The sequence below is a fragment of the Chenopodium album genome, chromosome 3, assembly GCF_948465745.1.
Source record: "Chenopodium album chromosome 3, dcCheAlbu1.1, whole genome shotgun sequence".
Lineage (NCBI taxonomy): Eukaryota > Viridiplantae > Streptophyta > Magnoliopsida > Caryophyllales > Amaranthaceae > Chenopodium > Chenopodium album.
In genome coordinates this window covers 14,906,699-14,978,787 of record NC_137836.1, presented here as the reverse complement: position 1 = coordinate 14,978,787, position 72,089 = coordinate 14,906,699, and the positions used below count along the sequence as shown (strand labels likewise).

At 35.9% G+C, this 72,089-nt stretch overlaps 3 protein-coding genes across 3 annotated transcripts; 2 read left to right on the top strand and 1 right to left on the bottom strand.

The window, feature by feature from the left end:
• The first annotated feature begins 35,093 nt into the window (after positions 1 to 35,093).
• LOC145611994 (uncharacterized) lies at positions 35,094 to 40,975 on the top strand. The gene is made up of 4 exons (XM_081667379.1): positions 35,094 to 35,410; positions 35,549 to 35,659; positions 39,256 to 39,324; positions 40,634 to 40,975. Exons 1-4 carry the CDS (start codon positions 35,264 to 35,266, stop codon positions 40,682 to 40,684), a joined length of 378 nt encoding a protein of 125 aa, XP_081523505.1. The 5' UTR covers positions 35,094 to 35,263; the 3' UTR covers positions 40,685 to 40,975.
• A 2,246-nt stretch (positions 40,976 to 43,221) lies between these two features.
• LOC145611984 (uncharacterized) lies at positions 43,222 to 44,970 on the top strand. Its single transcript, XM_081667366.1, has 3 exons — positions 43,222 to 43,407; positions 43,723 to 43,852; positions 44,237 to 44,970. The coding sequence occupies exons 1-3, from the start codon at positions 43,293 to 43,295 to the stop codon at positions 44,838 to 44,840; spliced, it is 849 nt and encodes a 282-aa protein (XP_081523492.1). The 5' UTR covers positions 43,222 to 43,292; the 3' UTR covers positions 44,841 to 44,970.
• Positions 44,971 to 59,379: 14,409 nt separating this feature from the next.
• LOC145623861 (putative pectate lyase 12) lies at positions 59,380 to 67,930 on the bottom strand. The gene is made up of 6 exons (XM_081676742.1): positions 67,615 to 67,930; positions 63,006 to 63,315; positions 62,061 to 62,450; positions 61,772 to 61,963; positions 60,132 to 60,334; positions 59,380 to 59,618 (listed from the first exon to the last, which is right to left on the bottom strand). The coding sequence occupies exons 1-6, from the start codon at positions 67,743 to 67,745 to the stop codon at positions 59,423 to 59,425; spliced, it is 1,422 nt and encodes a 473-aa protein (XP_081532868.1). The 5' UTR covers positions 67,746 to 67,930; the 3' UTR covers positions 59,380 to 59,422.
• Positions 67,931 to 72,089: the final 4,159 nt, after the last annotated feature.

Below are 72,089 nucleotides of genomic sequence, written 5' to 3'. Positions count from 1 at the left end.
ACCGACTTTCTCCCGAAAAAGAAAGATGTGAAAATTGAACTTTTATTTTCGAACTTCCTCGATGAGAAAATTTTGAAAAAGTTTTTTTAAAATTCCCCAAAAGAAAAGACGCGAAAAAATGAAAGAAGTTTTGAACTTCCTCGTTGAGCAAGACAAAATGAATTGCATGGATTGAATTGCTTTTCTTGAAAGTAATATATGCATGATGCATGTCCTTAGGCCAGGAGTCCAAGGACAATTACATCATGTGATACGATGAATGAACTTAGGTCATGGAGCTAAGCATCATATATGGTGTAAAGAAACGATCTTGAACGTCACTTAGGTCTGGAAGCTAAGCACGTATATAGATGAAGTGATTATGAACGTTGCTTAATGAATGTTGCTTAGGTCAAGGAGCTAAGCACGATATTCTTTGTATGATTAAAAATCATTGATATTTAAATGTTGCTCAGCACATTATGCGATGCGTGAAACAATGAATATTGCTCAGGCAATGTTTCTTGTAATGAATGTTGTCCCGAAAGACGATGAAACATGCACAGTGTTGAAGATTCCATGATAAAGGGTTCTTAAAGGGAAGGATGATTTATATGGATGTGTGAGTGAAGTGTGTGAATGTGATACTAAGGCTGGCTGCAAGGGTTATGGTGATGGAAATAGATGTGAGAAGAGTCAAAGATGATGACTCTTCAGGCTGGGTAGGCTAAATGATGTGGGTTCAAGCCCCCAAGTCTAGCTCTAAATGGGTAGGGGTAAGCATTGGATATTCTTTGACTCAATCAAGCATGGGTATGAATATAAATGTGAATGTGGCCGCACCTCGATGTGAGGTTGCCTACGTATCCGTTAGGAATCAGGCTAACGTAGCTTTAACCGAACTTTGCACAAGTGTGTGTACACCTCAAAGAGGTCTTTCAAGGGTTGTAAGGTGGTTAAGCTGAAGGTTTAAGGAAGAAAGGGGTAAAAGGCTCAAGACCCGAGAGAAGCCCCAAGATATGCAATTGTGTATTAGACTTTGCAAGTTTTATTTTTCATATATTTTTTTGTTTTGAATTTTGCAAGTTTATTTTCATTCTTTCTTCTTTTTTTTTTTTTGCTTTTTTTTTCATTCTTTTGAATTAATGTGGGCAATCTCAGATCATGCGGTCCATCACTCACTTAGCATTCATGTTTCTCAGGCACGGTACCAAGCACTCGATAATAGACGCAATTTGAGACGTGTTCATATCAAAGACATTGGAACACTTGCCCTTAGACATTGTTTTATTGTTGCTTTGCTACTTTTTTTTTTTACTTGCTTTTTGAATGTTATACAATTACACACCTTCCCATCCCAGGGTTAAGTGAATGTGGATTGAAGAAATGAAGGCCAAACGTTAGACGAGGCTCAAAGTGGTTGATGAAGAAATGGAAAGTGATTGAACGGTTAACAGGGAATGACAGGGTTACAGAGGTGCCTCAAGTCATTGGTGTACCTTGTGTTTAGTTTGGTAATTGATTTTTTTTTTTTTGAATGAGTGAATGAAAAATGCTATGATCGAGATGTAAAGGAAATGTCTCATTTTATTAATGGAATAAAGGTTAATGAAACACATGGAACATATAAAAATTTGAAATGGAAAACCTATGATAGACATGAATGGGGGAATGGAGATGAATGATAAAAAAAAAAAAAATCATGAAATCTTGCACAAAGGATCTGATGTGCGCCATGTGTTCATTACTTAATGCCGCCTGGAGGGACAGGAAGTTTGTTTGCATCCACAATGTCTTGAATGATGTCCTTAAAATTCCAACATTGCTCCGTAGTGTGGCCCCTTCCTTGATGGTACTTGCAATGGGCATTGGGATTCCATTTGGCGCTCCTTTCTTCAGGTTTTGGCTCTGGAAATGGCCCAATATGTGTGATCAAGCCTTGACTATAAAGGCGATCAAAGGCCGCATCATAAGTCATTCCTAAAGAAGTGTAAGTTCTTTTCTTCTTGGGCAATGGAGCATCAAGAGCTAACACTTCATTGAGATCAACTTGGCTTATATTGTTTTCGTGCTTAGAAGACGAAGAAGAAGGATGTTCGTTCTTCTTGTTTTTCCAAGTGTTATTATTGTTACTACCGGCAGTCTTTATTAGATCATCCTCGATATTGATGCCAATGTCATATACAACTTCAAAAGTGTTCAAAGGAAGAAATTTGAGATGTTGCTTGTACTTGTGAGTCAAATTTTGGATGAAGAGGCGAATCATCTCTTTTTCTTTGAGAGGATCTACCAAGAGTGCAGTTGTTTCCCTCCACCTCTTTAGATAAGCAGTGAAGCCTTCATTCTCTTTCTGTTTGAGAATGGAGAGTTCACGTTCAGAAGTTCTAGCTTGAATGTTACACTTGTAACGATTCATGAAACTTTCGGTGACATCTTGCCAAATCGCAGTATGCTTGACATCTAGGGAATAAAACCATTGTTGGAAAGCATGTTCTAAGGAGAGAGGGAACACCGTAGGGAAGAGTGTTACGCCCAATCCCTTAAGAGCCATGGTAGCAGAGAACGCCTTCAAATGGAATATTGGATTGTCAGTAGGCTTGAACTTTGGAATATCAGTAGTGGAGAACTTTTCAGGTAGTCTGTCCTTCACATCCAAAGGAGTGGGAGGCCGTTCCACATAGGTGAAATCCTCATAAATCTTGCTCATTTTCTCTTTGATCTTGTCCATTGCAGCCGCAGTAACATTGTTGTGCTCTACTGTGTTGACTCTGGTAGTAAGTGCTTGCAACATGGTAGACATTGTTTCAATAGACTTGTTAATGCTCTCAATATCTTCCTTAGTGGCCATTGGGACAAATTAAAAGTAGTTTGAAGGTGACGAGTGATGTGGAGATGGTGAAGTTCTCTTCCAAGAGGATACAGTAATGACTCGATCGAACCGTACCAATCTACCCCTGCTCCTTGACCAAGTACTGTGAAATGAAATAAATTCACTTAATTGTTTGACTCATTGCTCAAAATAGGAAAGGAAGGAAAAAGTAGACATTTGACAACAGGTGAGAAAACTCCACTCAATCCTATCACGACTAGAAAACGACGCATGCATGGTCCTAGTATACGATCATAAACAATATAGTGCATTACTCGAAGACAAAGTGTGTGCAATGACTCAATATGTGAGATTAGGTGAGTTTATTAAGACTCGTGGTATGATCGCATGGCTAGACATGAGGATGTTGTGAAAAACAAAGGACCCAATGACTAAATAGCACGGAAGACTAAAAGACAAACTAACTTGATTAATTTTGTCCAATTTTAATGTTTATGCTATTTACTAGGTGAAAACAGTCCATTGGCAATCGTTAGTCATAAAAAATATCAACCACAATCAAAGACAAAGAATACATGTTAAGGTTAGCACAAAAATCGATCACAAGAAACTAGGAAGAGGACTAGAATTCTAGAAGAGTTAGGACTCAAGGGTATAAAAATAAATAAATAAATAAAAATAAAAATCTATAATCCTATGTTATATGAGTTGAAAAGGATTAAAGGACTTGGCTAAGACTAGCTTGACACGAAAAGATATAAAAAAAATTTTAAAAAAAGAAAGTTGACGCTAAAAAGACACCTAAACTAGATAGGCTGTAGTATATTGGTTATAACTTTTTATCTGTGACCCTGATTGGGACGAAACCAACTCCAAATGAAAGATAAAACTCGGGGCTACAGATCCATAGGGGGCACAACACGTAAATCTTTCTAGAACTCCAGATATGACCAAAATAAGTTGACTCTTGTGCAGTATACGGGAATAAAAATCCGGGTGACTCAAAAATATATAAAAAAATTTTATGGCTCGACTCTAATAAAAAAAAGGGTTTTGATACGAGAAAAATATAAATAAATAAATGAAAAGTAAAAAGAAATGCACACATAAGCACATTGTCACGCATAATGCAATGAAGTTCGCAACCTAAATTCAAGTTCTATGTTCGACTATGGTCAAGCTTATTTGGGTGCCAAAGGGTACCATGGTTAATAGTTTGGACGCGTTAGCAGGCAGCCTCCCTTGAGGTTGTATGCCAACGGGCGGCTCCACGAGTTCGGGATGAAATCGAACTCGAATCCATGGTTTGGGTGGATTTAAAAACTCAGATGAACCCTTATTGCCATGAGCTTTTTCGGGTTGATAGAGCTTAAATCTCCCGGGCTAGCCACATACGTAGAACACGTACTATTATGGCAAAATAGGTAACCTAAAAAGAATTTGCCTATGTGACAGTGCCAATTAAATCGCAGGAATATAATTCAAGAATCTTTCAAGTCTCATCTACTCATCTTAATTAAATACCGATCACTCAAATTGATAAATAACCAAGAATCCTCCCCAGCGGAGTCGCCAAATTGTAGGCGTCGCTTGAAGTGCACCTACGTTAAAGCATGTGTGAATATGCTTGGCACTCATAGGAAGTGGGAATTGACATAATACGATTAGGGACAAGGAAAGTAGGGAGCCGCCAACAAGTTTTTAAGGAACTTGTAAACCGTTCACGGATCATTAAAGGCAACCACGATAAAGGGACAACGAAAGGCAACAACGATTGACCCGTGAAGGTTACACCCAATTCATAATCCATGAGATTACTAACTCCATATGGTTCGGAACCACGAAAGAGGATCGGGGATGATGGTACGAAGTGAGTCATGGAGTCACATTCGCCCGTATTGGCCTCTACTCGATTCTTATAGTGAAAAGTGATTCCTGCGATCTCAAAGCCATACAAACAAAGATTCAATTTGTTCCAAACTATTATTATGCTAAATTCAATTTGACTAACGCTATTATGGTTTGGGGAAATAAGTTATGGTTTGGGGAAATGGGCTAGAAGTTGGGTTGGTTTATGAAATGGAAATATGGATTTAATCACTCCAAGATTTGAATACTCAACCCGACCAATAATGGCGGTGAAAGGTTGTTCATCATCGGGTTTGGTTTTGGGGAGACATTTTTAGGTGTCTACACAACCCAAAAACGCTCATGGCAATAAGGGTTCATCCGAGTTATTTAATCAACCCAAACCATGGAGTCGAGTTCGATTTCATCACGAACTCGCGGAGCCGCCTGTTGGCATACACCCTCAAGGGAGGCTGCCTTGCTAACGCGTCCAAACTCTTAAACATGGTACCCTCACTACAAGAAATTAGCAATTTTGCGACAGCCAAATTCCGTCGCTAAAATGATTAAAACCGTCGCTAAAAATAGTTACGAAAGCCAACTGTAGTAATGGGTTTGTCGCTATATGAGTTGTCGCAAAATTTCATTTTTACGACAGTTTGACTGTCGTAAAAAAAATTACGACGGCTTTTTTAATTTACACGACAGTTTTAAATTTTGTCCCAGAAATTAGCTTATGACAGCTTATAAATATTGCAAATTTACGACGGTTTACAAAACTATCGCAAAATTCCTTTTAGCGACGGTCAAAAGTCGTCGCAATATAAATAAAAAAAAAATTAAAAAAAAAAGAAAAACCCCTACCAACCCAGCCCCCTTCACCCACTGTAAACATTAACCACCATCATCTCCTTTACGAACCACCACCCACCGCCCCCACAATCCACCTAACGCCACCCAAAACCACCAAAGAAAACAAAAAAACGCATAAAAATCAAAATTAAACCAAACCTCAAAAGAATCAAAATTAAAATGAAACCTAACAAGATCTAAAAAATACCTAAAAATAACAACACATACAAATAAAAATATATGTCAAAAAATATAAAAAAAAAAACCGCACAAAAAAACGAACAAAAAATGAATGAACTACAGGAATTATCGAAAAACACTACAAAATTCGAACAAAAAGCAACGAAAAAATCAAACGAAAAAAAAACAATAAAACATCCACCAAATTGAATAAAGTAAATGAAATTAAACACATAAACAATAATAACCTTTAAATAAAGGAAATTAACCCCCAAAAATCAAAGTTATCTTCAAATTATTGAAAATAGACACAAATAACCAACATAAAACGAAAATTAACGAAACAAAAACGGCAATTTAAGTACAAAATTATGAATTTAGACCAAAACAAATCAGAGAACAAACAAAAACCACAATAATAAAAACGGAAAAAAGTACAAAAAAAATGAGCATACCTTCGAAAATTTATTTTATGGAATTTCATGGTCAAATTCAACCATAAAAACTCCAGATCTGGAATTTTTATGGTCGAAATTGACCAAATGAACTCCAACATCACGAAATTGTACCTTAAAACATGAAATTTAATAAACCCAAAGAAATTTGACCATGAATTTCGTTGCTTTTCACATTAGAAACAAAGAGGAAAGAGAAAAATGGAGAGGAGAGGAGAAAGAAACTAAGAGAAGGTTGGGAAGAGGAGAGCAAAACAGAGAAAAAGAGAGGGGAGGAGAGGTGAGAGAAATTGAGAGGGGAAATAGAGAGGAGAAACGGCGGAAGGCAGTTTAGGGTTTTGTGTGGGCTTTTGAATTGGTATTTAAATACTATTTATTTAAAAAAAAAATAATTAAATCTACGACAGTTTATAGCTGTCGTAAATATTAATTTTTTATATAATTATTTTTAGTGTCTTTTGCGACAGTTTATTGGCTTAAAAATTGTCGTAACTCAACGGCGGTTTAAAAAACCGTCGTAAAATTAAAATATTACGACGGTTTTACTAGCTGTCGCAGAAAAATTGTTGTTATATTCCCGGATTCTAGTAGTGCCATTTGACACCCAAAGTTTGACCAATAGTTGAACATAGATCTTGACCTTAGGTTGCAAACTCTTTTTTTACATCATCGTGACTAAATGCTACATGGTTTGTTTGGTGCTAACCCTCATGTGTTTGCTCTTTTTGTTTAACCCATGACCGAGGGTTTTTATTTCCACATAGTAATTAGTACGGACAAAAACTGATTAAAATATGGAAAATACGCAAATTTAGGCCTAGAATTGCGCACCATGTCACGGCAGGTCTGCCGCGTCAGGTGTGCAATGTCGTGGCACGGTACATTGCCTCGTCTGACGGTGCTCTGTACCGTGTCACGTCAGTCAGCACCGTGACACGGTGCCCAGGAGGTTTGTCCAGTCAACTTTTTTTTGTCTTCGTGCATGCTTATGTGGTTCGTATGTCTGGTTTGGTGTCCCGTCTAGCTATACGGTCATAACACGTGTCCATAATCTTCACTTAATCACTCACATGTCGTGTTCACACACTTTTTCCGTTAGTCGTGCACCATTTCATGACCGTATTTTAGGGTAGTCTTATGTCGGGTTTTTTTTCGGAGTAAGTCGGATGGTATCCTCCCATATATTTTATTTAAAAAAAATTAAAAATATTGTCGCACCACGGGAATCTCTACCGTGTCACAGCAGTTTCCAACGTTGCACGGTGGAATTGCAGCAAAAAAAAAATAAAAAAAAAAATGTCGCGCCACGGGGTATTCCACCGTGTCACGGCAGTTTCCACCGTGGGACGGTGGAATATCAGACTTTGCGATTTCTTTTTTTTCGTGACGCAGACTTTGCGAATTCTGTTATTTGTTCGACATTTTTTTATTCTTCCATTGCGTCCGACTTCTTGACTCGGATATATATATATTTAAGGCGAAAATAAATATGCTATTATTATTGAAATAAATGTGACTACAATTATTGGCATCATGCGCCTTATTTTAAAAATAAAAATTATAAATCATATAAGCAAAGCAATATTAATCTAATCCTTCTTCACTTTAGGAACCTCCTTCTCTTTTTCAACTAGGTCGGCCTTCATCATTAATGTGTCTTTTGTAGCCCGAACCGTCACACCCCTAACTTTCACCCCTTTCATCTTTCTTAGAATTCTTTGGTTGCTTCTCTCTATAAACCATCTTCTCCTTACCCTTTCCTTTCACATAATTCTTCCTTTTAGGCATTATAGGAGTCTTAAACTCAATCCCTTGTGTTCTCGGACCTAGACGATCTTTAGGAGGCGCTTTCTTAATCCCAAGACGACCCTTCACATCAAAGTTGCGTGATCCGACTCGATCCCTTCTACTTCTAGGATTCAACCATGTCTTGTATGCACTAGATAAGGGGGGAGGAGCTTGGTCACTTGCAAAAACGGTCCACAAAGGTCTTCCAATCCAATAAGCCCCGTACTTGTGAACGTTACTTTCATGCAACGATACTTCACGAGGACTATCGTTATAGCGTGGAACTACTTGTTCAAGTCCATATTGTCGCATCAATCGAGAAGGACAGTTGTAGACACCTAAAAATGTCTCCCCAAAACCAAACCCGTTGATGAACACCTTTAACCGCCATTATTGGTCGAGTTGAGTATTTAATCTTTGGAGTGCTTAAATCCATGTTTTATCCAATATATTACATGAACCAATCCAATTTCTAGCTCATTTCCCTAAACCATAACCTATTTTCCACTTTTCGTGTCCACTGAGAGAAACTGATTTTATGTCTATAAAATTTTGATCCAATTATTATTTTGTTGAATAGGCCTTTAAATAAGCTTTCCAACCATATATCATAAGCCCAATTCCGAGCTATAACGAAAAGATATGAGCGAAACACCAAACTCGGCCTAAAACCGACACCCTTCCACTAAAACGGTCATATCTTAAAATCTACATATTATTTTGACTTGATTCTAATTGGTTTGGAAAGTAGACTTGATAAGATTTCCAATTATATATTATATGCCTTATTCCGAGTTACGGATCAAAAGTAATGATTATTTTAAAAACGGGTAAAAAAACTGAAATTACCGCGCAGCAGCAAAAATGCCGCGACGCGGCAAAAGCTGACGTGTCACGGGGCTTATTCCCGTGACACGATGCCCATCTTTGTAATTCTGCACAATTTTCCCCTGTGTCACGGGATTTTACACCGTGTCACGGTGCAATTTCCCGTGTCACGGTGCCCATTCCGTGACACGGGAATATTCCGTGTAATTTCCGCGTACTTTTTACACCGTGACACGGCATACTGCACTGTGCCACGGTGGACAATGTCGTGTCACGACATTTCTTCCCGTGTCACGGTGCACATCCCGTGCCACGGGATTGCTCCGTGTTTTCTCCGCGTAATCCCTAAACGCGTTTTCACTTCCCGTAACCTAAATATTTCCCGTGTCACGCAAATTTGTACCGTGTCACGGGAAAATTTCCCGTCTGACGGTGGGATTTCCCGTGTCGCGGTACACTTTGCCGTGTTGCGGGATACTTTTTTAGGGTTTTTATCATTTTAGGGTTCCGTGTGCTCCCTCAGCACATTTTCCCTATAAATAGGACCCCTCATTTCTGATGTACGGGGCACCAATAATCATTCTCTCTCACCTTACACCAAAAATCATTCTCTTCTCCCTCTTTAACCTAATTTCTACCCTCCTTATTCTTCCATAATAATTCCCCTAAGAACTTTAAGGAGTCTATACTAAACCCGTGGTTCCGTCCTTAAACCAAGGCGTGAAAGGTATAAATAACTTAGGGTTTGGACCAAATTAACTCTACTTTTTATTTAATTTAATTTTCATTTACTTTAAATTTTTTTTGAAGTTACTAACAATTTATTCATGATGTAGCAATTTAAAGGAACGTGCTGAATGTAAGTAATTAATTAAATTAATTACTCTTATTTTATTTTATATTGCTAGTATCATGATTAGGTTATTTTATATTTGATTTGACTAACACTATTATTGTTAAATTGCTTCCAATGTTAATGTTTATTTTAATATATTTATTTTAATCACCATATTGTATGTTTAAAGGGAATATGTAATTGAAAATAACGCCTAATAAGATAATTTGGACAACCGGTTTAGGTTCTTTTTAATCTTGTTGTTTAATCAAGTGATCACAAATATTTTAGAATTATGTGTTGCATTAATATTCAACCAATTTAGCATAATAATAGATTGGAGAAAATTGAATCTTTGTTTGTATGCGTTTGAGATCGCAGGAATCACTTTTCAATATAAGAATCGAGTAGAGGCCAATACGGGCGAATGTGACTCCATGACTCACTTCGTACCATCATCCCCGATCCTCCTTTCGTGGTTCCGAACCATATGGAGTTAGTAATCTCATGGATTATGAATGGGGTGTAACCTTCACGGGTCAATCGTTGTTGCCTTTGTTGTCCCTTTATCGTGGTTGCCTTTTATGATCCGTGAACGGTTTACAAGTTCCTTAAAAACTTGTTGGCGGCTCCCTACTTTCCTTGTCCCTAATCGTGTCCCTTACCGTATATGTCAATTCCCACTTCCTATGAGTGCCAAGCATATTCACCACATGTTTTAACGTAGGCGCACTTCGAGCGACGCCTACAACAGTAAAAAGTCAGCCTTGAGATACTAGGAACGCGACAGTACGGAGTATCATTCGTACCAACCATCCTAGTAAGCCTCCACCAAGGCACCACCCAACGAATGGAAAATTCTCTTTTTGCAAAGAAATTCTTCCAATCTTCATACGACATGTTCATAGAGTAATTCTTCTTCATGCGGACTAGATCGTTGGGACCATATTTTTCAATATTGTCGGGGGCTTCAAAAAGTTCTATACGCTCCATCAACCAAATCTGCAAAATAAAAAAACATAAAAAAAAATGCAGAATCCACCATGACACGGCAGAATGCACCGTGTCACTACAGAAGTGCACCGTGTCACTACAGAAGTGCACCGTGACACAGTGCCAGTTTTGTGTCACGGGGGCTACTCAGAGCGCGTTTTTACCTGCAGCAGTACTAGAGAGCCCTTCCTGACGACTTTCCGATCAGCTTTTGCTTCGTCAAGGTCACACAAAGTTTCTCCAAGGCACGTAGGCATAGGAGATCTCCCAGATTCAACATGTTCAAGCACAAACGCTAGACAAGCATGTCCTACCCTATCGTTTGCAAATAAAAGCTTGCTAAACATGCAAAAAATATAAGCCCTTCTACGGTATACATGATAAAACTCATACACAGGGCGATTGAAATATAAATTTGCAAGTTTTTCTAAGTCTACCTCATTATCACACACAATTCTATTCAAATCTGGATCTGTCAGATTCAGATGGCGTTCAAAGTCTTGGTAATAATACTCACGTAGGGTAGGCATGGCAATAAGATTTCTGGCAGGAAACCCAAAGATGGCACCGAATTCCTCCGGCAGGGGACAAATTTCATCGTAATCAAATTTAAAACAATGTGTTTCTGGTCTCCAATAGTCTAATGCTGCCCTAAGAAAATCATGTTCAATCGCTACATGTCTCAGGGCTAATAAACCCCTGACATGAAACAATTTCAACTCTCTTTTGTCAGCATTGGTCAAAGAATAAGACCAGTCGCGCAATGTATTATCAAAATTCCGAGACATTATTATTGAAATATGACATTCTAATTATTTTATGTTTCGTAATTATGCATATCACGAATATACTGGTCCTATTTTATAGCAAAAACGCTCGGAAATACTCAGAATCTATCTTTCTATACGCGTAAACCACATCGTTACATAATACGCGTACCGTGACACGGTAGAAAATTCCCGCGACAAGGCAGCCTTTGCCGTGACACTGTGTACAGTGCCGTGTCGCGGTGCCCACGCGTTTTCATTTTCCATCCTTTTCCTATATTTATCCTAATTTTTATTGTTTTATCTTCACCGTTTATCTTTTAATTCTTTTTTTCGAGAGTTTTATTCCTAATAAAATTCTCAATTTTTTTTCTTTTTTTTTTAATTATTATTATTTTTATGTTTTTTTATCTTTATTATTTTTTTATTATTATTTTTATTACTTTATTCTTATTTCTATTTATCCTTATTATTTATTATTTTATTTTATTATTTATTCTTATTTCTATTATTATTATTATTTTATTTTTTTTCTTTCTTTGGGGAAGTTGTAAACCTTGTCCCATTTCCATACTTATTTATTTTAGGAGGAGTTGTAAAACTTATCCCTTTTTTCTTTTCTTTTTATTTCTTTTTTCTTTTGGGGAAGGTCGGTACCCTCCACTTAAGTTTTTTTCGCGTCATTAATAAATACACAATCACACACAATGAGTCTCAAGCACACACTAACACACACTAATAAATGCATAAATTGTGAATAATGTACAAAATGAGTCATGATGCATAAGCAGTGTCAAGTGTCACCAACTAAAGTACAAATAAAGACCCTCGGTCAAAAATCTGTAGAACTAGAAGAGGGAGGATCAGTGTCTTCTCCAGCCTGTGAATACGGGAGCGGTGAGCCAAAGAGTCCCGCCATCATCCTGGTACGAGGAGTAGTATCCCTACTAGTCCCTGTAACTCCAGTAGCAGTCAAACTCAAAGCAGGACCCGTCCAACTAGCAAACGGTGTAGACTGACTCCAAGAGGTAGGAAGCGTCGGTGGAGGCATCGTCCCATAAATTGGAACTGAAAACAAGCCTGGCATCGGTGGAGGAAGCGCCCCAGACGATGGAGATGAGTATAAGCCCTGATCCACAGGAGTGATAATTGGCCTGAACTTAGGCTGTGAAGACTGTGAAAACGACTGTCGCTGCCACTGACCCTGAAAGTGCTGGAACGGCTGGGAAGACTGAGGTTGCTGCCACTGAGCCTCCTAAAACGGCTTAGAAAGCTGAGGCTCCCACTGAGACTGAGAATGCCGTCGAACCTCAGGAGATCGTCTGCCACGACTAGGCTCCCCCTCGTTTGAGCCTCTATTCCTCGAGCGCGAGCGGGACCTCCGTCGCTCCTGAAAGACACAAAATCAAAAGATGTCAATGGCGATAGATAGAAAAAATGGTAAAAATGAAAAAAAAAAAGTGAACATACCTCAAGAACATCGCCAGAAGCTTGATGATGCAGTACTTCAAAGCGTCAACCAGCTTCATGAAGCCCATCATCTCCGGGTGAGTAGGCTGAGAACAAAGCAAAGAAAAAATCAGTAATAAGCGGTATTAAAAGGGATGAATAATGTATTAAAAAGCTTATCGGCTCAAAAACATCAGGCAAAGACACCTGCGTCTGTCTAAAACCCTCTAGCGCGTCAGCAATATGGTCCTCAGTAATACCGATCGGCCCCGGGTAGCGGACAGATTGAGGCGGAATCTCAATCTTCCCCACACAGCGAACAATCGTCTGAAAATACGATCGAATAATCAGGTTATTCGACGGTTTAAACAAAGACTAGCAACAAAATTCTCAAAAGAAATCATACCTCAGGAAGACGGGGTGGAACAGCCAAGGAGGGAAGCAAGTACTGCACATAATCGCCCTCCATACGCACAAGCTCCTGCCAAGGAAAAGTGTAGCGCTCTCCCCTGTTTATCAACTCCCTAAGCAAGCGTGAGTCCAGCATCGACTCCGGTGGAGACAAGGGCACCACAAAGCGATCACCACTGTGCTGACGAACGACACGCTCCCCCAAATACCAGACAAAGCGTCCAGTACCAACAAAAACAGTGCGGTATGCCGAAAGCTGCAAGGCCTCGGGAAGATTAGTCATCCCAGCCCAAGGCCGATACTGGACATCAATAGCAACCTGAAAACCATAAAAAGTTGCAATGAAACGCCGAAAATAAATTCAAGATAGAAAATAACGGGCTACAAAGGTAATTCTTACACTAACAGAAGAGGTGCCTTGGCGTAGCAACCCGTGTAACGCAAGGGCAGACTCCACTCGTGACTCGCATCGGTCACGCCAACTAGCTCTGACATGGAAGTCATGGGCCGCTCCACGACGCCGTCAAGGGGCCAATCTCGGAAATTACTCATAGAACCATAGCTGCAATGAAAAATAATCTTTGAGCACACGAGTCGAACAAATTAAACCAAAACAAGAAGAGGAAAGATCGTCACCTCTACGACCCTCCATAAACTGTAGACAGTGACAGGGGCCTGGTCGTTCAGCTGCCTACAGCCATGACGTAACGACAAGAGAAGATCAACATATCCTAGGCTGGCCCAGCTAAAGGATCCTATATCATTGATCCTGAGCAAAGAAGGAAGGTAGCAAACGAGCGCACGCGAACTCCTATCAGGAGAAAGAGTCATCGAAACGAGAATCAAAATGAAGATCCGCACTCGCTGCTCAGGTGATGTCTCATCCATGTCAAAACCACGGGCCAGAACAGAAGTCAACTCTGATCACCCGCTCCTAGGACCACCTCGAGACACTGGCTGAGTCCTGATGTGCTGAACGATCGAACCTAACAAATTGGCTGCCTCAGCCGCCCCCCAAGAAAAATCAGACATCTGTTGTACGGCCCGGTCAGTGAAGCGTAGACCACTGATCATGCTAAAATTCAGAAGGGTCACTGTCATCTCCCCCCAAGAAAAGTGAAAAGTGTTGGTAGTATCCCAAAAATACTCCAACAACGCGCGAACGACTGTCGCGCCACAACCCCGGGGGCTGCAAAACCCTACGATCGCCGAATAAAAATCTACTAAATCAGCAGATTCCCACAAGGTGTTCGTAACAGGATCCCTCGTGATATTCCCATGAAGTCGAGGAATCAAATCTCCAGCTCCAGAACCGTGATGGCGAAGCGTGCCATCGACTATGTCGGCAAGTGGACGATGAGAAACGTGGTTCTCACGGCAGAAAACCAACTCATCTGACGACCAAGGAGGTGCAACCCACCTGCCCCTACTCGAAGAAGGACGAGGCTCGGTCTCTAGGGCATCGTCGTCCATGCCCTCAGGAACTGTGGGAGTATCCTCCCGAAAAGCCTGACGCCGGCCACGAGTGGAAAGATCGCGATCCCGTTGTCTAGGCATGCTATTACAAAAATAAAATCTAAATGCTTAGCATCATTTCCTAGGTTATTTAGTTATTTATTCCAAATAGCTTAACGGTTATTTCAAGTTGCATTTTCTATTATACGCTGAATTTTTACCTCAAGGCTAAAAATTAGCAAAATAATGGAATTCTTTCTAGTATTTAGTTTCTCCATGACGAACTAATACTATGTTCTCCTAATTGCATGATACTATGTTCTCCATGACAATGTAGTACATACACAAAACAAAACATGTTTCAAAATTGCACAAAAACAATAGATCAACATATCATGGCATATTTTACAAAATCTACAACCAATATATCACACCATTTCAAGTGCAAAAGAACAATAAGAATAGTAGTACCAAAAAGGGGGATTTGATCAATTCTTCACCAAATCATGCAATTTTTGTCTCAAACCGCTCACAAACACACATACATAGATATGCAAGCTAATTCATGGCAAGAATTTCAACATAAAACCTCAAAATCAAAAATCCCCAAATTGATTTTCAAGGGTTTTAATATGAAATTACTCACTTGAAGCATAATTCGAGACAAAAAGCAAGAAAACTTACATGGATCTTTGTAGGAATTCGAAAATAAGTAAGATGGCAAGAAATTTGAGAGAGTTTGGTGGAGAATTGAGCTCTAAAGCTCGAAAAACCGCAGCAATACCTCCGCGGCACGACACTTCAAGCCGTGACACGGTAACAAAATCCGTGTCGCGGTGGAACTCTAACAAAAGCGGCAGCAGCGAGCTTGAACTAGCAGCAAACACCACCTTGGCGTGGTGGTTTCAAAAGCGTCACGGTATTTGTCAAACGCGTAGCGAAGAAAAAAAAAAGAGGGGTAGAAGCAGTAGCAGATCGCCGCGACACGGTAGTGCGGCGCGAGTCACGGTGAAGAGACGACGTGACACGGTGGACTGAGCAAGGCAAAATGAAAAAAATAATAAGAGAAAAGAAGGAAAGAAATGAAAGGTTGAGAAGATAAAAATGACAACAATCAAAATGAAGTGAAATGGCAAAAGGAAGCTCAAATTTAAAGAGAAGAGCATCCCGTTACACACCCCCGTTCCCGTTCCACATTTTTCGTTACTTAGTAACAGTGTTTACGCGCGTGGAATGGTGTGGTGCACGTGGCGCGTGAGCATTTTGAGCAAAAACTAAATCCCGCGACACGGGAAATGCACCGTCTGACGGGATTGTTGCTCCGTGTCGCGGGACATTTCCACGTGGCGCGGCGCCCATTCTGCTGTCCTGCACTCTCCTTGAAGCTGTCAGCGAATATTCCTGGCATTTTGACCAAAATTGCACGATTTTCCGCACAAATTGGACAGTTTGTTTCTTATTAAAATTACGCAGAAAATTCTAACTAACATTTAAAGGGTATCAAAATTACCGTTTTACCCCTAACAAGCTTCAGAGTCAATTTGTCGACATTTTAAACACCTAATATGGTCAGATAGTCGACTTGAAGGTGTGAATCATCCGCGGCCCACGTTCGGGGATAATTGAACCATCATACACTTACAAGTTTCAGCAATTATATCTGTTGTCGGTTTTCCTCAGGCATGGAAAACATTATTGGTGGATTTTTCTTCAAGTATAGAAAACAGCCAAGTCGGCTTTCCTCAAGTATGGAAAGCGTTATCGGTGGATTTTTCTTCAAGTATAGAAAACCGCCAAGTCGGCTTTCCTCAAGCATGGAAATCGTTGTCGGTGGATTTTTCTTCAAGTATAGAAAACCGCCAATTCGGCTTTCCTCAAGCATGGAAGGCATCATTAGTGGAATTCTTCAAGCATAGAATGACAACAAAATCATACGTCGACTTTCATCAGGCATGGAAATTATCATCTGGTAGGTTTCTTCAGTCTTAGAAAACTATCAAATTCATCAGTCGGCTTTCCTCAGGCATGAAAAGCATTTCAACGAACGTCATCCGGTGGATTCCTTCAAGCATAGGAAGCTGCCAAACTCATTTGTCACCGATACACTGGTGTCAGATACGTATTCTATCCCTTTACTCTTTTATTTGTGGAATTAACATTTTTCTGCAGGTATCGGCGTATACAGAGTGATTTAGGATCGCAGAACGTCTTAAATCATTCTCCGTCCCAATCAACTACTTTGACTATCGTTTTCGAAACTGACGTTTCTACAAACTCAGTCAAAGTGGGGGCTTCTGTAGACACCTAAAAATGTCTCCCCAAAACCAAACCTGATGATGAACAACCTTTCACCGCCACTATTGGTCGGGTTCAGTATTTAATCCCGAGAGTGCTTAAAAAATCGTATTTAATTAAATTCAATTTTTGAATAGTCCATGGATCAGTCTTGATGTTTAGTCAAAGCATAGTTTTTTAATTTCAGCCCAAACCTTTTTTTTTATTTTATTGTTTTATTATTTATTTTGGCCCAAACCTTTTATTTATTTTATTTACTTATTTTCTTTTTTTTTTATCCCAAATAATAATATTAAATCAGAAATGGCCTGAAATTATCAATCGGCACTTAAAATGCTGAACGAAAATAGGGTTAAAAATGAATTTAGACGAAAAAACGGATTAGGACTCCCGCGTCACGGCATTTGTATGTCCACCGTGTCACGGGAAACTTTCCCGTCTGACGGTGGGATTCCCCGTGACATGGGGCACCTGCTGTGACACGGGGGTCTCCGTGTCCTTTCCGCGTAAACCCTTAACGCGTTTTGTCCCCCGTTCACTAAATATTTCCCGCGTCACATAGCAGTACACCGTGTCACGGGAATGTTCCCCGTCTGACGGTGGAATTCCCCGTGTCACGGTATACATTGTTGTGTCGCGGTGCATTTTTTTAGGGTTTTTATCTTTTTAGGGTTCCGTGTGTTCCCTCAGTACATTTTTTCTATAAATACCCCCTCATTTCTGATGTACGGGGCATTAATTAATTCTATATTTTTCTCTCCTCTATGATCTAGCCTAAACACTAGCCTACCCTTCTTCTTTCAAAATTCCTTCTTCAAGTACTCCAAGGAGTCCATACTTTACTCGTGGTTCTGTCCTTAAGCCAAGGCGTGAAATGTAGAACTGTTTGAGGGTTTGGCCCCAAATCAACTCTATTTAATTTAATTTAATTATTGTTTTTTTTTATTATTTCCTTGAAGTTACTAACTCGTTTATTATTTTATAGTTGCAAGCAAACAGAATCAAAGTAAGAATTATGTTCCTTTTATTTCTATTATTTTTATTGTTAAATTGCCTCCAATATTAATGTTTATTCTATTATTTTTTATCACCATATTGCATGTTAAAGAGAATATGTAATTGAAAATCACGCCTAATAAGATAATTTGGACAACCGGTTTAGGTTCCTTTTTAATCTTGTTGTTTAATCAAGTGATCACTAATTTTATAGAATAATGTGTTGCATTAATATTCAACCAATTTAGCTTAATAATAGATTGGAGCGAATTGAATCTCTGTTTGTATGCCTTTGAGATCGCAGGAATTACTTTCACTATAAGAATCGAGTAGAGGCCAATACGGGCGAATGTGACTCAATGGCTCACTTCGTACCATTATCCCCGATCCTCCTTTCGTGGTTCCGAACCATATGGAGTTAGTAATCTCATGGATTATGAATGGGGTTTTACCTTCATGGGTCAATCGTTGTTGCCTATCGTTGTCCCTTATTCGTGGTTGCCTTTTATGATCCATACATGAACGGTTTACAAGTTCCTTAAAAACTTGTTGGCGGCTCCCTACTTTCCTTGTCCCTAATCGTAATGTCAATTCCCACTTCCTATGAGTGTCAAGCATATTCACAACATGCTTTAACGTAGGCGCACTTCAAACAACGCATACACAACATAAGTCATATTTTATTATTTTCATATTCCTTCTCCTCCAATTCTTTCTACAACTTTTGCTTTTTATAATTTTTTATTCTTCCACCTACCTCGGTACCTCCATATTTTATTACTTTCTCCCATTTCTCCTAAAACTCCGTGCATGGAGAAATGGAGCAAGTATTTTAAAACGAAGAGAGTATTTTATAATATATTCACTAGATGAATCACGTGCGATGTACGATTTGTCTGTAAAAATAACATTCAGTAAAAAAAATTATACTTCAGCAAAAATAATTTTAGTTCAGTAAAATTAAGTTTAGTTTGGTATAATTAATATCATTTCAGTAAAAATTAGTAATTTCGAAAAAGATATATAACAGAGAATCAGCAAAAATAATTTAAGTTTAGCAAAACTAATTTCAGTTCTGTAAAATTAATTTAAGTTCGGAAAAAATAATTTTAGTTCAATAAAATTAATTTCACTTCAGTAAAAATAATTTAAGTTCAGTAAAATTGATTTCAGTTCAGTAAAAATAACGTATGTATATATCATACATTATAAAATACAACGAATTATAACTGATATGTCCAATTTATATGGTGTTTTACCCCCGTCCCATGGTCATAATTAGTAGTGTTTTTGGCTCTTTGGGGCCACTTTTATTACTAATCTGTGTTTTCTAGTGTTTTTGTAGTTTTGCTTGAGTTTTGTAGGAAATTGCACACTTGGAGCGTTTTCCAGGTTTTTCACGAAGCAACTACAAGCATTAGGAGGACACGACCATCCTTGAAGCCCAGGACCGATGAGAGCCGGTAATTAAGGGCTCGGTATGTGATACCGGGGCAATTTGATCAAATAATCAAGACCCGATGAGGAAATCCGGATTGGGCCGAGGAATCGAGCCCAATCGAAATCCAAGCCTCGAAGAAGAAGCCGGGCCTGATCGGGCAAGCATACGCCCGATCGGGCGGGCGCGCGCAAAGCAGCATCAAGGAAGAAGCTGCGCCTGATCGGGTGAGCGTAGGCTCGATCGGGCGCAGCACACCAGCAAGGGCGTAGTAAAAAAGGCGGGCCCGATCAGGCGGCCCTTCGCCCGATCGGGCGCGTGTTTTTCTAAGGACCTGATTAGTTTTGTTTAAGGTTTTGTTTTAGGAGTGTTTAAGTACGAATTTTGTACGTAATTTTTGTTTACCTTCTCTTTTAGATTTTCTCTCTCTACTTAGGATATTTTCTCTCTCTTAAACTCTCTCTCTCAACATTGTTCTTAATTACATTCATTAATCCATATTTCTTTTGTTACCAATTTCTCCTCTTTTAATTCCAGTTATTTTATTTAATTCTTTCATTATGTCTTGCTTTATTTATTTGATTAGTTTAGATTTAATTATGCTTGAGTAGTTTTATTTCTAGGATTTATGGGGATCTAATAAATAATATGAAGGGGTAAATTTGTGATTGTTGATTATCAATGCTTGGTTAATTTCCTATTGATTGATTTAATGCTATGGAATTAGGTTTGGCCAGATTTAATTGTATGAGTTTAGCAATATTAATTCGAGATTCGACAGATGAGAATTGATGTTTAGGCTTAGTTTCAATAGGCGGACTAATTTATAAATGGTTAAATCGAGATTCGACAGATGAGATTTAATACCGGTAAATTAACTCTGTGATTATAATACGTAGCGAAAGCCCTTTATAATCTGATTAATCAATGCTTGATGATTGTTTATTATGATTTGCCCTGGAATATTGTTTATTAGTGAACCTATGCCCTAGGCCTTTTAATATTTAATTTCTCCCTACTTTATTTTCTCTGATCATATTCTTCGTAGTATAGTCTTTAATTACAACAACATTGGTTACTTTGATAATTTAGATTATAATAATTAATTAGGAGTAGAAAGACTTGTTTCCCTGTGGATTCGACCCTACTTCCCTATCTGCATTAGTTAGAGGACTTAGGTAATACTTTTGATTAGGGGATATGACTTTACCCTGTCAATAAAAAACTCTTTTATAGTAGTGCAACCATTATATAAAACTCTTTTATGGTTTTTGTGTACATCATGGTATTTATAGTTACGAAGTAAAACAATATGAACTACAATCTTAGAGGGTGGCAAGGAGGTTGGCTAAACATTAATTGCAATGAAGAAAACTAAGGTTTGGACATTGCGTTGTATTGACTAATTGTATTAGCATTTTAACAAAAATAATAAAAAAAAATTTAGGACTAATGGAATAAACAAAATACATCTTACTTTGTAATTATTATTGTACAACATTTTTTTAAAAAAAAACTCATAGAATTTAAAATTAGAAATATTGAATTTTAACACAACAAAAAAACACAAATTTGAGTTTTAACTCTACTAAAATAATAATAATAATAATAATAATAATAATAATAATAATAATAATAATAATAATAATAATAATAATAATAATAATAATAATAATAATAACATCATCGAAAGTTTAAAAAAACGGATATTTCACCAAATGCCCCTGAGTTATTTTTTTTTATTCACCATATACCCATGAAAAATTTCAACTTCACCATGTGCCTTTGGGTTTGATAAAAAAATGTCACTAAATGCCCAAATGACTAACGGACATTAACTCTGTTAGTCATTAGGGCTAATATTTGCCATGTGGCTGCATCTTATTGGTTTTTTATTTTAAAATTATTTGATTAACTATTAATAAAAAAAAACTTAATTTTTTTATTTAAAAAACCACCAACCACTCACCTTCCGCCGGCGGTGGACTAACCTTGCGCGCCCAACCATCTCCCACTAGCCCCACACCGGCGCCACCCTCCTACCAACCCCGCACCCAACCACCTCTACCTCATTGCCTTAGCTTGAATCGTAAACCGCTTTCTGCCTTTCCACTGTCGCTGAAACCCAGGCCACCACCTTGAAACCACTTCACCGGCAGCAGACCCCCTACCCCACGACGTCGCGTCCCACCTTAGCCGAAACCACCACATTGAAACCCTAAAAACCCAAAATTGAAACCCTAGATTTGGAGTTTGTCGGTGCGGGGATGGAAGTTTGGACGCCGACGGTGAGGAGGGTAGGGTTTTTTTTGAGGAAAAGAGGGGTTTTTAGGTGCGTGGACAAGGAGGCTTAAGGGAAGCGCCGCCAACGAGTGGGGGGTCAGGGGAAGATTCCGCGCAGGCGCGCCGGTTCAGGGGCAGATTTCACGCCGACGCGCGATGGCGAGGACAGGCGGTTAGAGCCGAGCAAAACTACCCGAAAAACTGAAAACCCGTTCCGTTACTGTTCCGAAAATTAGGGTACCCAATCCGATAACCATAACGGTTCGGGTACCCGTTCCGATAATTTGTTATCGGGTATGGTTTTTGGGTATCATTTTAAAATTAACGGGTACCCGTTCCGTTCCGATAAGCAATTATTTTGTTTTTTTTTTCCTACTTAAATCTATCTTTTCAATATTTAAACTCTTACATTACTTCATAATCACTATAAATATCAATAATTAGTAATGTTATTAATAATTTGGCCAAGATCATGTGGTATTGTTGTTAATTAGTGTTAAAAAAAATATCATAATAACTAATTTTTTAAGTTTAATTATCATTAATGGATACTTTATAGGGTACCCGATAACCGTTCCGAAAATTCGGGTACCCGAACTTATCGGTTCGGGTTATGGATATCACTTTTAGTGATATTGGTTATCGGGTACCCGAACCGTTAGTACTAACGGTACGGGTAACGGTACGGGTACCCGTCCCATGCTCACCCCTACAGGCGGTGAGTGGGTTGGGTGCTGATGGGGGTGGGGGCAAAGAGCTGGCCGCCATGGAGGTGGTGGTGCGGTGGGGAAAGTGGTTGGGGTTTGGTTTTTCTTTTTTGAATTTTTTAAAATAAAATTATATTTTGTACTAAAAAATGAACCAATTAAAGTATGCCTTGTGGCATAATTAGCTTTAATGACTGGAGTTGACGTCCGTTAGTCATTTGGGTATTTGATGACATTTTTCTGAAAGTCATGAGTATATGGTGAATTTGAAAATTTTCATGGGTATATGGTGAATAAAAAAATAACTCAGGGGCTTTGGTGAAATTTCTGTTTAAAAAAATTTGATTTTACCACCACTTAACAGTTGTCGTCCAAAATTCCGTTAAGTGATGTCCATTGTGCCACCTGTCACCATATTATTTGTTTAGAAAAAAAAAGAAAAATTAAAAATGGATTAAAGTAAACCCTAAGACTAACCTAGCCACGCTAGCCCCACCGTCGGCACCACAGTGCCACCATAGCCCCACCTCTAGCTAACCCTCCCGTTACCAGTCCTAGCCACCGGGAAATCCCCTCCTTCCCTTCTGAAAGTGCAGCTGGTACTCAAGAAGGGGGGGTTGAATTGAGTACAGGGCAGTGTTAGAAATTATTGGATTTTCTTCTATTTATGTAGGGGGACCAGATGATGAACTGGTCCTGCAGCGGAAACAGAAAATACAATAAATAATCAACACAAAGATTTAACGAGGTTCAGCTCAACTCTGAGCCTACGTCCTCCACTACCCTAATTACTTTTATTAATCAACTCTGAAAAACAAAAGCAATTACAAATGATCACACTCGTGATCCCCACACCTAACTCTAGGTGTCACTTCGCACTTGAACTCACAAGCACTTGCACTCACACTCGTAAATGCTACCCAATCACTAACCTCTTAGTGATTCAATACAAACCCTTTGTTTCCCTCTAAATGCTTCCACTCAAAGCTTACAAGAGATAATTACAAAACAATTCTTACTGTGTGCATAAATAGTTTGTAAGAGATGAACTAACTATTTCCCTTAGAGTGTATTTCGAGCTTTCAAAGATAGAGAATTTTTTTCAGAAAAGCTCACTCGAAATTCTGATCGAGTTTATGCTTTTATAAGGTTGGGAGATAAAATCTTTCGTGATCTTTTCAGATCATAACTTAGGTAAATAGAATATCTTTTATTTTGTAAATAAGAGACATTCTAAGATATTATTCTACTTTCCATAAATGGGTAGAATAATATATTCTAAGTTATATGCGAAATAATTCATCTCCAACTTTGCATAAACTGAATCAATTAGTTTAGTAAATATTCTCTAAGGATAGGAAATATATATTCCAGAAAATATTTACTGAACTAATGTCCAGGTTCATGAAACAAGCTACGAAGCAGCTGTTTCCTGACCTGTTAATGTCCTAGGGATCAGGTCAACTTTTCCTGATCTCTACAACACTAAATACTCTAAGTAAGGGATACAAATAGCTCATGTACAAACATCCATGCACACTTAACATTATAAAGACTACAAAGATCAACTATCCTAATCTAAGAGACTTCATAATTTTCAAGTCTTGACGGCCTTCCTTGATAGAACATTCTGATACAGATTTCTTGAATGCTTTGATTCAAAAGGACTTCATATTGCCTCAAGTACTTGGGATAGCTGTTCCTGTTCAAAATGTCAGTTGATATAATATAAAACCAACAAGAACCAGCTAGTCAACTGTTTGTCATCACTCAAAACCTTAAGTGACTCAACAAATTCCCCCTTTTTGATGATGACAAACACTTTGAAGTTTCCTGCACCTGCACGTTAGTGGGAAACAGCAAAGTAAAGAAAGTTCTAATCTACACTTAAGAAGACAAGACTTTCTATTAGACTTTCTACACAAGGGATATCTTGTGTAAAAGACTTATGACACTGATGACTGACCAGGATAGCCATCTTTATTTAAAAGAAACAACTTGTTTTTGGATTTTTGTAAAAAGACACTGAAACAGTTAGTTAATCTAACTGTTCCCTCTATTTTAACTTGTTTTTGTGATTATCTGACTCAAGGAAATAAAAGACTCAATCTAATTGTCTAACAAGGCCTTTTCAGAAACTTCAACCTGCTTTTCCCCCTTTTGGCATCATTAAAAAGCATTCAAAAAATAGAATTGCACACCAAAATATCGCAAGTAAGCCAAAAATCAGTAGTTTCAACCACTGATCAATCTCAATGCTGCAGGTTAGCACAAACAGGTTATTCAATCACATAAAACTGAAAAAGCTTAAAACTGTTCAGGATTACACACCAGAAGGTTAGAAACATAATAGAAACCACACTGCATTAAAAACAGTCTAGCAGTGTGGGGGAACAGCAAATATTATGGCAGTTAATGGAAGGGGAGGGGGAGACTGAAGTGATCATTCATCATCATCTTCATCCTCTTCTTCACCCTCTGGGTTGATCTCCTCCTCGAAGTCAGACCCTTCCTCATCTGTCTTTTCTTCTTCCTTCTTCTCCTTTTCTTCTGTTTCCTCTTTCTCTTCTTCTTCTTCCTCATCAGATTCATTTTCTTCTTCCTCAGAGCCTTCTCCTTCTTCAGCATCAGGACCCTTCTCACTGGAGGATTCCTCATCATCCGTCTCAATGATCCTACAGTGTGCGGGGTCAAACTTCATCTCAGACTCTGGGGGCAACAGGTGATCAATCACCCTGCAAATAGTGAGGAATTTCCTGTTGTTCATAAGCTTATCAAGCTTCCTTTCTTCTTCAGCCTGCACTAGACTGGCAGCCAACTTTATTATCCTCTCATCCTGCCTTTCCAACTTGGCAAGAAGCATTGTCGCATCCTCAGGAGTGATTTCCTCCTGGTTCCCTTCATCCCTTGGGCTACTTTCTTGACCTACAAAAGTCAGCCTCTTTCCAGAGTAGTCAATCTTCTTCTGAGTGAGTATTTTCTTGGAGAACAACTGAAGACTCACCACCTCACCAGAAAAAGAAAACTTGGGATTCTGCTCCTTGATGATTTTGCAGATAAAGGAACCATAGGGCAGGGAGTTGTGGGATGAAGCATGGCAGTACAGCATGTGCTCCATCATTAGAGCTGGCAGATTTACCTTAACCTTTTTCATGATCAGATAGATCAGGACCATGTCCATGATCCTAACAGTACCTCTGCCTTGACCCTTGGGCAGAAAGACCTTCAAACACATGGAGTGCAGAACCAACATAATTGCCTCCCTAAAGTCACTAGGGGAACCAGCTTCTTCCTTCTTTCCAAACAAAAACTGAGTAACTACCTCAGGTGTTACTCCTCCCATTAGGGGCCACCCATCACTGCTATATCTACCAAAACCATCTCTAGGTATACCCAGCAACTCAGATAAAACAGACTCAGAAACATGTACAACACTACCAGAAACAGTTGATACCACAGACATATCAATGTTTTGCTTCAGATTAACAAAGAACTTACGAACAGGACCAACAAAAGCATCATTTAAATCATTAAACAGAGACATCCATCCTTGGAACTCAAGAAGTTCCTTAACTTGACTCAAAGCAGGAATATCAAAATATTCATTCTCAACACCACAACCAGATAACACAGTCCTAGAACTTAAAGAAGTTGCACCAGTACTGGGGGTAACAGGTTGTTTACCTTTAGCAGCCTTGGAGATACGGGAAACAGATGATGTTGCTTTCCTTTTCTCTCCTCTCTTAGTCTCAGATGGTGTAGTCTCCTTCTCATCTGAGCCCTTAATGACCTTTGAAGCAGCCCTAGTCTGCCTTTTCCTTACAGAACCAGTAGTGGTACCAGCAACCACCTTGGTCACCACTACATCTAGATCCTCCTCCATCTTCTTGTCCTCCTTCTCCTCATCCAATCCTTCATCAGCCACTTCCTCTAACTGTTTTTCAAGTTTCTTGGCTATCTTTTTATCAGGTTCCCCCTCAGATGGTGATTTGGGGTTTGAAGAAACGGTTTCAGTTATTTGAGTGAGGGTTTTGATGGATTTTTCTTTTGGGGCCTTTTTGGATTTGGATTTTTGTGGAGATGGGGTTAAAGTTTTAGTCTTTGATGGTGAAACAGGTTTTTCCTTCAAGACATTTTCTTTTGAAGGAGTTTGTCTCAAGGGAACGGCCTTGATGGGTTCAGTTTCAAAGGGGTTGATTTCTGGTGTTGCTTGTGAAGGTGTCTGCTCAGAGACGTTCATAAGAACATCCTTGATTGTTTCTTGAGATTTTGAAGAGGGGGAACTAGCCAAACTTCCTTTGGAACCTCCTTTCCTTCCTCCTTTCCTTCCAGTTCCAGCCTTTCTCACCATTGTTGCTAGTCTAAGCTTCGAAGAATTGATCTTGTGTAGAGAGAGAAGTTGAGAATTTTTGATGAATGATGAATAATCACGGAGCAAGGAAAGGGAAGCAAATATATAGCAAGAGAAATTATAGAGACAAACATAAATAAAATCAGAGAATCAGAAGATATTTGGAAGTTATTTTGATTTGGAAATAACTTCCATAAATGAACAACTGGCCATAATTGCAACTGTCAGAACAAATTGCCGTCAGAGGAAAATAACTGCCATATTTGAAAGATTTTAAAATCAAATAAGAATATAAAAAAAAATATTTTCTCACGGTTTAATTTGAAATTAATTTCAAAATTAATCCGTTCGTATTTGCTGCTGTTTCCTCTACTGGTAGGGTTACTGAAACAGTTGCTTATCTGTTCAATATGACCTTCAATCCTGAAAGTGATTAGCTACAATATTGCTCACATAGAGATAAGCAATTAACATTGAGATAATAGACAGATTGCAAAGGTATGATGCACGCACACATTCAAAGAATACTTAATTAGCCAATCATTGGGGAAAACAGCTGAGAGAGGTCTCTTAGTTTGACCTAGTCAGACCTAACATGACTCTAAACTTGCAGAAAGACTCTTTACCCAATGGCTTAGTGAAGATATCTGCAATTTGTTCTTCACTGTTGCAAAAACTCAGCTCTACAAGACCTTTCTCAACATTATCTCTTAGGAAATGATGTCTTATCTCAATATGCTTTGTCCTGGAATGCTGCACAGGATTCTTAGAAATGTTAATAGCACTTGTATTATCACATAAAATAGGTACATTTTCATAGAAAATACCAAAATCTTTCAACTGGTTCCTTATCCACAACAGCTGGGAGCAGCAAGCTGCAGCAGCTATGTATTCAGATTCTGCTGTAGATAAAGCAACAGAATTTTGTTTCTTTGATCCCCATGAAATCAAACAGGGACCTAAGAAATGTGCCATACCAGATGTGCTCTTTCTGTCTACTAGGAATCCAGCATAATCTGCATCTGTGTATCCTAATAGTTCAATTGAACCACCTTTGGGGTACCACAAGTACAGATCATCTGTTCCTACTAAGTATCTAAGTATTCTCTTGACAACCTTTAGGTGAGATTCTTTGGGATTGCTTTGAAAACGTGCACACAATCCCACAGAAAACACTATATCTGGCCTACTAGCTGTCAAGTAGAGAAGAGAACCAATCATACCTCTAAACAGTGTAGCTTCCACACTCTCTCCTTTATCATCACTGTCTAGCTTTGCATTTGTAGGTATTGGAGTTGCATATGATTTACTGTCTTGCAATCCATACTTCTTGATTAGTTCCTTTAGATACTTCTGTTGATGTATCATGATCCCATCAACTGTTTGCTTGATCTGCAATCCTAGGAAGAATCCTAGTTCTCCCATCATGCTCATCTCAAATTCACTTTGCATCAGATCTGCAAACTCACTACACAAAATTTGATTAGTAGCACCAAATATTATATCATCTACATATATCTGTACTACAATCAAATCAAAATTCCTGGTTTTGATAAAGAGGGTCTTATCAACCGTTCCCCTTCTATAGTCATGTTCCATCAGAAAGTTGGACAGCCTTTCATACCAAGCTCTAGGAGCTTGTTTAAGACCATAGAGTGCCTTGTCCAGCTTATATACATGATTTGGGAATTGACTATCAGCAAAGCCAGGGGGCTGCTCAACATATACTTCTTCTTTCAAATAACCATTAAGGAATGCTGTCTTAACATCCATTTGAAAGAGCTTAATGTTCTTATGAGCAGCAAAGGCAATCAAGATCCTTATTGCCTCAAGTCTAGCTACTGGGGCAAAGGTTTCATCATAATCAATGCCTTCTTGCTGATTATAACCTTGCACGGCCAGTCTAGCTTTGTTTCTGACTATAGTACCCAGATCATCCAATTTGTTTCTGAAGACCCACCTGGTACCTATGACTGACCTGTTCTCAGGTCTTGGCTCAAGATGCCACACTTTATTTCTTTCAAATTGATTTAATTCATCTTGCATAGCCAAAACCCAATCAGGATCTTTTAAAGCCATCTTGTAGTCAGTTGGTTCTATATTAGATAAAAATGAGAAAAATGCACAAAAGTTTTCATAAACAGCTCTCCTAGTCTGAATACCTCTACTGATATCACTCAGAATTTGTTCAGTAGGATGAGAAGATTTATATTTAAAAATGCTAGGCCTGGGTGCATTCTCATTTAATCCATCAGAACCATCATGCATCCCTGGTTCATTTGTGCCATCGAATTGGTTTTGCACAGATGGACCAGTATGCTGAGATGTTCCCCCTACCTCCCTTACCTGGTAGGAAAACTTGTCCTGAAAGTTTTCTGTTCCCCCTGAGGTGTTGCTTTCTCCATTTACTTGGGGGCCTTCATCTCCATCCTCATGAGTATCTACTTGTTGAGGATCTCCTTCATTGTGACCAAGTCCTTCACCAGCAGCATCTGGTGAACCAGTAGGTGAACCTGGCTCTTCTAAGGAAACAGCAGTTGATTCTCCTGTAAAATACAAAAGTCCTATCTCATCTAAGTCATCAACCTGCACATTCTCACAACACATATTAAATTCATCAAAGACTACATGAACACTTTCTTCAACACACAAAGTTTTCTTATTGAATACTTTATATGCCTTACTGTGAGAAGAATAACCAAGGAAAACAGCTTCATCACTTCTTGGATCAAATTTATCCAAGCTGTTCTTACCATTATTATGCACATAACACTTACAACCAAAGGTTCTGAAGTATGCTATGTTTGGTTTCCTTCCTCTAAGTAGTTCATATGGAGTCTTCTTCATTTGAGGCCTTAACATCAACCTATTTAACATGTGACAAGCTGTATTTACAGCTTCTGCCCAAAAAGACTTGGGGAGACAACTCTCAATGAGCATTGTTCTTGCCATTTCTTCCAAAGTCTTGTTCTTCCTCTCAACTACTCCATTTTGTTGAGGAGTTCTTGGGGCAGAGAAATTGTGAGAAACTCCATGTTCCCTGCAGAACTCTATGAAGCTAGAGTTATCAAACTCTGATCCATGATCAGATCTTATGGCAGCCAGTTGATGATTGATCTTGTTCTGAACCTGCTTTACTAACACAATGAACTCATCAAAAGTTTCATCTTTAGAAGACAGAAATAGAGCCCATGTGTATCTGGAATAATCATCAACAATGACACACACATATCTAGAACCATTTCTACTTTGGACTCTCATGGGTCCACATAAATCAATATGAATAAGTTCTAGAGGTCTGCTGGTACTGATAGTTTTCTTTGGCTTAAAAAAGGATTTGACCTGTTTCCCTTTAGCACATTCTTCACAAACTCTATCTGCTTCAAACTTGATGTTAGGCAGGCCTATCACCAATTCTTGAGACCTGAGTTTGTTAAGAAGTCTAAAGCTGACATGTCCCATCCTTTTATGCCAAAGCCACTGGTCCCTATCAGAAACAGCACTCAAACAGATGGACTTGTTCTCAGGGATTTGGTTTAAATAAGTAATGTAAACGTTTTCATGTCTGAATCCCTGGCAGACAAGTTCATTTGTTTGCAAATTCACTATGTGACAAAGGTTGTCTTTGAACTCAACTTTATTACCTTTATCACATAATTGTGAAATACTCAAGAGATTATGTTGTAAACCATCAACATAATATACATCACTAATAGCATGGGAAAGTGACTTACCAACCTTACCAATTCCAAGAATGGTACCTTTGCTGTTATCACCAAAAGTCACCTTTCCCCCTTCATAAGCTGTAAGTGAGAGAAACTGTTTCCTATCCCCTGACATGTGTCTTGAGCAGCCACTGTCCAAATACCAGTAGGTATTGTCTCTCACTTCAGCTTGCACAGGAAATTCAAACATTAGCTTTAGGAACCCAAATCTTTTTGGGTCCCTTTCCAACAACAGATTCAAGCAAGTATTTTCTAACCCAAATCTGCTTAACATTTTTCTTATTTTTATCCAATCTACTTTTCCTGTCTTTACACTCATATTTCTTATGGCCATTCTTGCCACAATGATAGCATACATGCATGTCTTTTGCTAAGACATACTTACCTTTCTTATATTCCTGTAACCATGTAGTATCTCTGGGAGACCAGTTCCTCCTGTTCCCCTTCCCAGTATAACCAAGTCCCCTTCTACCACTGTTTCTAGCAGTTAAAGTTAACTGGTTCAATGAGTTCTGGGATTGGAGGACTTTATCCATTCTCTTCTTAAATTCTATGAACTCTCTGTCCTTTAAGTTCATTTTCTCATGCAGGGATAAATTCTGGTCAACAACTATCTCAAAGTCAAGCTTAGCTCTTTCAAGCTCAGCTTGCAATTTTGAAATATTTGAATCATGCAAAACTACAGAATCACATGAATTAGTCTTTCTAAGCTGGGCTAACTCAACCTGCAAGCTACAAATTTTAGCTTCACATTCATCATGCATATTACTAGAAACAGTTTCAGAACCAGTACTTTTGCTGTTCTTAACTAGGACATATGCTTTATATAGTTCCTCTACATCATCAACTAACAAGTTGAATCCTTCTAACAGTTTAGACCTATTTAGAGCACTTGCCCTAGATTTTATACTATCAAAGTCATACAAGTCATCACCACTATAATCAAGCACATTAATGACACAACTTGTGAACTGTTTCTCACATTCATCATCACTGTCATCACACAAACCCATATCAGATTTTATTCTCTGAATTTCAAGTTTGCTTTGATCTAAAGCAATCTCTAGTTCAGCTACTTCCTGCTTCAAGTTAGCACAGACACTTTCCAACAGATCACAACTTGAATTAGCAATATCATATTCTTTAGACTTTTCTTTAAACTTTCTCTTAAAATCATGATAGGCAATTCCAAGTTCTAAACATTGATCTAAAGCACTACTAGCACATTCCATCAAGTTTTCTCTATCATAAAAGAGCATATCCTTTTTGATCTGATCAATGTTTACCTGATGTTGATCCAAGGGGTGCTTCTTTGCCATGAGGCAGTGGACATCTGAGCTGGTTCCTCTGCTGTTCCTGGTACCATCTTCTGAACTTTGATTCAGTATTGCTGTCATACATACATCTGACTGACTTGAATCATCTCCCTCTTCATCACTGTCTGTATCTCCCCAGACAGCAGCAACCATGGCCTTTTTGTAGGCCATCTTGTCTGCTTCCTTGGACTGGTTGTCCTTCCATTGAGGACAATTCTTCACAAGGTGTCCCTTCTCACCACACTTAAAGCATCCTGTTGCAGAGAAGTTGTTAGATTTTTTATTTGATGCATTATTAAACTTACCCTTGATGAATTTTCCCTTCTGGTTTCTGAAACTTCTTTCAAACCTTCTAGCCATCATTCCTATCTCATCATCCTCATCTTCGACTGTTCCCTTTAGTGCAATTCCTTTTGCTGGTACCTTCTCTGACTTAGATCCAACCAGCATTTCATGGGTCATGAGGGAACCTATCAACTGTTCAACTGATAGAATTGAAAGATCCTTTGCTTCATAAATGGCTGTAACCTTGGGAGTCCATTCACCTGTCAAACTTCTCAAAATCTTTCTAACAAGATCTTCATCAGTAAAGCTTTTACCAAGAGATTTTAAATCATTTACAATAGTCATGAATCTACCAAAACAAGTATTAATATCTTCATCCTTAAACATATTAAAAGATTCATATTTTGACATAAGTAAATCAATTTTAGACCTCTTTACCTCACTGGTACCCTCAAAGGCAAGTTCAAGGGTATCCCAGATCTCCTTGGCAGTGGTGCATGCTGAGATCCTGTTTGTCTCATTCTCAGCAATAGCCTGTTGCAGTATTGACATAGCCTTAGCATTTTTCTCCAGCTTTTTGTAATCAGTGGAGATGTATTCATCTTCAGTCTTTAGGACTAGCTTCCCTTCTGGATCAGACTTCTCAATGGTCAAGGGACCATTTTTAACAACCAACCATCATTCATAATCAATGCCAATGATGATGTTCTTGATTCTGTTTTTCCACCATGCATAGTTCTTCCCATTGAACTTTGGTGTCTTGTTGTCATATCCCATAGCATTCATTTCCTGAGTACTCATGATCTACTTCTCTAGGTGTTACCCTTACAAGAAGCCGAGGCTCTGATACCAATTGAAAGTGCAGCTGGTACTCAAGAAGGGGGGGGGGGGTTGAATTGAGTACAGGGCAGTGTTAGAAATTATTGGATTTTCTTCTATTTATGTAGGGGGACCAGATGATGAACTGGTCCTGCAGCGGAAACAGAAAATACAATAAATAATCAACACAAAGATTTAACGAGGTTCAGCTCAACTCTGAGCCTACGTCCTCCACTACCCTAATTACTTTTATTAATCAACTCTGAAAAACAAAAGCAATTACAAATGATCACACTCGTGATCCCCACACCTAACTCTAGGTGTCACTTCGCACTTGAACTCACAAGCACTTGCACTCACACTCGTAAATGCTACCCAATCACTAACCTCTTAGTGATTCAATACAAACCCTTTGTTTCCCTCTAAATGCTTCCACTCAAAGCTTACAAAAGATAATTACAAAACAATTCTTACTGTGTGCATAAATAGTTTGTAAGAGATGAACTAACTATTTCCCTTAGAGTGTATTTCGAGCTTTCAAAGATAGAGAATTTTTTTCAGAAAAGCTCACTCGAAATTCTGATCGAGTTTATGCTTTTATAAGGTTGGGAGATAAAATCTTTCGTGATCTTTTCAGATCATAACTTAGGTAAATAGAATATCTTTTATTTTGTAAATAAGAGACATTCTAAGATATTATTCTACTTTCCATAAATGGGTAGAATAATATATTCTAAGTTATATGCGAAATAATTCATCTCCAACTTTGCATAAACTGAATCAATTAGTTTAGTAAATATTCTCTAAGGATAGGAAATATATATTCCAGAAAATATTTACTGAACTAATGTCCAGGTTCATGAAACAAGCTACGAAGCAGCTGTTTCCTGACCTGTTAATGTCCTAGGGATCAGGTCAACTTTTCCTGATCTCTACAACACTAAATACTCTAAGTAAGGGATACAAATAGCTCATGTACAAACATCCATGCACACTTAACATTATAAAGACTACAAAGATCAACTATCCTAATCTAAGAGACTTCATAATCTTCAAGTCTTGACGGCCTTCCTTGATAGAACATTCTGATACAGATTTCTTGAATGCTTTGATTCAAAAGGACTTCATATTGCCTCAAGTACTTGGGATAGCTGTTCCTGTTCAAAATGTCAGTTGATATAATATAAAACCAACAAGAACCAGCTAGTCAGCTGTTTGTCATCACTCAAAACCTTAAGTGACTCAACACCTTCCACTCCCCAAAACTGACAATCTCACCCCCAACGACCACAATTTAATGCCCTTCGTTTTTCTAACAACCACAAAAACGAGCCTAAATCGACCACTTACGGTCGCAATCGACCATTTCGGCCCTAAATAAATCAATTTTGACCGTAAGCGGCTGCTTTCGGTGACCGTTTTAAATGGGTATGTAAAAGGGCAGTCGTTTTTGGTGGCCGTTGGGAAGGGTTGTCGGTTTTAGTGAGGGGGAAAGAGAGGGGTGAAGTTGTCGGTTCTATTTTTGTAGTGTTAAAAACCATTTTATTTTTTAATTTTTTTGAGTAAAAAAATTAAAAATAGTTAATATTGTTAATTATTAATAATCATTTCTTAAAACAAAATTAAAGTTAAAGCTTATTTTTTTTTTTAACCAATCATGTGGTGACACGTGTAAATTAAACTTAAAAAATTACTAACTTAACCGATTACAGGTCACTTGGGACCATCGAAAGTGACCATTAAGAGCAGATGCCCCAAAGTTGAGATTATTCTTGACAATTTTTCCTAGTTATTATTGTACAATTTTTTTTTAAGAGAATCTCATTAAAGTAAAAATTTCTCTTGAACTAAAATTTGGCTATCTTTGTAAAATTAAAAAAAAAAGGGGGATTTCTCAAAGCACAAGTATAGGAGACTTTTTGATTTCGAATTCAGGTTCAATGGACATTTCGGTTTGGTGGCTCATTTTGGAATTGCAGGCGGCTGTTGAATCTTTTTTGGTGTGTCAAATTAGTAAAATTCCTCGGTCCTGGGTTTCTCCGGCTCACTGGTTAGCTGGTTGTGCTCGACGATAACAATTGTTGTTTAGTTTGTTTCTTACTATTGTAGTTAGATTTTTTCTTTATAGCTATTTTGTTAAAAAAAAAAAAAAAAAAAAGGGGGGGGGGGGGGGGGGGGGGGGGGAAAGAGGAGACTAGGAGTTATTAGTCCCCTAATCTAAATTCAAGCTTTACCCAAAATCCTCACGTCACAAAATTTATCTCAGAACTTCATCTTCTTCCTCTAAACTTCCACCACTTTCTTTCTTTCTTTCTTCTATAATTTTAAAATAAAAAACATCTTCAAATTAAGACAAATTTGCCATAAATAAAATTGAAATGTCAAAGAAAGGAGGTGGAGCTGGGCTTCAAAAGGATGCACCTTGGAGGGCTTCTCAAGGGAAACCCATTCCCAAAATTCACCATTCCCCTGTTCTTCGCATTCCCCAAAATCCCTTTTCCAATTACGCTGCTTCCATTATGAGGGTATCATTGTCTTTCGTTTTTCCCTTAATTTTTCTGGGTTTTTTCTTTCACAAAATTTTATCTATGAATTTGGGATGAAAGTTGGGTTGTAATTTTGTTAGTTATTTAGCTATTTTTTTCATGTAATTTGATTTGCAGGATTCAAATCCAGTGGGAAATGGGTTAGCCGTTGATGCTGTATTGGAGTCTGCAGGACCAGATTGCATTGTTCCTGGTCAGGCTACACCTGTTAAATTGCTTGGTTTAAAGGTGTTTTTTCTGTTTATTACTTTGAGTTTTTTTTTTTATTCTGATTAATTAACTTCCTATTTAATCAATTATTGATGTTTTACTGTTAACCTCTTTGATAAATGTTCAAAAATATATCAAGATTTTGCAATTTTATGTTCAACAATTATGACTGTATATAACTTTATGTATTGGTTTTGTTAAAAATTACTAATGATGTACGCTTCGTATTTAATAAGGACATAGATTGAGAGTTTGTCGTGCACAATATTAGAAAATAAGTTAGGTTTTTGTCTATTTGATATAACTTTGTTATGGAGTTCTTTTTGTTTTATGTACAATGTGTGGAGTTGTGGGAAAATCCCCTTCCCTTGTTTGTTGTATAGTACTTTCTTCTTATATGGCGATGATAGATATCTTTAAGGCACTATTTTTGTCTCAATGGATTGGTGTATTGATGACTTCGTGTATGCTTCGAATAGTGAAGTGATGATAATCATAAAGCTACGTCAAAAGGATCACCAAAATATCTTGAGGTGTTATGTAATTGGATTAGTAATAAGGTAGTATGATCTCCAAATAACATTTGCTTGGTGTTTTCTACAGCCTCTAATAAGTGATTAGTAGGAGGATTACAAAAAGGTACACATTAAAGATCCCAGTTACTGGGAGTTTGAGGTGAAAGCACCTCTCAAGTTGAATGTAATTTGTTTCGGTTTTAAGATATGGAAATTGAATGTAAATTTGAGTAGTGTAAAACACATGCATAAAGTTGCATCATATTTTTTTATCCATGTGTGTCTTTGTAGTTTGTTCAATGAATTTGACATGCTTATGTTTTTTCCATTATAGCTATAGTTAACTGAAGTTAGAAAATGTTTTGAGGCTATGTTTTAAGGAAAGGTTGGATGCAGTTTCTGTCCACCACTAATTTTCTGTTGTTCAAATTTGTTTATTTCTGAGAAAAGTTAGCTTGTATCAAACAAAACAAAGCTGTACACCATACACCCATTGATCCAGATATGCTGTGGAAATCACAAAATCAATTGAGGAGGGAGATTAGTTTCCATGGATCCAATTATGCTTGGGATATTACAAAAAATTAGTTGAGGAGAGAGATTAAGTTTCTCACATATGTATCAATACTCCATATTAGCTGTCAACACCAAGCCATAATACAATATTTAAGTATTTAACCCCTGTAGCCGAGTCCGTGTGTCCTAATTTTTTTGGATCTTCCACACCGGATGCTCAGATCAGTACCCATATTCGACACTCCTAGGTGAGTCCATGTAACATGGATTTAGCATATTAATGAATCAAAGAATATCTCTATTAAAGTATACTGCTACCTATTTTGCTTTAAAATATCATCTTTCTGTAGTTTCGCATGTAACGCATGTAATTGTCGTTACATGCAGTGACAATCTAGCTGTCTCATATTCCATATCGTGGTTTAATATCTTGCTTTACCTCACTGTATTGTAACCATTGAGTCTTATTAAGCTTGGAACCCATATCATAGCACCTTTTCTAGCTTGTTTCAAAACAATTTTAAATTTGTTCTTTATGCTCTCTCGAACCATTCAAATCTGATATTCTATCAACTTATCAAGGCAGACATTCTTTCTGTAGTAATTTTATAACACGGTGAGCCAACAGATAATATCAAGCCTCCTTTGATGCTATTTCCTCTTGGCCAAGCTTTCCATAAAGTCTCGAACCATTTTCTTTTTCCCATACAATTCTTGCTTTGGAAGGCCTTGTTCCAAGCCAGCACTTCCTTAAGTCCTAGACCTCCTTCCTTCCTGTCATAGTTACATTGCTTCAGGCCACTAATCTATCTCTGTTAGTCTCAAGTTCATTCTATAAAAATAACTAGCTAAAGCTTAAACTAAACAATGGCAAGAATACTGCACCAGAAATATTGAGTTCCACTTAAAACCTAATGTATTTCCCCAGCCTGCATTCTGGTTTTAATGCTAGAAATTAAGCTTACACTGTCTGCTCTCCTTAGTTAGTAGGGCGTAAAGGGAACTCTTGATTTCCAGGTGGGTAATATCCCCTGATTGTAGCCAGGAAGCTAAACTGATTTCTGTCATGTCTTCGTATTGATGTCCCCAATAAACATCAAACTTCGTCAAGGCTTCCCTAAGTTTGCAGCTGAATATAACTTTTGTTTACTATCAATTATCTACTCATTCTCATATCTGTGATGGGCCAGCTTGAGTTCTTAACATCCTCAATGACTTGTAAAACCCTGGTTTTCTGATTATCCTTTGAACTCTCTTGAGACAAAACTCCATTACCAATACAAAGAGATAAGAAGAGGCTCCCTACCTCTTTAGCTCCTTGGATATAGAATTCCATTTTCCCTATGACTATATTGAGAACTTGGCAGAGCTGAAACGAAGCATGTCACAAAACAGTTGGGGAAGTGATGGCTTGTTATTGATACTTGTAGAAAGAGAGAAGTCTGAAATCCTTAAGATGAGCAAGGTTATAAGTATCTGAAATCAGTCAAGTTGAATTGTTATCAACTTGAATACAGAGCTTCCTGCTGAAAAAAAGAATGGTTTCAGTGATTTCCTCTGCATTATGCCAGCAATTGTTGAACGTGTGAAACCCATCTGCCTATGAATCCATATTGTCGCTCATAGAAAAAACTAAAAAAGGCTTCTTGATCTCCCTGCCTTAGATTGGTTTGATGAGTTATGCTCTTATTCTTGGGTAGCATTTATCTGTGGCACTTGCCTTGTTTTCGAAAAGCCTCCAAATAGATCTTATTGAAATGTCACTATGTCTTCCTATCTTCTGTTATCAGTGAGCTTTCTACCAGCATCATTTTTCAGCATATATTGATTGAGAGGTTTATCTTTGCTTAGCAGAAGTGTAAAAAAGGAGAAGCATATATCTTCAAGTCTTAGACATTTGACATAAGGCTGTTATCTGATAAGGTTGTTCCAAAGCTTCTGTTTAAGCTTAAAGCTTTTCTTGATGGATATTTCAGCAATAAATCTTTCTTTGAGTTCATGGGGTTCAAACTAGAGATGTACACCTGTAATCTCGTAACAGAGTGGCATGGGGTTCCAACTTTGAGTTCAAGGTTAGGACGTCTGTTGGCTCTAATGGAATGAATTCCAATGGATGGCAGTTCACGGATTGCAGCTTTCCCACAATAGCAGTTTATTACGACTTCCAAGTGGGGGTGGGGGGGGGGGGGGGGGGGGAGGAGGACTGTGTTCTGTTTTAAGTCCTTTGACATCTATTGCATGTATTTGTGCTGCTTAACTTTATCTTCAGCCTTGTTTGTTTTTTTCATGAGGTCTAATTTGTTGGGGTTTGTGCCCTAAAATCAAAAGATTTGCTTATTAGTGAGAGAATTTGTCTTTTAACACCTTCTCTCATATCTTTAGTAATCAAATTGTTGCTAACGACCTGTTGCACTTCATCCTTATTATTTGCTTCTAGATGGGGCAAGGTTGCTTTGTGCAGATTATATTTTCTTGGTGTTCCCTTTTTTTATATCTTAAACCTTAATCTGTTGATTATAATGGTCTTTTTCTAGTTTTGCATGTCATCCTCACCCTTATGTTTGCATTTTGCTATGTGTTCAGGTGTGGCCTATAGAAGTTGACTTGAAATTCATGGAGCCAGTTGGGCGGGAACTCAAGAATATTGGGAAGGTAAAATACTAAATCATTCTTAGTTACGATAGCTATATATATATCCTCTACTTTTGTCCCCGAGTTTCATTTATTAAACTTTGCTATTCTTAAGTTTTATCTAAGGCATAATTTGTCTATATGGAACATACCTAGGTTGCTGTGTGGTTATAGTTTCAGATGTCAACCATTTAAAGTATTTTGAGGTGGGCTAGTTCCTATTCTATATCTTTGTGAGTTGAAAGTATTACGTGGAGATTTGTAGTCAGGAATAGTGTACTTTAGGGGAAATTGTTGCAGAATTGTTTCAGAGAGGAAACAACCTGGTTAGAGGTTTTATAACTTTTATTGTTAGTAGTGAGGATTAGCCGATTCCTGGTTAGTTGGTGGTGACTTCTAATATGTTGGTTAGTTTAAGCATCCTCATAGAAAAATGATCTCAAATTCTGTGAGTATGGGAGACTTGCTTATGGATAATTGGATTTATTTGGCCTTCATTTTAAAATATTTGCTGCACCTCTATTCTTCGTATGCCATGTATCGGAAGAAAATAGTGGGAGGTCATGTACAGCATGCCTATGTGGCTCTACTTATAGTTGTTGAAGGATTGACTGTAGTTTATAAGGCTTGTTTTGCTGTTCCCCAAGGGTTAAGACTCAAGAATGCATATGTAGTGTTGGCATGGTGACTAACCCTCTTAACAATATAATCTCGAGTTAAAAGTGGCGTGAATAATTTGATTTGAAGATATTGCTTCTTTTTCATAGGACGCTAACAATTTTTTATAAAATATTGCTGAAAACTTGTTGGGGCAGAGGCAGTGATCCTTCTGAATAGAGGGGGGGGGGGGGGGGGGGGAATGTTGATCCAGTCGGAAGGACCTTGGCCAAGATTTTAGGTCTCAACACAGGAGTTGGAATCGAGTGTTCTTAAGCCACTGATTTTTCTCTCTTATTGAAGATTGATTAAGTTTCATTGCTGATAGATGCAAAGCAAACCATTCCATTCGCATATGATATTTGCTCTATGCAGCAGAAGTTTCACTTCTCTATTCTCTATGCTACAAAAAAAATATGTATCACATAACAGAGAAAGAATCATGTGCTCAGTCTTTGTAACCTTCATGTATTTATTGGAGTTTTTCATCATCTTGTTTAGCCAGCCAGCTTCATTTTTTGTATCGACCCCCCCCCCCCCCCCCCCAAGGCAACAACCACTTATTAGATTATTTAGATACTGTTGCAATTAGAAACAAGCAAACAGCCTCTGTATGCAGTTTTTGTGTATTTCGTGCTATTGGCTGAACTTCTATTGATGGCTGTGTATGCAGTTTATGGATTCAGCGGTGGATCTGATGAACAAGTCATTCATTGATCGTTGATAATTATTTAACATTGAGAAATAAGAATTATTGCGGAGGTCCCATCTTATTGGCTGACTCTTGGTTGTCGGTACTGCATATTTTTTTCAAGTAGATGAGCTGTGGGTTACAAAGCTGAAGATAACCTGTCAGGTATACTTGAATAGGCTTTTGGGTTTCATTGTGGAGTTACTTGTTTATCTGTGTCATCTGTCAAATATTTTTCTCAGCGTGATTTTACATAAATGTAATATGCTATTATTTGAATTACGATGGTGAAATTTTGTTGGTAAATATGTTTTTTGTCCTGAATTACTAGAAATCTTTTTATTACTCCGTATTATTATAAAGCAATCACTTATGCCCTAAATATCATAATCTCCTTTTAAATATACCAAATGTTTTTGTTGAAGAGAATGAGTTGCTGTATTGTTGATTTAAAATGTCTAGATTAAGTAAACTCCTTGACTCCTTGTAGGTCGTTCCCATTTTTGGTTTATGGGTAGTTTTGGGTGGTGTAAGGGTGCCCTAATTATGGGAGGAGTGTTTGCAATTCCTGTCTTCGATTCTGACACAGGTTCTTGCAAGATGAGGGTGTGGGTTCTAAGGGAAGAGCCTCCGATGTCCAAGTTAGTACTTAAATAGTATACCTCGTACATTTGAAATTACTCAGGGAGTGAGTTTTCTTCTTGTAAGGATGACCTCCTTTACTTTTGCTCTTGAGGGGTAATAGACTTATTCACTTATAGTAACAATTTGGGCGTTGATAATCTATGTGGGTTTCCTTTTTCGGTTCAGTCATAATGTTTGTTGACATCATGATATAATTGGCTTATATATGAGCTTTGGTATGTTAGGCCAAAATGTTACTCCGTTTTTTTAAACTTATTTTTTGGCAATGAGCAAAGAAAAAGGGTAGCCTGCTTTCCTGGCTTGTTTTGGCAAATTGGGACTTTTGTGAGTGCCAGCTATATTGACTACATTGCAAAGTAGTTTGGGCTATGAAAAGTGTTTTTTTTTTTTTTTTTTTTAATCTACCTTTGGTATTTGGGAATGAGAGTTTGAACAATATAGATTGGGATTAGGAATTGGAATTTGCAGCTGGGAATCTATAAAAATAAGACCAATATTTACAAAATTATCCATACTAGATTTCTCCCTCTCTCTCTCTCTCTTTTTTTTTTTTTTTTTTTTTTTTTTTGTCAAAGATACTAGATTTCTCCTCTTACCCATTCCTTAATGGCATTTTAGTCATTTTTCACCTCTCAATCCTCATCCTCATCCTCTAATACTTTGATCCCTTGGTAATATTTTGTTGGGAAACGAGGGCATATATTCCCAAATGCGAACCTCTTTCCCGGTCTCTAGTCTCAAACCATGAAACAAACATGTGAGCTCGTTCTACTCGTCCTAAACTCCCATGTACCAAACAACCCGCTTGGATTCTTAGAAAGAGCAGTACTTGATTACGATGGCTGCTACTACATTACGACCCACTGACCTTTTAATCTATAAAGGGGTATCTGGTCAAATTCATCCCCTTTCTTTTTCCTGATTACATTACGTTGGTGGTGACTGGTGAGTCTGGTGACTACAAAGTACACAGCAAAGGCGGCTGCTATAAAACAATTACGGGTTTAGGCGTCTACCACTGCTATAAAACCCGTTTATTTTGGTTAGATTTGCCCCTTAACCATGTTTGAAAGTCGAAGAGCTAGCTATCTACTCTAACCTCATATCTCAGTTAGTCCCAATTAACATCATGGGTTGAAATTAACAATTATAATTCAACATGATAAATATAACACGACAAATACAATATATTAAGGAGGCACAATGACTACTACCATTATTGAATATGTTTGGATAGGCAATGATCTTGGAATTCCAATCTCTAATAACACAATTTCACAAGCAATACCCTAGCTAACTCATCAAATAAATCCATTTCAGATAATTTCCTAATAAAGGAATGATGGAAGCACATAAGATCAGATTTAGTAGATTCGATATTAGCTCTTCAAATCGCCAGTGGCTCATCATTCATTGAATATTATCCTAAGCTATCTTATCTCATTTTATAATTTCTTACACTTTCATATCATATGTTAGGATTAAACAATATGATTTAAAGTGTCAAGTGGACTACCAAATATACGCAATCTTTAAAGAGCTGCGGAGCTTACATCACTTAATTAAGTACCTAAGCACACGAAAAACTCGCTAATTAACATTAAATTACACAACATCAATAGCCAAAAGCGACAATGGATGATGCAAAAAGGAAGCTAATCTAATAATGTTTATGTACTAGTCCATGTCCAAAAGATGACATACTAGATAATTAATGTATGATTATCATCATGAGTTCAATTTGAGCCAATTGGGTACCTTTTTATTTATGTATTCATATTAATTTGGGTGTTAATCCACCTATAATTGCTGCCAGGTAAGATTACTGAGTCTTAAAAGTTTTTTTGTGATGTTCTTTGCCATTATTTCATTAGTATAAATAGCTAAACTAGCTCTTAGCAAAGCATCTTCATCTACGAGTTCAATTTCTTTAGACGATTCATAGTCATTGTTTGCTACTATCATAGATATTTGTTTTGTTAACAGTTAACCAACAATGGGGGAAGAAAATCTACGCAAGGGACCTTGGTACGAAGAGGAAGATGAGCGACTCAAAACTTTTGTCGCGGTTTTGGGTGCACGGCGATGGGATACAGTAGCTAAGATATCAGGTTAGTGTTTGCTAATGCATCATTGTAAATGATATTGGTTCATGAAGTATTATTAAAACTCCTTTGTCGTTTATATTTATCTCATATAGTCATATTAGAAAATCAAAAATGAAAATACCACTTTATATGTCACTGGAAGTACTCTTATGATCACTAATTGATTTTAGTATGAAACTTTACACTTGTAAGTAAATGGATCAATATCTCTTCTTTATTAGATTGTGTACCCAATTCTCGTTCTAAATAAATAAAACTATCTATCTACGAGTATTGTTGACATGGATGATTTACATTTTATATTTCAATGTTTTGCAGGGTTAAGTAGGAGTGGGAAAAGCTGTAGGTTAAGATGGTTGAACTATCTTCGGCCTTGTCTAAAGCATGGCTCTATAACTTCACAAGAGGAGTTGCTAATACTTCAGCTACATCAGAGATGGGGTAACAAGTAAGTTTTATGTTTTAAATATCTTTGAAAGTGTGTTCGACAAAATTTTTAAAATGTCACATGTTTTATGTTTGATTACCTACATCATATCAAAACATTACTAATTCCAAATCGCATATGTTACAAGTAGTTTAGTTAATATTTTGTGAAAACTACCAAAATAACCTTTTAGTAGAGCACGTATCATCCTTGGTCAATCCTTGCCATAGTTTTTATGTATCCACTTTTGATTTCTAACGTTTCTTTATTGGATCACTTTCACCAATCGCCATGCCTATGAAACGTTCGCCTTTTTATGGCCATTACGTATTTAACTTGTAAGGATTATTTCTACGAATTTTCATGTGGAAAATTATTAAATTGATTTAAATTGTTTTGTGATAGATGGGCTAAGATTGCTCGAAGATTGCCAGGAAGAACTGACAACGAGGTGAAGAATTACTGGAGAACTCATCTGAGGAAGAAAATGCAAATGCAATTTTCATTATTGAACCACTCAATCTCATCCCCTACACGTAACGTTTCATCGTCTATAGAAACATCTTCTTCAAGTGAGGAAACAAACAACTATTCCAATCGGTTAGATATGTTGATCCAAGAAGGCAATATGATCACTCCACAAATAAGTAGTAACAATACTAACACGAAATCTACCGATGAAAACATTGAAGCCATAACTAGTAATTATTATGTTGATTGTAATGACAAAGTGAAGGGACTATCAGATTGTATGAACACGAACTTGTGTTATACAAACCGATTATCCGATTGCATGATCACAAGCTCGCCTTACGAAAACCGGGTATCGGATTGGTTGAACACGGTATCAAGGGATGTGGATCAAACTGATAAATACAATCCAGGGTGTTGGGAGATAAGCGATGGTTTACCAGATTTATGTTTAAGTTATCCAACGACGTGGTGTATTGAAGATGCTAGTGCATGGGATTTCCTAGATACCACGTGGGATATGGATTTGTTTAATTAATGTAAATCATCTATACTTTTTTTATATATTAAAAAGCTTGCTAAAAAAATTTTATGTGTCGCATGATACTCTATTCTCATGAAATTATTCAATGTACATGCCGGCTTGCGGCTTTTCAATTAAAAAGTTAAGTGTTAGTACAATGTTGTAAACACGTGATCTATAGAATGAAAAATGAAAATATAGCAATCACCACATCAATATTAATTAGTTCTTTGAGGGAAATCAAATCAAAATAATGGAAACTATCATTTCATTTCAAATGATGGAATTGTCTCAAATTGCTTGTTTGGGAATTATAAGTAGGAAAAATTGTCCGGAATAATCCGACCTTTGGGCCGTCCGCTAAAAATAATCCCACCTTTGGATTATTTTTAAATAATCCGACCTTTATACCCAATCCACTCTCAATGGTCCCAAGTAAATTGAAACCGGTTAAACAGGTTACTACTTGTGAGTTGGGATTGTTTATACACGTGTCACCACGTGATTGGTCAAAAATTTAAAAAATAATAATAAATAAAAACAATTGAAAAATTAAAAAAAAAAAAAAAAAGGCTACCCTCTCCGGCAGACCTACCACCGGAACCACCTCCTTACCCAGCCACCCACCTCCCCACCCAGCCTACCCACCGAAATCGTCCCGGCCCCCTTCCCTAGCCCACCACCTGAACCCCATCCTTTCCCATTCCTAGCACCGAATAATAGTACCCATCACGACCATCAGGAGAATCGAAACATTGCCGAAATACCATCTCCCTTGAGATTTCGGGGTTGGAAAAGGGGAGGTGGTGGGATTTCGGGACTTAGGAAGGGAAGTATGTTGGCTTCGGGCGATTGGGCTAGGTAGGAGAGGTGGTTTCGTCGTTTCGTTGGTGGGCTAGGGAAGGGGGGTGGTCGAAATCGGGGAGGATAGAATTGATGGGGTGACCAAAAACGTGGATGGGAATGGAGGGGATGGCCAGAATCGGGAAGAGGAAGGGAGTTGATGGCCGGAATCGGGGAGGTAGATTGTGGATGGGTAGGAGGGACGCCGGTGGCAGGGGTGGCTGCCGTAATCTGGGCTAGGGTTTTATTTTTATTTTTATTTTTCTGTTTTTTATTTAATTTTATTTCTTTTCCTATTTTTATTTCTATATTTTTTTTGACCAATTATTGGCTGACACTTGTCAAGTAACTTGTAATAACAAGTTGGATGACCGGTTAGGACCATTTAAAGCGGAAGAGGTATAAAAGTCGGATTATTTCAAAATAATCCAAAGGTGGGATTATTTTTAGCAAACGGCCCAAAGGTCGGATTATTCCGGGCAATTTTTCCTTATAAGTATTTGCATTGGATATCACCCAAATCCAGTCTTTGAATATTTCATTTAAATTTTCAGAATTTTAAATCCAGCTTTAATACATGTCATTTCAAATCCACTGTTGCCTTCACCACCGTTGCCATTGTCGACACGCCCGCTTGCAACTTCTTGACATTGTAAATCCTTCACTATTGCCTTCACCTTCTAAAAATGGGTTTCAATACTAAGGCATTTCAATAAAGTACTCCCTCTTATTTTAATTTCTGGTTTATATGATTTATTTCATTTCTTAGTTAGAGCATAATTTTTAGAGAGAGAAAAACATAGGCATGCAAATTTGAAATTCCATGGCCTCAAAATACATAGTGACTTAATCATAGTTTCAAAATACATAGTGAATTCAAAAATATTAATTTGAAATTTCTAAGTTTATCCGAACAAAGATTTTGGAATTCAATGTCTATATTTGAAATACCATATTTGAAATTCTGAATTTGAAATCAAATACTTGCATCCAAACACCACCTAAGGGGATTAGAGGGAAATAATGGAATAAAAGAAAAGGGTGTCAATTTTTAAGGTCACGTGAGAGGTCAACGTCGGAGAAAAAGTCAATTGGATTCCGACCTCAAGGTTCCCCCAAACAACAAAATCAACTTATAAGGTCCTTTTAGACCATTTTAAACACAAAAGGTTCTTCCAGACAAAATTGTGAACATGTATGCCCCTTCTAGACAAATTTCCTATTTTTAAAAATAATTTTCAAATAGCATGCATTCACTTATTTTATGATTTAACATTTTATCATTTACAAAAAACATCATGGAAAATAACAATTCAGGAAATTGCACACTAATCAGAGTTTTAAGTAGTAAAAAATTGGAGTGAATTAGATATATAATTGTAGGGAATATTTCAAGCATTATCCTTAGCTTGAACCCCACTGTGATCATACACTAAAGTACGCGCGGTGGCGTCCAAAGGGAAAGAAGATAGAGCAAAAGAGTCGCCAACAAGTTTTAGGAACTTGTAAACCGTTCACAGGGTGAAGGTTCCACCCCTTAACAATCCAGGAGATCGTCAACTCCAATAGGTCTGGAACCATGACTGGTAGTTCAAGGATGAAGGTTCAAATCCAACCTAAAGGAGATTGAACCTGCCCTAATAATAGGCCTCTACTTTATTCTGATCGTATTCATGTGCGCTTTCTGACTAACATGCAATTAATATGATTAACCCTAAACTTGTTTATCTATGTTGGTTGAATATTAATGCACAAATATATCTATTATTGGCGATCACTTGAATTATAATCAAATTAACCCTAAACAAGATTATTAATTATCTTATTAAGCGTGATTACAAGTGTCAATTCCCTTTAAACATGCATAAAAGGTGTGATCAAGCAATAACAATAAATAAATATAATCAAGCAACATAATAATAATATTCATCACAATAATAATCATAATAATAATTATAATCAATAATCATATTAAAGCATAATAGCAAGATCCTAGGCATGATACTAACAAGATTAATAACAAATCCTAGCATGTCACTAAACATCAAAGATCAAATATATAGCTCTAACACGATACTAACATGAATATTAGGAAAGAATATAGGAAGCATCGCAGGAATCATAATAAGCATATTTGATATTATAACCTTTTCCCTAAACATGATACTAGGAAGATCAAAACACCCTAACATGACATTAGGAATTATAATAACAACCTAGACATGATTTCTATATCATAATAACAATGCAAACAATTAAAGTACTTACTTGGATACCTCGTATTTCTTTCTAATAAAAAAATACACGCGTTAGTAACTTCAATGAAAATATAAAATCAAATAATTAAATTAAATAATTGAAATAGAGATTAGGGATCAAACCCTCAGAAATTAAAACCTTTCACGTCCAGGGCGAAGGCAACTTCGAATTTGGCTAGGTGTGTCTAGATCTTGTGAATGCAGAAATTTTGTATGCAAAATGATTGGTTTAGAAAAGAGAGAGAATCAAGAAATTCTTGATGAGAGTTGATGAGAAGAATTGATGATAATTGATGATTGAAAACAGAATTTTAAGAGGGTTATTTATAGAGAAAATCAGTCGGATGAATAAAAAAACGAATCAGAGTTTCAACGAGAATAAAACTCGATTAGCGCCAGACGCTGGACATTAGCGCCAGGCGCTGAAGGTTAGCGCTAGGCGCCAAGCCTTAGCGCCAGGCGCTAATGCTTGTCGTCAGGCGCTAATAATCAGTTTCACGCGTTTTTGTTTTTATCATATCTTTTGATCCAAAAGTCCAAATAAGGCGTATAATATGTTGTTAGAAAGCTCTTGAAGTCTAATTTCCAACCCAATTAGATTCAGATTAAAATCTTTTGTAGATAAAAAGATATGGCCGAAATAGTGGAAGAGTGTCGGTTTTGGATAGAGTTTCATATTCCATTCATATCTTTTTCGTTATAGCTCGGATTTAATATTATAATATATCATTGGAAAGATAATTTCAAGATCTATCCAACCATATAAAATTTGGATAAATATTATGATGCACAAAAATAAAATATGAATATATTCTATTTCGTACAAAACAAGAATTCTTAAAAGGAGTAGTTTTATTCAATTTCAAACTCATTGAAACATAATTATCAATCCTAACTCCATTAGGATTTAAGAGAATATTCTAGAAGACTATGATTAATCCTAATAGCTTTATTAATGATAATTAATAATATGCCCTCCCCTAGATCATTGGGCCGCATATAAAAACCAAATCGGACTCAGTTTAGTATTTTGGTCATAACTTCCTCATTATTCATCGGAATTGGGCTTATAATATATCATTGGAAAGGTCTTTTCAAGCCCCATCCAACTACACTATTATTGGACCCTTATCATGGACCAAACTAAAATGGAATGCACGTTTTTCATAAATAATGTAAGAAAAGAAATATTTTCAAAAACAGAAAGAAGAGATATTTTAATAAAAACATCCTCATCACTAGACTTTTCACACTTTCGCTTTGTTCGATAATCAAATGACATGAAAGGTATTCATCACTGGGTTTGGTTTTGGGGAGACACATTTGGGTATCTACAATAATGTACCAATTTGTATGGATGAAATCGTTTGAATAGAGGTGTCAAATCGAGTACCCAGATGGAGTTTGGGTTAGCCCATGATGGGTCGGAGTGTTTGGATCGGGTACTGACGGGTCATTTTATCCTAACAAACCAATCAAGTCGGATCAAGGTTAATTAATTATATTCGAGTCAAAGGTGGGTCTAAGGTATGATCAGGTACAAATCGAATACAAGTCAAGTTGTATTCGGGTCGAGTCATATCGAGTTCAATTAAGCTCGGATTCAGATTTAATTGGGTTTTTTGGGTCAAAATGGATTTGATAGACTTTGAATCAGGTCATTTCTAATTTGGTTAGATATCAGTTCAAATCAATCATGTAATTTTAAACTCATTATAGAACTATTTTCTATACAAGTATTTTATTATCTTTCAATCCTATCAACCCCATTTTTAATTGTTAGTAGAATTTCTCTCTTCTACTAACAATTTAACATAACCTCAATTAACAACACTTTATAATCAAAATCCCACAGTCACCACTATAATAAAAAAAATAGTAAACTAATTAACTCCTAAGATTTGGGTCGGGTAAGTAGGGTTGCATGTAGTTTTGAATCGGGTAAAAAAAAGGTCGGGTAAAATGAGGTATTTTTCGGGTGTAAATGGTTTTGGGTAATTTCGCTTTGGGTTAAATCGAATCTAGGTCTTCAATTGTCGGGTTTTCTTGGTTTTAGATAAATAATGAGTCGATACCAAGTTGGGTTTGGATCATAAATTTCCGGGTAAAATCGATTTCAAATTAACTTCGGATTGATTCCAAATTAGATTTGGATGAGAACTTTTCAGGTAAAACCAGTTCGAAAGCAGTTCGGTTTCAGGTAAACCTTTCGGGCCGGGTAAGTTTTTGACACCCCTACGTTTGAATGCCAAAATTGTCCAACTGAATGAGATTGAGCACTGTTGAGGCAAATATTGTTCTTTGCTAATAAGTTAAATACTCTATCTTGTTCTACCTAACAATAATGATATTTTTTAAAAATAATTTTCAAATAGCATGCATTCACTTATTATATGATTGAACATTTTATCATATACAAAAAAAACATGGAAAATAACAATTCTGGATATTGCACATTACAGAGTTTTAAATAGGAAAATTGGAGTGAATGGGATATATGATGTACCAAAAATAATGTACCAATTTGTATGGATGAAATCGTTTGAATACCAAAATTGTCCAACTAGATGAGATTGAGCGTTGTTGAGGCAAATATTGTTCTTTGCCAACAAGTTAAATATTCTATCTTGTTCTGGAGTATTAGGTGGCTGCCCCTTGAGTTACCGGTTTCAAACATTGATAACCTTGCTAACATAACACCACAAACAATAAGGAAGCTTTTCCAAAGAAAGTAAAACAAGTTAGATTAAGTAGATAAACATATGACAAAAGCTACGAATGCATTAAAGGATAGAGTCTAGGTCTATGATTGTATAAGTTGAAGGAGAGGTTAACTCTATGATCATACAATTAGAAAAGACGAATGGTATTCAATACATTCTAAGAGAAAACTAAACTATTGCTTGGCTACTAAGCCAAAGAAAACTACGAATGCTAAGAAGAAAGCTTAAAAGAAATGAAATGCTTGTTGATGATTGATTTGTTGATATCCTTCTTTTAATCTTCATACTTCCATTTGTAGGCAAATTGGAGCAGTTATGGCTGCATCCCACAACTCTTGACGCCAACTCTTTTTAAAAATTAAATTACCTATTTTGCCTCCAAATTGGCTTTTAACATTGAGCCTTTAGATGATACTAGCCTAATTTTCATTACATCCCTATCAGTTTGGCCCGAAAGCCTTTTCCTGACTCAAATACCCAATTTGCTTGGTCAAAGTCAAGAAAAGTCAATAAAAAGTTAAAAATTTGATTTTTGGGAGTAATAAGCACTAAAAAAATCAAGAGTTTTTTATTTATTTATTTATTTTTTTTTTTGTAGTCTAATAGAGTTCTCTTTTCCTCTCTCCTTTCGGAAGAAGAATTTTGTATACCAAGGAAATCAAAACATGGAAGGCCATCAATTAGCTTCTACTATTAAGGATGATAAAAGAATGGTTAGTCCATAACGAATGGCAATCAAGAGGCAATTTAGCTGACTAAGAAGTTAGTTAACAAGCTAAGGCTTATATAGGGCAATTGATTCATTAGTTACACAATTTATACCATAGGTTACGCTCCAAAATAATTTTACAAATTAAGCAATATGTTAATTGGGGTTAGTTGTTAAATGATGCTCGCATTAATATTTTATCAAGGCAACGTCTGTATTTTAAATTTAAATGGATGAACATACCCTCGCATGTATTCAACGCTTTTATCCTTTCTAATACATTTTCTAATATTCACTCCTCCCAACAAACTACCGCTGACCCCCACTAGCCGAGGGCAAGGTCATGAATATGGTTTAAGGAATAAAAGGTTTACTTACAGAAGTATATATATGAGACTTAGGGCCTGTTCTTTTACGTTGAAATTCAGTTCAGTTTAGTTCAGTTCAATTCAGTTCTGTTCAGTTTAGTTCAGTTCAGTTCAGCTCCTAATTTCCTTCTCTTATAAAATATTCATTTCAGTTCAATTCAGCTCAGTTCAGCTCAGTTCAGTTCAGATAAGTTCAGTTCAGCTGAGTTAAGTCAATGAGAACAGGCCCTTAGTAACAAAATATACATGATCAAATATAAGTAAGATACTATTTTATTGGAATAGGAAAATCTAGAGATTTAATATATATAAGGTAAGATAATTAAATCAATCAAAATTCATTTTATTTTACAGATTTTCAGACCAAATCATTTAATAAAAATCATATATTATATTGCAAAAATCCAAAAATCATATAATAATTTTTGGTTTATTAAAATAATTAATTTAGGAAATTCTTGTAATACCATAAAACCAAAATATATTTATAAAAATCAAATTTTTATATATTATAAATATCCAAAATTATAATTATATAATTCTTTAATTTTTGTAATTAATTTAAATGGATTATTAATTTTATCCAAATCCAAAATAATAATTAAGCTTGAAAATAGACTTGGCGCCAAAATCCGAATACCTTTTTGGTCCAAAAATTAAAATTACTAATTAATTTACCAAAATGCTATTTTTAAGAAATACTGTGATAAATAATTAATTAAGTAATTGGAAAATAGTTATAAAAAATACGGGTTGGGGTTACATGCCCTTCTCCCCCTAAACCACTATCCCCTACCCTTACCACCTTTCACCCAACCCTGAAACCTAGCGGCTAGGGTATTCGAGGATAGGAGGAAGGGTGGTTGGGGGTTTCAGGGGTAGGGGAGGGTTTTTCAATGTGTTATGTGGGGAAGGGGGCCGGAGAGGGGTGTCGAGGTGGGACAATGGTGAGTGCGAGGCCACCACGGCGGGTGTGGCGTGGAGTCCTGGAATGGATGGGTAGTCTAGGCTAGTTGGTATGGGGTTTCTTTTAAGGATTTCGAGCGAGAAGGAAGGGGAATTTGGGGTAGGGTACAATATACTGATTTAGGGGAAAAGGGGTGGCACGACCGACACCAAGAGGGGCGGCGTCGGCGCGGGTGAGTTTTACGCGCCGGCGAGGGTAGGGAACAGGTTGGATTTGGGACGGGGAAGGGTAGTTGGGATGGGGTAATGTTTTTTTTTTTTTTTTACATAATTTTTTAAAGTTTATATTAATTAATTAAATAACTAATTTAAATTTGAATCAATTAAAAGCTGTTAGATGGCATAATTAACCTTAATGACTTGTTTATTATTAAGGGCATGCATTAAGTGACAATTTCGGGAAACTCATGGGTACATGCGTGGTGAGTATGAAAATTTTGATGGGCATATGGTGAATTATATTAAGTGATTGATAACTCATGGATATTTTGTGAAAAAATCGCATTGGTTATCCCTCTTTAATAGGTTGAGTACATTTAAACAACAATTTTTTGGTGCAGCAGACCACACCATGCGGTAGGGGTTACTTGAGTTATTTAGTCATGGTTACTTTAATTTTTCACTCAGGGGTTACTTGAGTTACTCATTCAAGGGTTACTTGAGTTTTTCAGTCAGGGGTTACTTGAGTTACACGGTCAGGGGATACTGGACTTACTTGATCAGGGGTTACTTGAGCGGTTCACTCAGTTAAGGGTTGTTCAATCAGGGGTTACTCGGGTTTCTCAGTCAGGGGTTTCTCGAGTTTCTCGGTCAGACCGCATTCAAAAAATTGTGACTCAAATAGTAACCCTGACCAAGAAACTCGAGTAACCCTGAACCGAAAAACTCGAGTAACCTCTGACCGAGAAACTTAAGTAACCCCAAAAAATCAAGTAACTCCTGACCGAGAGACTTGATCAAGTAACCCCGGAAACTTGAGTAACCCCTGACCGAGAAACTCAAGTAACCCCAAAAAACTCAAGTAACCCCGAAAATTCAAGTAACCCCTGACCAAGAAACTCAAGTAACCCCTGCCGCACGGTACAACAGTCCGCATATAAAAATTTGTGCATTTTAAATGTTAATTCAAGATGAAAATGTTAACACTAAATTAATTGATATGCTTAATTAAACATATTTCTTATTATGTCGAATCACCGAATTACATTAATCGTAACTCTTTGACACTAACCTGGTTTTCATATTCGGTTCCCGTTATATTGTCATTTCGGATATACACGTACTAAATTATGTATTGTACATCCTATACTAAATTATTTACAGTGGCGGAGCCACAGTGTGTCCTGTAGGGCACGTGCCCTGCCAGGTTTTTTTTTTTTTTTTAAATGTTTGTAAAATTTGTTTAAATATAATATAAAGTGCATCATTATGGTACAGCTTACTAGTAGCCTAGTGGCTAGAGCTTTACCTTTTCAATCAAAGGTCATGGGTTCTAATTAGAGCCGTCAAAAGATGACTCGACCCGAGATACCGACCCTAACCCAACCTATTAACCGACCCATTTGAACCCGAAAAAAATGGTGACCCGAACCTGTAGGGAATAGTTTCAAGCCTTATTTAATCCCACTAGCTTGAACCCCGCTGTGATCATACACTAAAGTACGGTGGCGTCCAAAAGGGAAGAAGATAGAGCAAAAGAGTCGCCAACAAGTTTTTAAGGAACTTGTAAACCGTTCACGAGGTGAAGGTTACACCCCTTAACGATCCAAGAGATCGTCAACTCCATAAGGTCATGAACCAAATAAGGGTCCGGGGATGATGGTACAAATCCAACCTAAAAGAGATTGAACCTGCCCTAATAATAGGCCTCTACTTTATTCTGATCGTATTCATGTGCGCTTTCTGACTAACATGCAATCAATAGGATTAACCCTAAACCTGTTTAATCTATGTTGGTTGAATTTAATGCACAAACAAACTATTATTGGCGATCACTTGAATTATAATCACAATTAACCCTAACAAGATTATTAATTATCTTATTAAGCGTGATTACAAGTACCAAAATTCCCTTTAAACAATGCAATAAAAGGTGATCAAGCAATAACAACAAAATAATAAGAATCAAGAAACATAATAAATAATCAATATCATTAATAATAATATTAATCATAAAAAATCATGACAATAAGGAATATCATAATCATAGCAATCAGAAATATTAATAATCATAATTATAACAATATTCATGTTAAAGCATAATAAAAGTAAGATCCTAGGCATGATACTAACAAGATTAATAACAAACCCTAGCATGTCACTAAGCGATAAAAATCAAATCTTTAGCCCTAACATGATACTAACATGAATAAATATTAGGAAGAGAATAAAAGGCATCATAGCAATCATATTTAATATTAAATATACCCTAGACATGATACCAGGAATATCATAATAACAACATAAACATGATATCTACATCATAAAATCAATTAAAACCATTAAAGTACTTACTTGGATGCCTCGTACCTCTTTCTAATAACAAAATACACGCGTTAGTAACTTCAAGGAAAATAATAATCAAAACAATTAAATTAAATAATTGAAAAAGAGATTTGGGACCAAACCCTCAGAAATTAAAACCTTTCACGTCTAGGGTGAAGGCAACTTCGAATATAGCTAGGTGTTTCTAGATCTAATGAATGCGGAATTTTTTATTTGAAAAGGCAAAGTTTAGAAAAAGAGAGAGAGAATAATCAAGAAAATCTTGATGAGAGTTGGTGAATGATTTGAGTTGATGAAAACTAATTAAAACTAATTGTTGATGAGAATTCGTGAATGAAAACGGAGTTTTTAATACGATATTTATAGAGAAAATCATCCAAAAAAGATAATTTAACAAAACAGAGCCTGAAGACCACAAAAACACATTGGCGCCAACCCTGGCTAGTTGGCGCCAGCACCAGTGGCTAGCGCCAGGCGCCAATGGCTAGCGTCTGGCGCCAAGCCTGGTTCCAGGCGCCAAGGCCTGGGGTTGGACGCCAAACCGAATTCCAACGCGTTTTCGAAAATCTGATAAATTTACCGTACTGGAAGATAAAATAATATAATTCCATCGAAAATGCTATTTGATCTTGATTAAAACTCTGAAGAGTCCTAATTGAATTAGAAATGATGAGAACCTTCTAGAATGTTCTAGAAGACTAAAACCATTCCTAATTGCATTAGGAATGATAAATTATATTAGGCCCTCCCCTAGATCATTGGGCCGTACATAAAGCTCAAACCGGACCCAGTTTAGTAAATTGGCCATAATTTCCTCAACATTCATCGGAATTGGGCTTATAATATATCGTTGGAAAGGTCTTTGCAAGCCCCATCCAACTACACCACTATTGGACCCATATCATGGACCAACCAAACTGGATTGGCTGTTTTCTTAAAATAAAGTTTTCAAAAACAGGAAGAAGAGAAAAGAAATAAAACTTTCCGCAACACTAGACCTTTCCACACTTTCGTTTCATTCGATTATGATTCGACGTTAAAGGCACTCATCACTGGGTTTGGTTTTGGGGAGACACTAATGGGTGTCTACAGATGCCGACCTAACCTGACTTGAAACCAACCCTAGACCCGAGTTGACCTTAGTATTTGAGACCCGAACCCGAACATTAACCGACCTAAAGACGACCCGAATGTAACTCGTAAATTATTGACCTAAACCGAACCCGACCTGAACCGAAATTGACCAAAACCCGTTTTAACCCGTCATAACCCGAATTCAACCCGACCTGTTCCTAACCCGACCTGAATTCAACCCGACCCGAATTTAACCCGACCTGCTACAAACCCGACTCAATTTTCAACGCGACCTGTTACAAACCCGACCCGAATCAACCCGACTTCTTATTGACCCGACCCAAATTCAACCCAACTTTATTGAATCAATATGTATAGGTCGTTATCTCATGTTGGTATTGGAACGGAAATTGAATCCTAACTCTATTCCTTCAATATTTCACTTTGAATTTTAAGAGGTTAGTTTCACAACATGTTTTTAGGGATGAATTTCAAGGAAGAAACATGTTTTCCGTAAATTATTGACTTGAACCGAACCCGAGAATGACCCGACTGATTATAACCCACAAGTTATTGACTTGAACCGAACCCGACTTGAACTCGAAAATGACCCGACCTGATTATAACCCGCAAATAATTGACTTGAACCGAACCCGACTCGAACCCGAGAACAACCCTAATTTGTTTAAACCCGTAAAGACCCGAATTTAACCCGACCCGAATGTAACCCGACCTTTTACTAACCCGACCTAAACCCGACCCAAACCCGATAAGATTTATGATCCGATGTGACTTGACTCAAGCATGACCCAACCCGACCCGACTCGCATATGTTATGACATTAACCCGTATTGACCCGACCCGAGATGACCCAACTCACACTAACCCGACTCAAACCCGACCTGTTTACCCGAATTGACAGCTCTAGTTCTAATCTCTTGTCCAACATTTTGTTATTTTTTTCCCTCTCATTATTGTTTATTCTTCTTAATGCCCCCCCCCCCTTTTTTTTTCCCTTTTCTCTTAATGTCCTATTTATCCAATTTCCTAAATAACACAAAAACTTACCAACATAAAAGTTTGATCACATTGGGCAAGATTACTTTTCTACCTAAGATAATGAAATTGATGATGTAATAATATGCTTTCAAAACTTGAAAATTAGTCAAGTTTAATTTTAACATTTCTTTTTACATGTATGAGTATACTTGAATTATTAGTTATAAATCCTAATAATTAGTATTTTGGATAAACCTATTTGATACGAAAGATCTATCTTATTCCAAACCTATTATAAAAGATCTAAGAAAATATGAGCGAGGTTATTTTAAAGCCTTGACATGAATAGGGGAAATATTTGATGTATTTTTGAATAATAAAGGTTTGACAAATAAGATTGCTAAGTAATTTTGAGTCTTGATATTATGAACCTTCTTCAATAAAAGGATTTTAGATGATACGGTACCCTATCATCGTAAAAATCCTGACTTCATCACTGATTATGTAGTGTACATCCTAACATCCCGCCTTATAAAATGAGTAATTTCCATTTGTATGGTCAGCGGCTTGGATGAGGCTTTGAGGCATATAGGTTTATTTTATCTAATCATATGCAAATGCAACTTATCAAGTTTATCTTAGGTACATTAGTTTTGTAATCCAAACTTTATATCCGGTTTTGTTTTGGACGTCAGAGATCGGTCCTCAAAGCTGCGTACACTTCCTAAAAAGGGAAAAGAAAGCTATTCAAAGTGAGATTATAAATTAAAGAAGGATAAAATATGGATAACATAAGATGCAAATTAATTATTTTTAGATCACCAAACATATCCACTATATCCAAGATCATTCAGTTCATTTAGACACCAAATTATATGCAAATATATTCTTTGGAAATTATCCTTCTAGCTTGCCCATGCTTGCTCACGCTTGACCAACTTCAATAATCGTATATATAATGAAAGTGTAACCATTACTTATATTACATAGTCATGGGAATAATTTGGTTTTATGCGAAAATTAGAAGCTTATTAATTTGTAGTGGCTTATTATATACTACGTATATATTCAAGAAGATAGAGCCTTTTTCAAAGAACAATTTCCCTAGTTTTGGAATGTGAAGATTTGAATAAAAATAGAAGATGTGGCCTAATTATTTGATATCCTTGTCAAGTTGTCATCCTTTGTCAATATGAATACATTTATTACCTTTGTGGTCAAGTTATAAATTTATAATTGTTGATTGATATAATGATTCTTATTGCAACGCATGGTTTTTATCATGAGGGAAAGGTGGTAAAAATAAATGAGATGGAGAAGGAAGCTATAGGAGAAGAAATAGGAGATTAATATACACTTTAAAAATAAGTTATGTTCACCTTATTTTCACTTATTTCAAACTTTATAAGTTGATAAATTCAGGAAAATTAAGTTTTAAATAAGGGTTGATGATGGTCACCAAAGTTCAAATTACAATTAAAATAAGTTTTAATGAATTCAAATAAGATAAGATAAGTTCATATTAGTAAAAATTAGGTAAATAAAACACACCCTATATATATCTTCATGTTCAACATGATTCTTTTTTTGTTTATGTTCTCTTCTTTTCCTATCTTATTGCACAATCAAAATAATTAATTTAAGTGCCACGTCTCATGTCACATTTTTTTTAAGGAAGGCATAAGGGCAAGTGATGAAAATCAATCCTAAGATCACCCACAATCGGAGGGGCGCTCTACCTAATATAGGAACATGAGCGAAGGACACGAATTTCAAGAATAGGAGAGATATAGAGGAGAAGAATAAATATATAAACTAGGGGTGAAAGTAATTTAGTTTAAAATCTAATCGAACCGAATTATTAATTTGTTTTTTTTTTTAATTTTTTTTTAATGGTTCGATTTGGGAAACTTTAAAAATATGGTTTATGATTTGTTTGGGTTAAAAAAAAAAAAAAAGAACCGAAATATAACCGAATTATATACAAAAGCCCAAATATTAAGCCCTGATATTTGATTAAAGACAAAGTTATAAAAGAAAGTTTGTACTCCGTAATGACAAAGAGCCCTAGTTAAGAGACATAATGAGTTTTACTCATTAATGTCAAAGTTAGAAGTAACAGACAAGAATTAATTCGATTTTAAGATGTTTGTCATAGAAAATCGACGTTAGGCGGGATGCCATACAAATAACAAAATGATAACATCAACAAAAGGAATAGAAGAGTGTAAGTTGGGGATGAATTTGTAGGTGTGGCTCCATCATAATCATCGCTGTAATCATAATCATCTGAGTCTAATCCTGTTTTGTCACCTGGTCCAGCACTCCACTTTCCTAGATTGTGTCTACTGCATTGATTAAACACAACATATTTATTACAGTACATGACACGAGACAATACGAAACGACATAAAATGCAATTAAAAAGAGCTTTAAACAACATAAGAAAAAAAAAAAAAACATTCTAAAATTTATGTAATGTTTAACAAAATTGTGTATCAATAAATTTTAATGTTATTAACATATCCACATCTTTTATGTTGGCTACAATTAAATTTTGTTTTTGGACTTATAAATTTCCTACTTCATATAAGTATCCTCTATAGGTTAAAGTACAATAAATAAAGTTAAAAAGTGAGGATATAATGATCTTTATATACTCTTAAAACATGGAAATAGGAATAACATTTTAATTCTTCAAAATAGGAAAACAAGAACTATACTGTATTATGAGACGGAAAGAGTAGTAAATTAAAAGTCAATTTTAATCACGAAAATAATATTTTAATCACTAAAATAATATTAATAATATACCAAGAGAAAGATGCTTAAAAAGAAAAAGAAAAGGAAAGATGATAAACCTGTCACCAAGAACGCCAGCATGCATGACAAGTTGGTCAATGAAGGCAGAAGATTTGGGCTCCACACTGTAAGCTTTCTCATATTGGACTTCAACAGCCGCTCCTGACGCCACAAAATATGCACCGTTAACCATTTCGTCTCCTTCTGATCTCCAATTCCACCCCTTCCAATCTTTCTCGTCTGTTCCTACTCTCTTTGTTACCTGCATCCATTTTTCCAATTTATCCCCACATCATTATACTATCGTGTTAGAATGTACTCGTGTAAATGCACGTAATATTGTATTGTGCACAATGATATAGAATTTCCTATAACATGTTTTTCTATGATGGAAAATTGACTTTGATGTAACATTATAATGAAGATATGCGACTTTGATGTAACATTATAATGAAGATATGTTGTTTTTCAATTATGTATTGATCAATTGATGTGTGATTATTGGATTAAGGCAGTTATTGGTTTTTTTTTTCTTTGGAGGAATTAATAAGATACACAAGTATAGCTTTTGATTTATAAATTGATTTTGGAGAAATGACTTAGAAGTGCTTGATTGGGTTTTTGTCCTTTTTGTTCACTTTACTCTGTTGTTGGTAAAACAAACACTCTTATTATATATATATTAAATACGAAGTATAAAAATAGAGTAAACTTATACTTCTTATTTTATTTTTTTTTGTAAAATATTTAATTAAAGTTAAACATGCATGCAAATAGTTCACTAGCTAGCTAGCCAAGTGATAAAATAATTTTAGATCAATGGAAGTGCTAATGCATGTTCACACAATCACACTCCCGGACTCCCCTTTACTCATACGTAGGAGGTAGGACAACAACAGAGTTCATCAATGTTATTGGAAAAAATGGTATCCAACGATAATTTAGGTCCTACTATCAGATACGGGACCTTCAATTTCATACAAAGTCAAAAACAAATGACTTTTAATCATATCGTGGGACCCACGTCAAAGTTAGTTATCATTTTACATATTGGCAAACTTCATAATTTAAAATTTAATACCTCCTCCGTTATCTTAAAACCTACCGTATTTACATTTTGTTTTCATCTGTTATCATTTTTTTTCAAATTTTTTTTTTTAATCACTTTTACCCTATTCCTTTTATAATAAGCTTTTAATCACCTTGTGCATTCTAACTTTTATTTAAAAATATTTTACTCTAGCTCTATTTCTCTCCTATTAATACAAAAGTGTTCACATATGTGGGCTCTATTTTCACTTTTCTTGATTTACATATCAACAATAGTTGAGTAAAATTCAAGAAAACGGAGCAAGTACTTTTTTTCCATAATTTTTTGTTTAAATTAAACAAATTCACCTCGCCTTCAAACTTAGTTGTCATGCACATAGTTTCAATTACACTTTTACATGATCAATGAATATTATTATAGTATTTAACATAGAGAACCTTTTACTTTGGTACTTGTATATAATTCAAGCCACAAACAACGAAGAAATATGTTAAATCAAAATAGATACGTGGTCTACGACTCTAAATGTCACCTCCGATTTTATTAGTTAAATAACATGACATCTAAAACAGTTTAATAATTAAATCAAATCAGAAATTAGCAAGATTATTGAAACGGCTTTGGTTAGAGGCTTAAAGCAAGTATTACCTCTTTGGCATAACGATCAAAAGGAGCAATGAAACGATTTCCTTGGCTATTAATGGTTGGATTTCCACTACCACCGATTGCGTACATCTCCCATTGTGTAAAATCATTATTTACAACATGTATATACCCTTTTCTACACCTTGGCATCCTCTGTACTACCTTCGGTCCAAAATGGTTGAACGCGATTGTAACCTGTTAATTATTAATAAATCAGTAGTTATTTGTCCGTCTGTCACATCTCACATGATAATGTTTTTTATTTTCCTTAGTGTTATATAATGTTACGTACCTGCATTCCTGTATCAGGCTCGTATGTGTCACTATGGCCTAGAAGCATAACCTCATTGTGGTGGGAGAAATGGTTGTTGGACACCGTGATAGCGGTTGAGCCCATTACAATATCGATGAGCCCATCCTTACAGTGAGACAGCGAGCAGTGGTCGATCCAAAGATCCTTAGATCCAAATATAGAGATCCCATCCCCATCGGACAAACCTCGATAACCATAATGGGTTGGGCTATCTCGGACCATGGTGTTACCAGATGGGTGGCAGTGGTGGACGTGGATGTTGGTGATAATTACATTGCTAATATATTGCAAGGTTATGCATCCTCCTCCTGTTATGTGTACATCCACCCCTCTCCCATCTACTGTCTTGTAACTGTTGAAGATTAACTCCTACAACACATTAAAAAAACCAGCCTTAATCAAGTAGAAATTAAATTTTTGTACTAAAATTGTGCTTACGATGAAATTTGATAAATGAAATTGATTTAAGACTTTTGCTAACCATTTATGTCTTGTTTTATTAGAATTAAGGCTTAATTTAGCTTAAAGTTTTACCTTGTTAATTTCGGCATCTTATCAGGCTCAGCCAATTTAATATTTTGATTAATCTATCTGTCGTGGCCTAACATAGCCAAAATATTGTCATGTATTATATTCGACCATTGTCACACTTTGCAAATATGATTACTACGGAGTATTAAATTAGATTTTCTATGGTTTCAAAAAAAAAAAAAAAAAAAAATGGTTTTCTAAGTCAGTCTCTAATCAATTAGATTTAGAAATGAAGACAATGACAGATTAAATGATTGATACGAACTACTATAAGAAATTCTAATGAAATGATAAATTGAATTATGAAGCATACGTCTTACGAAGTATTATTATATATGCATGATTGCTATGAAAAAAAGACTAATATTGGTATAACATACAAGAGTTGCATACCTGAGAAAGGTGGATAACCATATTAGAAGCGAAGATGATCCAAAGAGGTTCAGTTCGTATAACAGCATAGCGTAGTGTACCAGGCTTTGGATTAACAACATCATCGTCAGAAGGGTCAGTGACTATGTAGTACTCACCACCTTTGCCACCTAAAGCATACTGCCCAAACCCGATACCGCAATCGGCCAACCTTTGACGGTCGTTTCCCCAATTCGGGTCACATCGCCAGCAATCGTCTATTGGATTGCCGGTGGCGCAGTTTGAAGCATCTTCAAGTAAATGTCTTCTTGTTACAGAAACATTCACCAGGCTGCGTAGGAAAACAATAATGTTTATTTTCGTCGTATAGATTAACTAATTAAACATGCGAAATTGTCATCAATATTCAACTTAATATATATTCCGATTGCAACTTTGCATGTTCATTTTATTACTGTCAATTTTGCTTGAATAAATGTAACGACTTACACTTCTTAGGCAAAAAAGGCTTTGAGTACACTAGGTAGGTGTACAAAATTTTTTGTTATTACATATAGATTAACTTAACTTTTAACCAGCTTTCACGTAACTTTTATTCTACTAAGTTAAGGTCTGATATACTATATCTTAAAGTATTACTCTGTAAAAACTGACTCGATTCGAAAATAACCTTATCCAAATTTCTTTTTATATGGACACAATAATTTTACAAAACTCAGATTCCAACTAAATTCGATCAAACTTGATTTAATCGAACTAGACCAAGTTATCTACATTGTCACCTCTAACAATCCATATTTAGTTATTCACACTATAATTTTATCTGTGTCCCGATAAGGAGCACTATATTGGGAGTTAGAGATTATAAATTTACAAGTTGGCATTAATAATTATTGGAATAGGGGCCTAAATTAGCTTCACTTCCCGACTCTTTTGGTTCTCCAAGAGTACAAATGTTGTTATAAACTACGTAACAAGTTGTAGTTAAATTATTTTAATAAGTTTGCACAAAGTGAAATACGAAGCTAAAGAAAAGCCAAAATCTTAAAGAAAAAGAGGCATTTACAGATTCCAAGTGCATCCAGTTTTTCTTCCCATGTTTTGACTTTATACGTATTAGGCAAACATCCTACCCCACTCTCGATTATTATATAGAAATGTATGTATTAAGATATAATCACTTAGCATAATTACTCCCTATTAGTAACTTTTATTTGAAGGAACGTGACTTTTCTAATTATTAACATAGGAAATCCAATCAATAAATCATTAAAGACAAAAATCCATGTTTTCTCCTTTAGAAATGTGCAATATTCTATAGTTTATTAAAGGGACTAGCAGTTTTAATTAACAAGTTTCAAAAGATGATATTTAATAGCTTAAATGAATCACAAATTCTTAAATGTGGTTGTTAGTGTTATAAGGGTTATTCAATCAGTGTTACAATAATTACTTCATCAATGTTATAACAGTTTTCTATCAATGTCTTAGGGATTATCAGTTACTTCCTCCGTGTTTTTTAAAGTGTTACAGTTTGACTGGCATATAGTTTAAGGCAATTTAATTGACTTAAATAAAATAAAAATTGACTTAAATAAAATAAGAGGTAAATAGGGTAGTTGAAGTATTAAAAAATTATAAAAAAAGATAGATGAGTTAATAGTTTGTTGAAAAGTAATGAATGTGAGAGGAGAGATATAATATAAAAAGTAGTAGTGGATTTGGGTGGGGACCATGAGAGGAGAGAGATGTAATATTTTAATGTAGTTTTTAACTAAAAAAGAAAATGTAACACTTATTAAAACACGACCGGACTTGGTAAGTGGAACACTTACAAAAACACAGAGGGAGAACTGGAGAAGTATTACAAGGATTACTCGGCCAGTGTTATAAACGCTATTTTACTCTTGGGTTTTTCTAAGCTATACCCCTAAGATATTTGAGCTTCTAAATTGTACCCATGCTTTTTCAAGTTTCTTAGCCGTGCCCTTCAACTTCTTATCTATACTAAAGTGTACCCATATTAGTTATTTAAAAGTTAATTGAGAGTGTGATTTCGTGGCTTTAGTTTTCGTTATTAGGGTTGTTGTGGTTAAGATTTCTTTTTCGTATCATTTCCTTACCTTTTATCATCTTTTTATTAAATTTATAGTTAACTTTAGGTGATGTGAATGTCCCAAGGAGGGTACCATTCATTAATGGTAGTGAGTTGAGGGGCACAACTTAGAAATTTGAAAAATCATGGGTATACCTTAGACACTCAACTACCTTAGGGGCATAATTTAGAAAAACCCTTTACTCTTTTACAAGCGGTCCATAGTACGACCAGACGACTCTTTTTTTTTTTTTTTTTTCGGTGCTTAGAGAGCCACAGGGGCAGGTGATGAGAATCGATCCCAAGATCTTTTGGAACCGGGAGGGGAGCTCTAACCACTTGAGCTATCCCTCACTTTTTTTTTTTTTTTTTTTTCTTTCTTTTGACTAGATGCACACATAACGTGCTGATCTTGAATTTTTTTCTTAGGTAGGAAAGGGTAATTAAGTTTAGAAAAAACTGAAAGGGTAATAAACAACTCCGTACTCGTACACCTGGATAGAAGAAGAAAGAAGAGAGGGTTGGAATGTTGTCGTATCAAAGACTGTGAAATGTAGAATTCTAAGGCTATAGCTAGTAGTCCTCGACTCTGCTGACAAAATTAGCTTAGACATTTCATGATATTACACTGCTCAAAGAAACATGGAGTTGCCCATCGCCCCATGTAGGGTAGCTAAGCTCACATTCCAACCTCAAACACATTACACACTAGTAGTCTAGTACACTACTCTTTTTTTTCTTTTTCTTTTTCTTTTTTTTTTTCATCATTTTTATACAATAGAATAAAATGTATGATTCATTAATCCATAATCTCATAAAGAGGTCAGTTAACACTATTCTATTGTCCTAAACATAACCCAAAGCTAAAAGTTAAAGTGACATACGAAGTACGTACGTAGCATTAAAATAAATATCACAAATAAAAGCAGAAAATCATATACTTGTATCTGGAATTTGTTTGCAAATTGATTAACATTATATTTTCCTCCACTTATTTATGTTTAACTTAATTATACGAGTAATATTAATCCTTTTTGGTATTAACTTTTTTTTTTCCCCATGTATTCAACTTATTTTTGTTGAAATGAAGTTTTTTTTTTTAGTTTTTCTTGAATTTTCTTAATTTTTTTTCTTTCTATAGTTAGGCCCTTTTCATTTCACCTTATTTTTGCTAAATTAAATTTATGTTTATTGAACTTAAATTAAGTTTATTGAACTAAAATTATTTATACTGAACTAAAATTATTTTTACTGAATTGAAATTATTTTTAGTGATTCTCTATTATTATTTTTTTTTTAATTTTATTTTATTTTATTTTATTTTTTTTAAGTTATTGATTTTAACTGAACTAAAATTATTGGTAATGAACTAAACTTATTTTTACTTAACTATTCCGTACAATTTTTTTTTTTCACTAAATACTGTGTTTATTTTTTTAGGGTGAAGTGAACCTAGTCTTAGGGTATGTTCTCATTGACTGAAATGAGCTGAGCTGAATTGAATTGATCTGAACTAATTAGAGCTGAAATGAAATGAAATGAATATTTTACAAGAGAAGGAAATGAGAAGCTAAACTGAACTAAATTGAAAATAATCGTATGAGAACAGATCCTTAGTGTTTTTTTAGTTTTTTTTTTTTACTAATGTTCTACTGAGTAAAATTACTTTTTGATTTTGGTGAGCCATTAATAAAATGTATGAAGTTTAATATCTCATATAAACTTTGAATTGTACAGATTACTAGTCTCTCTCTCTATATTTTTTTTTTTTTTTTTTTTTTTGGACATATGTAATCTAATCTCTTTAATTAGTAATTGGCACAACTTTTCTTTGTAAGGCTGTGCATTTTTTTAATATCTTTGTATCAAATATATACCCAAATGTATATTCTAAAAAGTTTCAATTTTCTTTTTTTAAAGAAACTTTATCTTTCTATCTATCCCCACAATTTTAGTAACTTTTTAATTTACATTGCATACTAGACATTAGACACTACTTTTAAATTTCTACAAACCAAAGTTATACTTCGTATTTTTTTATAGATGGAGCTTAAAAATTATAGTTCTGATATAACATTGGTTTATATATTACATTATTATTACATAGTTCATTTTTATTTCAAATATCAAAATGAAAAACATATACTTGTTCGTAAACTAAGGAATAAAGTAGAACACTACTAATCAGGGTATTCTTTGGTAAAGATACTAACATACAACTAACCAAGACTATCTTTTACCAACACATGAACAAAGAAATAACCAAAATACCTTAAAAATGGGATAACAATCAATATTCATAAAATGTACGTAGAATGAATACACAACAACCTTATTAAAAAAGATTTGGAAAGCAGTTTTTATAAAAATGATAAGAAAATGCCCCTTATATGCTAAAACTACTTTTGCATATATATAGGTGGGCAATGTATCTTAGAATTCAACAATATAGCCAATAATAACTCGATTTATTCTTAACAAAAGATGTTATGCAACGTAAAATAATGTTGAAGAATGTCAAAATGATACTCTTACCTATGAACTTCTCGGGCGACGGCTTCCGGGTCCGGGTGCTGTCCCGGAATAGTGAAGTTGTATTGGCCCAGACCTAGTGTAAATAACGAACATAGAGCCAATATTTGAACAATGTACCTTCTTTGAACCATATTTCTATTAGAAATGAACGGGCCGGGTAATCGGGTTTAATGTGAAATGTAATGGTGGATTAAGGCTACTATAGTTGAAGAAGGTACATTATTTTCTTTTTGCTATCCTCTAGTGAGGAGTGAGTGAGTGAGAGTGAGGCTACACTTAGGGAGTGTGATGTGATAATGTGCTAGGATTTATAATGATTTATAATTTGAACCTTTTTTACATAGTGAAAGAGGAATAACTGTGAAAAAAGAGAGAAAAAGAAAAGAGGATTTAGAATTATGGAGGATAGTGATACTTTGACTGTTTGGTCCTCCCCCTCGATTTTGTTGATATCATGGTGAATTATCGGATTTCTTCAATAATTATCCTTTTTTTATTATTATTATTATTATTATTATTATTATTATTATTATTATTATTATTATATGTTCTCAAAAAAAATTTGTGAGTGGTGCTAAAAAATTTCAGTTTAGGACATGTTCTCATTGACTGAACTCAGTTGAACTGAACTGAACTGAGCTGAGCTGAACTGAACTGAAACTGAATTAAACTGAACTGAACTGAACGAAACTGAATTGAACTGAACTGAACTGAACTGAATTGAATTGAGCTGAACTGAACTGAACTGAATTTCAACGTAATAGAACAAGCCATTAGTTAAAATAATTTGAGTTTAACAAAAATAAGGTGAAATGAACAATATCTTACCCTCTCTTTTTAAACACTTTCATTTTAGTCTTCCCCCAACTATTTTTTATTTTTTCTATTCACTTTACTTTATGTACTTCCTCCATTTTTTTTATTGCATCGTCTGAATCGGAAGTTTCAAATTAGTTGCATTAGTTTCCTTTTTACAAGTAATAAACTCTCTCTTTCTCACTTCTATCATATGGGTCTATTTTTTTTTTTTTTATTCTTTCTGTTCTCTCATCTTTAAAAATTGTCTAGAAATCCACAATTTACAAAGTGATGCAACTAAAAAAATAGAGGAAGTTTTTTTTTGATATACACCTTAGAGTCATAGGGTCTGTTCTCTTTAGATTATTTTCAGCTCAATTCTTAATTTCCTTCTCTCATAAAATATCCAGTTCAGTTTAGTTCAATTCAGCTCTTATAAGTTCAGTTCATTTCATCTCTAATAAGTTCAGTTCAGCTCAGCTTAGTTTAGTCAATCAAAACAGGCACTTAGACTATATTCCCCATATTCACTTTGTAATACCCTAAGATATGATTTAATACAAAGCATATAAGATATTCAAGAACAAAAGAGTACTCCCTCCGTGTTTTAATAAGTATTACAGTATTACCAGCACATAGTTTTAGACAATTTAATTGATTTAAATAAAATAAGAGGTAAGTAGGGTAGTTGGGGTACTAAAAAATTATAAAAGAAAAATAGTAGGGAGTTTAATAAAAAAATAATGAATGTGAGATGAAAGATATTATAATAAAAAAAAAAGTAGTAGTAGGTTTATGTGGGGATCATAAAAGGAGAAAGATATAATATTCAAATGTAGTTTTTTGTCAAAAAGGAAGTGTAAGAGCATTCCCAACAATGAGCAAAAATTGGTCTCCTCATTCTCTCTCTACCCACTTTCTCTCTCTTTTAACCCATGAGCATTTTTGTAATCATATTTTTATTCCACCAATGATCAAAAAAAAATTCTTCCCCATTCTCTCTCTAGTACATCTTCTCTCTTACTTTTACTAATATCCTATTATATTTCTCTCTACAATATTATTTTTAATTCTTTTTTTTACTTGCATTGTGGACCCCACATGATTACTATTCATCTTAAAAAATGCTCATCCTATGAGCAATTTTCATTTTGCTCATGAGCATTTTTCAATATGCTCATTGATGGAGAACATCTTCTACCATTTTTGCTCACCATTTTTGCTCATGAGCAAAAAAATGCTCATTGATGGGGATGCTCTAAGTGTGTAACACTTATTAAAATACGGTCAAATTTAATAAGTGTAACACTTAATAACCTTTCCACATTCTCTTTTGTATGTTATATTATTTTCCACACCTACACACATTATTCACTAGTTATATATATTTTTAAATTGTGTATTTGCAATACACGGTAGGAAAAAAATGAAGGGACTTTTACATAGGGATAGCATTAGTTTAGATATACTACCTCCGTTTTTATTTAGTTGACACGTTTTGACTTTAGCACTATTCACACACCTCTCTTTGATCGTGTTTTGTGCTTTATACGTAATGAAAAATATAGTCACGTGAGATCTTGTTCGATCCGTCATTTTGCATAATTTCAAAATATCAACTTTTTATAATTTTTACTTATCGATAATTAAAGATTGTAATAATTGAATAAATGCATTGGCAAACGTAACTAAAGAAACGTGTCAACTAAAAACAAACAAAGGAAGTAAGTGTTAAAGTGTATAACTACAAAATAGATATTTTTTTTTTTGAAAAGCTAACTACAAAATAGATCAATGAATTTAAGATAAATTAACAAGGATATTTAAAACCAAAAGGCTTTTTTTGAGAAGGTTCTTTAATGTATTTTGGTATTTTCTTCTTTAGTTTTTGGTGTTCCGAATATTATTATTTTTTTGGGTATTTGTAAGGTAACATAATGAGATTATGTAGTATGTAGTAAAGAAAGACAAGTGTGCCTGCTTATTGGGTGCTCATAACTGCAGCTGACATGTCACTTTTCTGAGCCTTTTTTGGCTGGGATTAGGGGGGTCTGATTGTCAACTTTTCAAACTGAAAACGGATTTTGGTCGTTCAGCTTTGTTTTCTTTTGTGTTTTTGTATTTTTTTTTTTAATTTGAAAATTTATAAAAAATTACCTCAAAAATAGGTTGTTTTGTACTCCTTTCATTTTTAAAGACCTGCTCCAATTTTTTTTTTTTTTTTTTTTTTTTTGGCCGTTTTTAAACACTTGTTTCATTTACCTATTTGGAAAGCTTTTACAATCTATAAATAAATTAAAGGAACAACCGCTGACATCATATTGAACACGTGGCAGCTTTATAAGAAAATTTTTCCCGCCTATATAAAAATGTGACATCATTATATTTTCTTTGGTTTCAAATTTCAAATTTAATTTTTCCTCCGCTCAATTTAACTATACTCTTTAATTTATTTATTTTTCTTCTATCACCAACTATTGGTATCTAATACATCTTTACCTTATACTTGATCAAACAAAATACTTTGATGTACATATTTTTTTTTTCTATTTTTCTTTATATATTACAAGTTTAAAATAATTTTTTATTTGCTTAATTAAAATCGTATATTAAAAATCTAACTTTTATGTATATGCTTAAATTTTCATATTCGGTTTGTTCTTCTTCAAAATTAATCTTATAAAAGTAGCATTTACAATTAATGGTTATGTCTTAATAATTTTTCTAATACGTAAGAATACAAAAATATATACTCTATATTTCAAAGAAATCCGTGCATCGCACGGAACTCATCTAGTATTTAATTAATTTCTCTCACCAAATGAACTCAATAATATTAATCCCTATTCTCTCTCCTTCAATTCTCAACACTACTTTTAGTTTTTTACAATTTTTTTGTTCTTCCACCAACCGCATTATCTCCATATTTTATTATTTTCTCCAATTTCTCCAAAAACTCTACACATGGAGAAATGGAGCAAGTATTTAAAAACGGAGGGAGTAAACAACTACCTATTTTTAAAAATTTGTGAACAATTACCCATAAGATGACAAAAGTTTTTCTAGCACTTCCCATTAACTGATTCCGTTCAATTGTGTTGTTTGTGGGACCCACTCCTACGGTTTCTCCTCCAATTAACTCCATCCCTAAGTATTTTTTTTCTCTTTTATTTACTTTTCCTCTATTTTTAATTCTCTTATTAGACTTTACAGCTTTCACCCTCTTTTGAGAACATAGGGTATGAAGGTAGGATTGTTTTCATAATTTGAAAAGGTGAGATTGTTTTGAAAAAATGAGACAAAGATGGTGTTTTGGGTGTTTTTGTCCTTCGGGAGAGTTACGTCACAAAGATTGGCCTGGCTGAGTTGTACCTGCAAAAGCAACAGAGACTCCGGGTTGTTGGAGCTCCGCCTCCGAAGATCAAGTTAGTAACTTGAAAAGAGATAAATGGACGGAAAATTAAATGGGATCTTCTCGGATTCCGAGATCGGGTTTTCTTTGATGAGAGAGAAAGTAAGTATAATAAATGACTGAATGTGTAACCAAAATGGGGGAATATCTCCCTATTTATAGGGTCGTTGATGTGCCCCTCTCTAGGTCACCCTGACCTAGATTTTATGGGCTGCGCCGTAAAGTGCGGATTCCTTAGGAATTGGGCCCTTGAAGGCCGCAATTC

Excerpts from the sequence above, each read along its gene's own strand:
- LOC145611984 (XM_081667366.1), top strand. The coding sequence starts at position 43,293 with ATGGGGGAAGAAAATCTACGCAAGGGACCTTGGTACGAAGAGGAAGAT. Across the intron at positions 43,408-43,722 it reads TACAGTAGCTAAGATATCAG|GGTTAAGTAGGAGTGGGAAA; the intron begins GTTAGTGTTTGC and ends AATGTTTTGCAG. Across the intron at positions 43,853-44,236 it reads CATCAGAGATGGGGTAACAA|ATGGGCTAAGATTGCTCGAA; the intron begins GTAAGTTTTATG and ends GTTTTGTGATAG.
- LOC145623861 (XM_081676742.1), bottom strand. The coding sequence starts at position 67,745 with ATGGTTCAAAGAAGGTACATTGTTCAAATATTGGCTCTATGTTCGTTA. Across the intron at positions 62,451-63,005 it reads TGGTTATCCACCTTTCTCAG|GAGTTAATCTTCAACAGTTA; the intron begins GTATGCAACTCT and ends AATGTGTTGTAG. Across the intron at positions 60,335-61,771 it reads TTGATCGTTATGCCAAAGAG|GTAACAAAGAGAGTAGGAAC; the intron begins GTAATACTTGCT and ends AAATGGATGCAG.
- LOC145611994 (XM_081667379.1), top strand. The coding sequence starts at position 35,264 with ATGTCAAAGAAAGGAGGTGGAGCTGGGCTTCAAAAGGATGCACCTTGG. Across the intron at positions 35,411-35,548 it reads ACGCTGCTTCCATTATGAGG|GATTCAAATCCAGTGGGAAA; the intron begins GTATCATTGTCT and ends TTTGATTTGCAG. Across the intron at positions 35,660-39,255 it reads TTAAATTGCTTGGTTTAAAG|GTGTGGCCTATAGAAGTTGA; the intron begins GTGTTTTTTCTG and ends CTATGTGTTCAG.